A 72089-nucleotide genomic window follows, 5' to 3' on the forward strand; every position below is an offset into this window, starting at 1 on the left:
CCGCTTGCAACGGCGATCATCATTTGCACACCTCTGTCTGTGAACTTGAGAAAGTCCTTAATAGAGCGCAATGACAGGAAGCTCACTTGCGTTTGCTAATCTTTTTGTTTAAACCCTTCCCTCCCCGCCCCAGTAGCCGTTTGGGCCATCTGGTTTTGGCTCCTTTGTTCACTTTCGTTAGCTGTGCGGGGAGTCCGGTTGCTAATTCGCATGTAAGCTGAGGATACCCACAGCTGTTCAAAACTGAAACTTATCCCTCCCTGAGCGGAGACCGAATCGCACCTGCTGCTGCTTTTAAGGGCAGGGCTCCCTTTCTTGAACTTTCCCGCCGCGCCAGTAAGGGGCGCTGTGGCTCCTTCGCTCCGAAAACGACGAACGAGAGACGGAAGTGAAGCCATAGGCTGGAGGCAAACGCTGCCCCTTCCCTCGGCGGCTAGTTCTTGCGTTCCGGCATGCCATCTCCTTACGCCTCCCGGTTGCTAAGCGGCGACTGAATTGAAAACGAGTCGGAGGCGCGAAAGAGCTGCGGGCCGGCGGGAGTGGGAGGAGGAGAACCTGCCTTCTGGCGTGGCTCTTTGGCGTCCGATAAAGGAAGGCGGCTTCGGACGTTACCAGCTGTGCTTGCTTCTTCTGGAGCGGATAAAGCCAGACTTTTTGGGCTCGGTAGCCGCTGCCCCGAATGAAAATGGGCGCTAAGTCTGACCAGCTCCTCATTGTGGTCTCTATCTTGGAAGGTAATGTTTGGAGCAGTTCTGTCGGAATATGATCGGTTCACTGAGGACGAGTATCTGGAGAAGAATTGGTGGGAAAAGCGATCGCACCTCTTCTCCTGCATGCGAATGCCGCCTAAAAATCAACCCTGTCGCTTCCAGATTTTGAGATTTTTAACACATTAACGGAGTTGGAAGGGACCTTGCAGGTCATCTAGTCCAGCCCCTTTCCCAAGCAGGAGACCCTACATCTGTCTCTACCTAGGATCGAACTCACAACCTCCTGATTGTGAGGCAAGAGCTCCTGCGGTTGGAGAAGACTTTTGAAGGCAATGGTGGACCATCTTGGGTTTGGGTAATGTTCAGGCATTAAATCTGTCCTACCCTAAGGGTAGTGGCAGAAACCACAATGGGTGCTGCTGCAGTGTGGCAGTAAATAATTAGGTTTTTCTTTTCTGAAGTGTATATAAGTCTTCCAGTGCCATGAAATACTTTGAGGAAGCATCTGTACCAACTGCAAATATTCCATATTTTTGCACAGATCTTATGGGTACCTCATTTGAATAAGCCAAGCACATTCTAAAGAATTAATTCTTCGGCTTGGAACTGTCCTGAAATATACTTTATTTTGTGGTTGTATACTCACATTTTGTTGGTGGCTTGATCTATAATGCAGTTATTTACAGCAGAGCTGAATCTGACTTTACATTGCAGTGGAATTTAAAATAGTATTTAAAATCTGAAATGTAACTATTGAAAAAAATTAAAACACAACTACAGATTCTTCATACTATATGAAGATTATGAAATATATTTGATGTTAACTATATTTCTCCTTGGCTTTAATTTTCTTTGCTAGCAGGTCAGAATAAACAATCTACCCATGTTTATTCACAAATAATTTTTGAGTCCTAAATATACAAAATATTGCAGCCATAATATGTGTCTATGATCATATCATTTCAGAATTTTATAGATTATGAAATTTGGCTTGACAGAGGTTTGGATTTTTGCTCATGGGAATACTAGAAGAATCTGTCTGATACGTTTTTGTATATGTGCTCTATAGAATGAGGGCTGATGAATAAAATAGCTGCAGCAAAAGAGAATTCCTCTTCCCTCTACTCCATAGATTATCTGCTTGATTTGTGTGCAGCCTGAAGATGTGCTGACTTGTTTCCTAGCTTCACTTGGCAGCTGATAAAATAGAGAAATTTTAACCTTTTTCTTGATTGACCTATTGGAAGCCCCATACAAATAGATAGAATGCCATGTTTACATTGGTTATTCTTATGGTTCTTTGCTGTCCTTATAGTTCTTTGCTGTCTCAGGCAAGACTTATATTCCAGAGGAAGCAAAAATAGGCTGACATTTTTCTCCTGCAGGAACCTTTAAGAGATTATAGGACAGTGATGGTGAATCCTTTTGGCACCGAGTGCCCAAACCGGAACGCATGTGCATGTGTGCGCGCTGGAGTGCCGGAAACCCAAAGACCAGATGGCTTGCGACACATGTCTGTTTTTGGGGCATTTTGGCCAGTTTTTAGGCCATTTTCAGGCCATTTTGGAAGTTGTTTTCCAGCACTCTGGCACCTGTGAAGACCAGCTGGTAATGGTGCATGTGCCCATAGAGAGGGCTCTGGATGCCACAGGTTCACCATCATGGTTATATGACAATGATGGTGAGCTTTTTGGGCTCAGAATATCAAAAATTTGGAAAATGCCTAACTTGAGTCTGCTGACATATCACACCGAATCCCCAAACAAAAGAGAAACCATTCTCTCTTTCCCCCCACCATTTAGGCCACCCTGAACAGGGGGATCTGAGGCTAGGTCTAAAGTAGATGACTTTGATTTCAACCTTAATGCCACTACTGCTCAGGTCACATTGTGCCCTTTCCCATGGCTCGTGAACTATGTACCACTTCCTCTCAGGCAGTATTCTCTTTCTGTTGACATGTCCTCTATGCCATACCTGAGGCTGATGTGGGTTGCATGAGGTCTTCTTTCTTAAAGCAGCTTTGGAAAATGCTGTTTTATGATTTCTGCAGCTTCCTAAAACTGTGAAAGTACACCCTGTTTTCATGCAACATCTCCCATTTCTCTGCGTCCTTTGAAAATTGCATGAGAATGGGTATGTTTTCACAAACAGTTGTGTGTTGATGAAAACTGATACATCACCCTCAAACATTGGGGCATATCACTACTGGCATATGTCATTACTGCTGTAGAATATGAGTATGGGCTAGTCCAGGGGTCAGCAACCTGCAACTCTGGAGCTGCATGTGGCTCTTTCATCCCTCTGCTGCAGCTCCTTGTCGTTGGTCGGCTCTACAATTGATAGGGCTTTTGGATAGGACAGATAGAGGAAAAAGTATGCTGCACTAGGAGGAGGTTCTATGGTGGGGGAACTGACTTCCGGTCAGCAAAGGAAAAAGGACATCACGCTAGGAGGAGACTATGATGGGAGAACTGGACTTCCAGTCTGCTCCAGAATTGAACGGGAGGGCTTCCAGTTAGGACCTTTGTGGCTCTTTGAGTGTTTAAGGTTGCCAACCCCTGGGCTAGTCTATCTGAGGGATTGGGAGTACAGCCACATACATGCATTAGTTTTGATATATTGTGGAGCAGTCCATACTGTAAATTCTATCAATGTTTTCCTTAACAACGTATTTCCCATTTCTCTTTGAAGAAGAGCATTTAAATATGTGACTGCTATAAACCTGGTCCCTAATTGTATTTGTACTTCATTCTTAATTAGAATTCTGGCTTAGTATGAATGAATTTGATCTCTCCCACTTCTGCAAGCATAAGTAAAGAAATGACCCATGGAAGCTTTGTGGTTTGTAGCAATATGCACAAACTGGAAAGATGAAAACCAGGAACTCCTTTTATTTGATAAAACAAATGAAGCAGCATTTCCTGTTAACATTTTATGCTAAACAAAATACATGAGTTTCTCTGTTAGCTCAAGAGTAACAGAGAAATGGATTATTTATGCTGTATACTACAGCATGCTACCTATTCCCTTTAAACTAGAATTTGGCTTGCCAGAATATGTAAACACAAACATTACATTTTTGAACAAGTCATCCATCTAAGTTACTGTCTGTTGCAGACACAATCAAATTTTGCTATAATTGGGATAAGTTGTTTTTAATTTATTTGAAACCAATCCATGGAAGATATAATTATGCAGTGGTTAAAGAATAGTTTTTAAATATTTGAATTAGATTTCACAGTACAGTTTTTTCTATTTAACAGCTTCTCAGATGTATTTTTCTTTTTCTTTTTTTCTAGGGCGTTATTTCCCAAAACGTCCAAAGCGTATGCTGGTGGTAGAAGCAAAGTTTGATGGCGAACATTTAGCTACAGATCCCGTAGAACATACTGATCAACCAGAATTTGCCACAGAATTAGCTTGGGAGCTTGATAGGAAAGCACTTCATCAACACAGGTTATTTCTCAAAAAGTTGTGAATAGGTTAATTACATGGACCTGCTTTAGGTTTTTTAAAATAATTATAGTGTGTTGATCTGTGATAATGCTATAAAATTCAGAGACACAAAAAATAAAGATCAGTTGTTTCCCATGTTTGTTATTTTTTTTCAAATATCTTTTCAATGAAAGAAATAAATGCAGTAATGGAATATGTAATCCTTAACTATTACCATATATATAAAATAAAGATAAATATTTTATGTTTTCAGTTTTATTTTTCTTTTAATGGGAAGGTTATCAGATTTGCTTAAAACAAACCAATAGATCTGTTTTCTTCTATCCATTCATCCATTGGAGAAAGATTATTTTAAGTACTAGATTGTATTTCTTGTGAATAAAAATGGTAGCAAACTCTCTTTGTTCTTGTGAGAGAATACTTTTTATTAATATAGTTGTTTCTGAAATTATATGTAAAATATTAAGATAATTGCATTCAAACACTCAGAAGAAGAAAAATATGATATATAGGCTAACAATTCTTGCATGGGATTCATATTTTGTACAGATTACAGCGTACGCCTGTCAAGTTGCTGTGCTTTGCTTTGGATTCTGTATCTTCAGTTAAAGAGACGATAGGTTATATTGTGCTAGATTTAAGAACTGCTCAAGAGAAAAAGCAGGTATTCGTAATTCTGTATCTGTCTCATGATTTATTTATTTATTTATTTATTTATTAGACTTATATACCGCTTCATAGGGCTTTCAGCCCTCTCTAAGCGGTTTACAAATAAAAGAGGTTCCCTTTCTGGTATTCCAGATTTAAGTTGTTTTGATTTGGATTGAGTAATAATGCAGTACCAGACCTAACTTTGCACAGAGTTGAATGTATATGTTTGGATTAACACCATTTCAGATTACTGGTGAGCTTTCAAATAATTGATAATTTTCCATAAAGGAAAAAAATCACATAGATACAGAAAAGGATGTGATTTGACTTTCTATCATTTAGCTTTTTGAATGGTAGAAACTTTCCCAGTACAGGAGTTTGGGATTCCACCTGCAATAAAGCAGTATAGATATTGCTTTATTCTTCAGTGAACCCAGGCTTCAGAGTCACTAAATTACACAATGTGCATATTCATACAATATGCTATACAGTGATTTAACCAGAGTTTATTGAAGCCCATAGTCAGTTCTGTTTCATAATGCACTTAACTATTAACCATAGAATTCAAACTACACTGGATTTACAGACTGAAATACAAACAAATATGGAAACCATAGTTTAGTGTGGTACATTGTATGATTTCTGAGCCATATTTGTGGCTTAGTTTAGCAGGTAAGCTCAGGTATATGTGGCTTATTTTACAAAGCAAAGCATACAGTTAGTATGCTACATACGTATGGTCATAGACCAACTTTACTAAATCTTTTTCCTAGAACAGAACCTTAAGATCTAATGTTAAAGTATACTCGGTGCTATTTTGGAAGAAACTATCTGTTCTTAGAAAAATTTTCAGTGTTAATGGAAATAAAAGCTGATGAAATATTATTAAGCTTATGCAAAAATGGAGTAAACCATAATAAAACATTTTAGGTTTTTCCTCTCCATTAATAAATTCAATTGATTCGTAGCATCCCTTGATAACCGTACCAATATGGAAAAACATTTCAATTTTCATAGCTCTCTAATTTAAGACCATAATAATATATTCATGTTGCTTAATTGTTTTTGGTTTTTAGAAATTGAACTAAAAACTGATACCCGTAGCACATAGAATAGATTAATAAATGCCTGTACACTGATTTATTTTGTTATGTACCGTATATACTCGAGTATAGGCCGACCCGAATATAAGCCGAGGCACCCAATTTTACCACAAAAAACTGGAAAAGTTATTGACTCGAGTATAAGCCTAGGGTGGGAAATGCAGCAGCTACCGGTAAATTTCAAAAATAAAAATAGATACCAATAATGTTTTTGAATATTTATTTCAAAGAAAAACAGTAAACTAGCGGTGTATTCAATGAAATACTTCACTCACCTCATGATGCTGATGTCCCGCTGTGATGATGATGTCCCGTGCAGCCGCGGGAGCGATGTCCCGCCTCCTATGACACACGGCACAGTGATTCCTATCATTGGATCACTGTACCAGAGGAGGTGGGACATCGCTATGTGGCTGCTTGCCATAACAAGGAGGAGGTGGGACATCGTTGCAGAGCGGCAGGAGGGGGAGGAAGGGGAATCGTAAGACAGCCCTGCATTACATTAGAACGTGAGGAGGGGGGATGGTGCGGTGCGCGCTGCGCGGCAAACTGACACAGAGGGAGGGGAAACTCACAGGGGCACTGGGCCATTCACGAGTGTCACCCAGCGGCATGGCCCCGCCCCTTTTTCTCCTCCATTTCGGGCAAATTTTTCACTGACTCGAGTATAAGCCGAGGCGGCTTTTTTCAGCCCAAAAAGTGGGCTGAAAAACTAGGCTTATACTCGAGTATATACAGTAGTTATTGTAATGAAAAGGGTATGACCACTTATAATTATTTGTTAATTTTATTTTTTGAACTCTTAATATATTCCTGCTTAACTGCTTAATTTATCTTGCTGCCCTGCAAATGTATTATTTTATTGTCTCTTCATTATTGCTTCTTTATTGTAAGCATATTATTTATTTTTTTCAATAAAATTGCTACAGCCATCAAAATGGTATCCTTTACTCAGCAACAGATATACAAAATTTAAGCCTGAATTGCAACTAAATCTGATGTTAGAAACTGACACCAAAGCATCCATTGATGGTTTTAAAGCAAGGGAAGCACCTCCCAGAGAAATGGCGGGTTAGTAGTAAAATAAATGCTTTTTTTCCATAGAAAACAGCAAAAATTCTGTGACTTGTGATAAATCTATGAATACTCTAGGTCCAGAAATGGTTGGAAAATTTGTCATACAAATGTCTTATAAACTTGTTTTTATTTATTATTTCTATTGAATAGGTTATTTTGTGCCTAAAAACAACTTGTCAGCTTCATGTATTTACACTAGTTTATTAATTTTAAATATGTCTGTACAATTTTATTATTTATTTGATTTTACTTAAATTCAGATGGTAGATCTCCAGATTAGGTTAAGTAAAGTAAAACCATTAAGTCAACAGTCTGCTCAGTCCTATTGGAAAAGTTTTAGACCTGATTTCTGATTGTTTATAAGTGTACAGTATTATATATCCAGAAAATGAAGCAATCTTGGTTAATAATTGTTATTTAAAAGTTTATATAGAGTTATATGTCTTTGCGAAATATGTTAAACTGATATATTTATCTTGTGAATTCATTTCATTTTTAATGTTTCTTCAAAGTCAGAAGAGATTCCTTTGCATTTCTCTTAATGGTAGTTCTGATTGTCTCTTCCTATATGTCAATATCATATTCAGATTAATTTACTTTAAAAATTAAGATCTTAGAATTATAAATTGGTCACATATCTACTATTTTTTTCTGTATTGAAATTTTAATTTTTTTGTCTTTATTACATTTTGTAATATTTCTTCTTTTTCTAAATTAATCATTCTTACTGCTATTTTTAAAATCATTTTTCAGCATGTGTAAAGTTACTCTACTTAAACTTGTTTCAACAGTTTTACTCTTCATACTTTTATATTATTCTCTGTCCTAAATATTTTTTATATTCTGTTGTAAATTTTAGCAAAGTATAATCTTAATGCGTACTATATTTCATATGGTGGAATTTCTTTTCATCCATATGCTTCATAACATTTTCTTGCACACTTTGTATTAAGTTTGTTTGATTTATAGTCAGTTTGTGTAACCTAGTAAAACCAGTTTATAAAACCCAGACATTGTGCTCACTGTCTATGAACAGTGCTATAACTTCTATTTGCACTCATGACCTTCAGTTAAACTGGTATGATACTTCATTGCAGTCTTCATTGGTCATTCACGGGAATGAATAAATGGAAATGCTTTACAATATAAAAACTCTGATTTTTAGGAATCACTTTCAACACCAAATTATGCTAAATTATTCCAATTTGGTAAAGCTGATCAATTATAAATACAAATTTATTAAAAGGAAGGGTTTAAAAATGTTATGTGTGTATGTAAGTGTGTGTGTTTATGTACTGTATGTAGACAAAACGTTTAAATCTCTCTCCCCCCCTTTCTCTCCCTCTCTCTTTCCCTCTCTCTTTCCCTCCCTCCCTCTCTCCCTCCCTACCTATACATCTATCTATACATCTATTTGTTTAGCTACCTACCTATAAAACAATAAATAGTATGCATGCACACACATAAACACATACACATGTGTGATAAACTTGTACAGTTTTTTCATATCTACTAGGAAATGTTTTCGTTTCCTTGAGGCACAACTTTTGTAAACTGCAGTGACCAAATTGGTATTGGGTGTGTTCACAGGATAAAAATCTATTAATACTTCTGTTATCTAACTTTCAGATCAATTTTTTTTCAGAAAGTGCAAGTCAAATTTCTTCTTGTTTAAAGTATCTTTTCAGTTTCCTGGATTGGACCCCAAAAATCTTATACCTGTGCTAAATGAAGAGGAAGGATATCATCAAATTGGACCAGCAGAATATTGTCGTGACTATTTTGTTTTGTCAGTTACTATTGCATTTGCTACACAGTTAGAACAGGTAATACTATTGATTTATGTTTTTAAATGGGTTGTTGTAGTGAATGAAGATTCTTATTTGGTTACCATGTAGACGATGTTATAAAGCATGCTCTTCAGAGTGCATAATGACTTTGTAATATTATCAAACTCGGGATTCCATATTTTCTAATATAAAATTATTAGAAAGAAATATTTTGGGCCTTATTACGTAGCACACAGGTGTGCTCATTAAAGCTGCCCATATTTTTTTCAGCTGTCCATGTAACTAAATAAAAGTTGTGACTGCTTTGTGTTTCATCAATGGGTCATATTGCTTGCCCAGAATTAGACAAGCTGCTTTAATGAGCATTAATGAGGGACTGGGTTATGCAAATTGTGAATCACTTCAAATCATAGTGGCAGTATGCATGGTCCTATTATCTGTCTATATCTTTCTCTTTGTTGCTCTAAAATCTAAAAATATAAATTAACTGTACTCTGTCCTGATGGGAGTAGCTAAAAAATTTATGAGCAGGAGCTAATAGTTACTCTTATCTTTGAGCCCTTCAATTTTATATTTCCTAAATGTAAAAATGCCTAAATAAATTTAGTAGAATGTGGAAGAGTCTTTATAGTGGAAGTGAAGATGAATGCTCATAGTTCCAAATCATCAGTCTCAGGATGCATAGTCTATTATGTGTTTCCCTCTACATTCACAATAGTTAATACCTACAACAGTGAAAATTCCAGAACGAAAGCCTGAGTTCTTCTTTTATTATTCACTACTTGGTAATGATGTTACCAATGAACCATTTTCCGACCTGATGAATCCAAACTTTGAACCAGAAAGAGCATCTGTTAGAATACGCAGCAGCATTGAAATTCTAAGAGCATATTTTTTTGCTCACTCAAAGTTGCAGGTAAGCATTTTTACAATGTTTGTGACAATTTAAAACTTAATAGTTGTTCTAGAATTTGAAATAATCCTGTGGACTAATCACAATCCAGTCTGGCATGCATGCAAAAGTTTTGGCCCTACAGAAAAGCAACATTATAATTCAATAGGCTCATGCATCAGCAGAATTGGAGATATTCTTGTTATACTTTAATGTCAGGCAGCATTTCCCTCTGCTTGTGGGGTGTTTAAGTTTAATAAAAAATAAATAAAAATTAAGTTTAAATAGAAATGATCCAGCATCTACATGTCTGCCTGGTTTAGTAGTACCATTAATCTCTGGATCAGTTTTGTTGTTCTTGTATGGGTTGGGAATTGTGACTCGTGTCCTGTAACATGATTATTTGAAGCTATTGCTAAATTGTGACTTGAAACATTCGGGATTTTAGAAAATAAGACACTCTGAGGAACATTAAATTCTAGGGAATTTGCTTCCATAAGAAGTTAATCTAAGATTCATTATGAATGCTTGTGCATTATATTTAAAGAATAGTGTTTGCATTTGGAGGTGATTGTGTAAATTCTTTAAATATAGCTAATTAGTATGATCTATTTGTCTATTTTTTCTCCTCATAATACTTTTTTGACTTCTAGATTCATCTCTGCTGTGGGGACCAATCTCTTGGAAGTACTGAAATTCTTTTAACTAGCTTATTAAAGAAAGGAAGTGCCGAAATTTTCCAGCATCCAGTAGCTATAGAAGGAGCATTTATTCTTGTTCCACCTAATAGAGCTCGGCAAAAACTGCCACCCATGCCTTTGGATATGGCACCTACTGTCGGAGTATCAGTTTCACTTCAAAAGGATGGCAGAATTTGTCAGGTGCCGCTCATTTTTTGTTATTTACTTTGTGTTACTACTAAAAGCGTAGAATACAATAAAAATATACTGATGATCCCTGTTACATGAAAATGAAATTAATGCTAATCATAAATCTTGATTTGGGTTTGTTCAGCCTATAATCCAACCAGCTGCAAAGCCTGAGACTGAAAATGTGAAAAGAGACTTGTCTCCAATACCTGATAAAGGAGGGAGACCTGAAAATGGCTCTCAAGATATCCTACCTCAGACACAGCATTCGCCTCCCATAAAAGAAGATGCTACAGAAAGTGAAGTAGAAAGTATTCAATATGACAAAAATCCAAAATTACAGAAAAAAGGTAAATAACCTTTAACTTAATTATTTTCTCTACCCCAAAGTTATTCTTGTATTGTATCTTGTTTTATAGTAGCCTCATAGAAAAAAAGGTTACTCTGCACAATGATTTAATCTAATTTAAAACGTCGTAAAAGTGCTGAGTAGATGAAACGAGTCAGCAGGTGATTATAATCTATTTATGGAATTACTTTATGTTTAGTTTGAGAGCATCATCTGCTTATGGTTGTAGGTTTCATGTTTCATTTTAAAGTAGTTTGTTGGTATAAAAACACCTGTTTTTTTTCTGTGTAAACAGAATACAGTAACTGTGATTTATATGATTTTTGCCCTTATATGGAAACCTTTTGAAATCTGGAAATATATTTTGTAAATACTAGTCTTCCAAAAATTTCAGCCTTAATCACACAAATTGTCTTCAAGATGCCACATGGAATATTTTGTATGAACCTAAAATAGTGTGTGTGTGTGTATGTGTGTGTGTATATATGTGTGTGTATGTGTATGTATGTGTGTGTGTATATATGTATGTATGTATGTATGTATGTATGTATGTATGTATATGTATATATGTAGATGATAGATAGATAGATAGATAGATAGATAGATAGATAGATAGATAGATAGATAGATAGATAGATATCCCACCGGAGTGGTACCTATTTATCTACTTGCATTTGTATCCTTTCCTATTGTCATGTGGCACTCAGGTGTCAAACCCAACTGTAAGCTTTCCAGCTGACAAGTTCAGGGTCTCTAACTGCTGAGCCATTGCACCTTAGACTAATAGTAACTTACACTTATTTAAAACGGTTGCAACAGTATATCAAAGATTGAAAAGTCTTTATTGAAAGAAAAGCTAAGACTTTTTAAAAAGTTAATCTTGTGTTTATATTTGCAGCTTTGAAAAGTAAAATGCCTGCTTCTCAGACTCAACATCCCAGTACTTCTGAATCCACTACAGGACAAAAAATTGCTGTTCCTGCATCATCCCATCATTTTTGTTTTTCGATAGATTTACGAGCTGTCCATAATCTGGATGCTGGATTTCCTGTTAATTGTATGTTAAGGTATGAAAGCTTTACACTGAATTCATTGGGAATGAATGATTTATGGGCATGATTTATTTTTGTTATATAAAACAATGTAAAATCTTAGGATATAGATATAGATCTTAAGTAAACACTGTATGAAAAAAACTATTTTATGAGAGTTCCTTTGTTTGGAGAATATTTTCTTGTTAATAAATGCTAAAACCTTAAATATGTTCTTCTCTTCTAGAAATGTTGAGATTGTTTGCATTCTGATATATTGTAAGAAACAATTATTTTTCGATAGCAAGTGTGTCTTTGCTGGGATCTCAGACATTTTGAGATTAAAATGCAGTAAATTGGCCAATCAGGATAACTGGAGATGTGGTTTAACAATGGAATGATATATAAGGAAAATACAATAACAATGTTTTAGTCATCGTTAATTGCTTTTTCTTTGACCAAACATTATTTTGGTTTTTCTCATATTGTGCCTGAGTTTAATTAAGCTAAATCATGATATTCTTTGCTAGATTCTGTTGTAGAATATTATATGAGGCATTAGTAGTAGTAAAATATAATTTATAGTTTAGCAACTGACGTCATCATTGCCCAAGGGATGCCCAGTTGGAGGTTCCTTTCCGTTAATGAGCCTCACTGAATTGGTACCTGTTTATCTATTCAGGTTTGCACACTTCCGAACTGCTAGGTGGGCAGAAGTTGGAGATTTTTTGGGAGTGACAGGCATCCTACCCCATTTATAGGGAGATAACATCCCTTCAAAATGGTGCAAAAGATCACTTTTATGTAGACTGATTTTATATGTCTGACCGCACCATGGTTTGTTGAATGAACCACAATTGACTAATTTTATCAATAAGTCTATCTAACCCTAACCCTACCTTGCTATATTTGATTGACAGATCACATTAGGCCAGAATCAAATAAACTGCGTGGCTATATCAAGGAATCCCCATTTCAAAAATAGAATTCTGTTCAATCTTCTCTGAATGTATTGCAATAAAACAAGACTTAACATGTACAGATATCTAGTGAGGTTACTATTACTTCAGTCTCCCTGACAAATTTTGTAATTAATATTGAATATTTCAATTTTCAAGTTCAGAGATTTTATTAAGCTATTAGTACTTTGAATTTATAATATATTTCCTGAAATTTGCTTAAAATTACTGGTCAGGTTGATTTGATAATAATTTTGTCTTCCTCCATAGGTATTCATACCCATTTTTTGGCAGTGCTGCACCCATTATGACAAATCCTCCTGTGGAAGTAAGAAAAAACATGGAAGTATTTCTTCCACAGTCTTACTGTGCATTTGATTTTGCAACTATGCCCTATCAGCTTCAAGATACCTTTTGCAGGTAACTTATGTACTGAGAGATTGTTTTAATAATATACATTAATATATTCTTTTTTATGTAAACTAAGTTTCCCATACTAAAATGTTTACCATTTAAAATTTGTTCTAAATTACTTGTTTGTCAGATAGCATATGTATCTTGTCCCTACGTTTGTGTGATGTGTTTTTAAAAAGAAATTATGGTTCTTTTAAAAGTATGTGATCCTACCTTTTTATGGGGAGCAGAATTTACAACTCTATGCCAATCATAGAATTTACAACAGAATTTATGCCAATACTAAATTAACAAGCAGAAAAAAATAGATCAAATTGTCATCATAGACTCAGCCAGGTGGCAGATAAGAGTCTGGGACCCTAATTGCCTCACAGAAGTTTGTGATGTTACTTTCAGAGATAAGAATATATTGCAGAAACTAATAGAGGTTTTTAGTGTTGTAATGTTACAATGAAAATGCAGAGAAAGTATTGAATTTAATAGTTTTATTTAGTTATTAAATTTATGCACCACCCATCTAATCTAAGTGACTGGACAGTTTACACCATTATAATAAAACCATTTAAAGACATGAATAACAGCATAAATTAAAAACAGTGAAAAACAGGTAAAAACTTCCAAGTACAGATCAAATTAAGGTACAAAATTCAATTGCGCCAGCTGAAGCTACTGAAGGGCAGCCCCCCCATAGAGCATTTCACAATAATCTATTCTTTTTTTTTATTATTCATTTTTTTTTTGCATAATATTTTTATTTCCATTTCATTCTATACAATCACATGTTTACTGTGCATAACCGGGGCATATAACATTGAGTAATAAACACAGCCTTCACTTATATAGAAAATGCCCCCTACAATACAAACCCAATATACCACCTTGACCCACCATACACCCTCTTTCAACCCCCTCCAACTTTCATTCTTCCTTCTCGCATACCCCTCTACCCCTACTTCCCCTCCCCCTCTATCTAACCCTAACCCTATCACTCCCTCTCTTAATTCATTCCCTCCCTTCCTTCTCCTCCTCCTCTCTCTCACCCTCTCCACCCTCCTTCTTCTTTCACTCAGCTCCTCCCTTCGGTATACTTCTATTACCTTCCAATATATTCGGTTTGTTCTGTTTTAACACTAACATTAAAAAGCCACAGTATACAAGTGCAATCATGTACTTTAGAATTTAACACATATTATATTTCCCCCTCCCCCCCTCCCCCTAGATCCCCACCTCCCTTCCCTCCCCCCAACTTCCCAGAGCCCATACATGGTATAACTTTTGGACAATCACGGTCTAAAATATGTCTACATTGAACTCAGCTTCTTACTGTTACCCAAATTTTAAACAGTTTAAGTTGTTACTGATACTAAGCATAAGCTATCTGGAGTTTCTTAATCCCATATTTACTTTGTGTATAATCAATCCATTTTTTCCAGTCTCGTTTATATCTCTCATTTGAATGTTCTTTGAGATATGCTGAAATTTTTGCCATTTTGGCTAAGTTTATAACTTTCAAAGTCCATTCTTGAATTGTAGGCAAGTCTTTCTTCTTCCAATATTGCGCCACCAAGAGTCTTGCTGCCGTTATTAAGTACAGAACCAAATTAGTCTCTGCTGCCGTAAAGTCAATACATATACCTAGTAAAAACAGCTGGGGGGTGAATTTTATCCTTCTTTTGAAGATATTTTGCAGGATCCACCATATTTTTATCCAAAATGCCTTAACATTACGACATGTCCACCATATATGAAAATATGTAGCATCAAGAGAACCACATCTCCAACATTTAGGCTGAACATTCGGATACATAGAAGCAAGCTTTTTGGGATCTAAGTGCCATCTATAAAACATCTTATAAAAATTTTCTCTCAGATTTTGTGCTTGTGTAAATTTCACATTTCTTACCCAAATTCTTTCCCATGTGTCCAGCACACACAATAATCTATTCTGAAGGTGAGTGTATGAGTGACTGTAAGTAAAGCTTCGCATTCCAGGAAGGGGCACAAGTGATACACAACACGAAGCTGTGCAAAGTAGGAGTTGTGAATCTAGAAGAAACCCATATTGCACACTGGGTGTGTCTGGGGCAGTATCACTTCATCGAGTACCAAGGATGGTAAAGTCCCAAAACCAGAAGGCCTCCAAATTCAGAACCAGACAGTCTGTCAGAGTTCAGCTGAAGCTTCCCATACAAACTCCTGCAACTTCCTACACTATGACAAAATGTCAATCACATATCTCTGCCAGGGATAGAGATATACTGTATAACTGAGTATCATCAGCATTTCTCACCCCATGGCAACAGATTATTTCACTTAGCAGCTTCATTTATATATTAAAAAGGATTAGAGAGACTACTACCAAACCTAGCAGAACTCTAATAGATCAAGGGCAGGACCTTCTCACTCCCAATTAACATCAATTGGTACCTTCCCCACAGAAAGCACGTAAGCAGCTCAATACTGTGCTTCCAACTGCCAGCTCCAGAGCCCAGGTAGTATTTAATAGTGTCTTCATTTCTGATTGAAATAGTATGCATATCTTACCATTGCTCTAGTAGGCAAGATCAAATAGTTTCTTTTGTATCACTTAGATAGCAATGTCCCGCCCTGTTTTTACTCTTCACTAAATTTACATTGTCTTATTTTTCTACATCCATATTTTAAAATCTCAATTTCCCTTTTCTGTCTGGACAGGAAATCCCTGACTTTCTGATTATATCAGAAGAATCTTAAATGGCTAGAGTTGCTATTTCAGTTAAGTCCTTCAAGCACACCCTTATTGGGAAACATTATTCAGTCTATTTCTCCTATACTCATACCAAGTATTTTTGTCAGTTGCATAGGAGAAGGCAAGGGCTACCACTTTTGGCTGTAAAGTTGCTTAATCCTTTTTTTGAAACCAGATGAATTGGAGCAGCATAGTGGAGAATATTTCCCTCACCCTGAGATTGGTGGGACCACCCTCCATCTGGATTTCTGTTGCTAGATTGAGTTGCTACACGAGTAATCTTCCTTGAATCTCCCTCTGATCCCTTGGCTTTTTTTTTTTTTTAAATATATTTTATTCATTTTTCACAATCCTTTTGCAATCACTTATATACAGGGTATTTACTATAAGAAAAGAAAAAAAGAAAAAGGGAATAAAACGAACAAATAAAAAGGAAACACAACTCATCATTCACAACCCCACCTAACCCTTCCATCCTCCATACACCCCATCTACCCCCTCCAACTTTCCTTTCTCCCTCTAACACTCCCCTCCTACTTCCCTTTCCCCTCAAACCTTCCTTCTCCCCTTACTCCCCAGACACCCTCCTTACATTCCCCTTACTCCTTCCTTACTCCTCCCTCTTCTTTCCCTCTACCTCCCTCCTTGGTGTATGCCTTTATTCGAGTGTTGTTTGATCTGATAAAAGTAAAATGAACCAAGGAAAAAAAAAAAAGAAAAAAAAAACCACCGTATATAAATACATTCTTGTTCTTATTAAGACTATGTTAACACCCCCCCCCCCACAAATCCCCATCCCCAATCCTCCCGACTTCCCAGGGCCCACACCTGGCACTACCTTCTGTCTAAAATATCTTGTATACATATGGATTAAAAAATAAAAGTAATATGTCAAAAGAAAGAAAAACAGAAAAAAAAAGAAGAGAGAAAAGAAAAGAGAAAAGAAAAAAGAAAAAGAAAAAGAAACCACTCTTTGTGTTGATCTCAGCCCCCCATCTTTATCTATGCTTAAATAGTATAAATCATTCTATCTATATTTTATTCTCGTCTCTTACTTCTTTGCTATTTACCCCAACCTTCTGTAGACTCTCCCGTTCCTCTTCCTAAACCTCATGATCCCTTCCGATAAGATTTAAGCAACGTGGTTCATGCCACATATTCAAATATGACTTTACAGAAGAGTAATCAAACTTTCCCTTCTAGTAAAATTTAAACAGCGTAAATGATCTTTCTTAACCTCCTTTTCAAACAGTAATTCAAAATAATCTAGCCAAGCTTCCCCTTCTTAGTAAAATTAAGCAGCGTAGATCAAATATTACTTTACACAGAAATCAATTTCTATCTTAAGATAATTCCAACCGACTTTCTCTTCTAATAGGATTTAAATAACGTAGTTCATTCCACATGCATTTTACCCTCATCCCTTACTTGTCTGATATTTACCACTATCAAATTTATACTAGCATTTGTTTAAAATCTAACTCAAAGCAATTTCAACCAACTTTCCCTTCTAATAAAAGTTAAATAGCATGGATCATTCCACATATTCAAATAATACTTTCAGCAAGAGTCAGTTAACCTTCTGTTTTAAAATAGTCCCTTCTAACAAAGTTTAAACAACATAAATCATTCCGCATTCTTTTTACACTTATCTTAAGATAATCCCTACCGGCTTTCTGTTCTAATAAGCCTTAAACAACGTAAATCATTCCACATATATTTTACCCTCATCCCTTGCTTGTCTGATGTTTACCACTATCAAATTTATGCTAACGTTAATTTAAAATCTAGCTCAAAGTAGTTTCACCCAGCTTTCCCTTCTAATAAGAATTAGTCCGCTTTTTCTACCGGAGAGAGGTCTCAAACCCCCATTCAGTCCTCAACTTTGGCGAGTATTTTGAAATGTCTAAATTCTCGATCTCCGTTTTTCTGCTTCTCCGAGGGAGGAAGGGCTACCCCCTCCATCTTGCAACCACATGGCCTGCCGTTTGCCTTCTCCTTCCGCTTGTCTCTCCTCTCTTCCAAGCGAGTCAGGAAGTCCCGCCTTCAGAATCCTGCAATAGAAATCTTGAGCCTCCGAAACAGAGTTAAGACGAAACCTTTGATTCTCAAATGTAACCGTGATGCCGGCAGGGGCCTCCCATCTGTATCGAATCTGTTGACTCCTAAGCTCCTTAGTTAAAAAGGTGTAGTCCCTTCTTGCTTTCAGCATTTGGAAAGGAATATCTTTGAAGACAATCAGGTCCTGGTCATCAACTCGGAGACTGTTATTATGAAACTTTTGCACAATCGCATTTCTAGATTCTTTTGTAGAAAAATGTATAATTATGTCCCTCGGGAGCTGTCGCTGTTCCGCTATCAATGAGTTCTGGCGATAGATTTTCCGAATCTGCCAATCAAAGTTAAGTCCCGGGCTTCCCACCGCATAGCTGAAGGCTTCAGCAAAGGTCTGTTTCAAATTCTCTTGCTCCTTTTCACGGAATCCTCTGACTCTTATTGCAAATGCCTTCCTATTAAAATTTATCATCATGAGCTGTTCTTCATTGTCTCTAATTTTTTGTTGTAAAATTTGAATATTGGTAGTCAAATTAAAATTAGCCTTCTCCAAACTTTCCAATTTGTTCTCTATTTCAGCAGAGTAATCTGACAGGGCAGACACGGCTGCAAACGTATTCGCCTTCATTTGATTAACTTTAGACTTTAAATCATCATATAGTTCCAATACAAATTCCTTAATTTCTTGTTTAAAGGCATTAAACATTTTAAAGAAATATTCCTGTGTTAGAAATTCTCCAGTAGAGGGCATAGGAGACAAAGGCTGTGGTTCCAGTAAAAATTCTTTAAATTCTTTAGACACATTTGTAGCAAGACGCTTCTTTGACCTGGGTGCCATAATAAATAAACAAGTAAGCAGCGCTTTGCTCCCCTCTATTTCCAAAGAAGAAGAGTTTATTTTGTTAAGGAGCGGTCTGCAGGAAGGTAAAACCGGCTAAGTACATCCACTATCAATCATCCACGGAGAGAAATCGCCATTTTGAAGTCCATTTAGACAAAGAAGTCTCTAAGACAAATGGTGCTGGTATTTAAGATAGTAATAAAAGCATAAATCTCACAGGGGTGGGACCCGCCCGTATCAATTCTAGCTTGAAAAAACTTTGTTTTGTCCTGGGTGGGGCTAGCCTGTCTGGGGCTGCCAAAAAAAAAGGCAGCTGAGAAGAACTGGCTGGAGATAAAAGCTCTGCTCCGGCTGGATCTAATCTCTGTCCACAGCCAAAAAAAAAGAAAAAAGCTGTGGCTTACGAATAGACCCTAGCCTACAGAGCTACTCCCTGCCCCTTTTTTAGCCAAAAAGGGGTGCTATCTATGATCTTATTTAGATATACAGACCAGATCTCTGAGGAGCTCGGTGGAGCCCTCCTCGGCAACAGGCCACGCCCCCAGGAAGTCGTGATCCCTTGGCTTTTTAAAAGCAAGCCTGATGATTCAAATTACTATTCCTATTTGCATAGAGGTATTTAAGAATAACATTAAGACTAACCTAAACACATTCACTCATCAAGGGATTCTTACACGGAGTTTCATGCTCCATACCAGAAGCTTCCAGGGCATACCATCCAGAGCAGGTAAATAAAAAATCTGTACTGTATATTGGAACACAGCCATTTTAAACAATATTTCTCTGTTAACACAATATGGAGGCCCTTATGGCCATGTCAATTTAACTTTTTTCTCCTGCTTCAACAGTTTAATGGACATTTAGGTTTGTCCTTCTAATCTCGGAAGGAGGAAGTGTTCCTTATTGACATATCAGTACTACTATTCTACTCTTCAGGGCTGATGAATATTATTCATCAGCCCCTTAACTGGTTAAAATGTCATTCTTGTTTGTAGCCACCAACAGGCACATTTAAAAAAGTTATTCTTGGGAGGAGCATGCCAGGTAATGAAATTCATGGTGGAAAAAAAGATTTCACTATATGTCTAGTATTCCAGGCTTTGCCTGCTACTATCATGAAAAGGATTCTGTATTTTATCATGTTGTGACCCAGATTAAACAATTGAAGGCTATAAAACTACTAATGCTTATTTTAAACTGAATATACTTTTAGGAAATAATACTTGTTAATTGAAAAAGTAAATATATCAAGAGTGTGTTTATGAACCCTGACAGCTGTTGTGACAATGCAAATATGTTACAATAAGCTTTCAAATGTCAATAGTTAAACATTTAGGAATGGAAAAATTAAAATAACAACTACATTGAATTTCCAATCTAGAATTGCCTCCTATTTTTAGAATTGTAAAACGTAAAATGGCAGATGAAGTCTAAAAATATATTAATAATACTAGGATTTCTTTTAGAATGAATTGCCATAGCAATTGGCTAAATCACAATATGAGTATCTTTACATTTCAAGTGATTGTACTTTTAAAGCCTTTTTGCATTTATTTGTGCTTATTTGTTTATATATAAACAATTTAATTAAAATGCATTAACTTGTGGAAAAATATAATTGTTTACTGCATTCTTGTGTTCTTTTGTATAACTGGTTTAAACTACTTATACCTTTCACCTTAATTCCATGCAAAGTGCATCGGAAAAATAAAAGATGCATACTTCCACTGAGACAAGTAGGGGAAGACATACAAAAAAGTGATAAATTACCTATTTTCTTCCTGCATTTCAGGTTACCATTGCTAGTGGAACTGTGGCATAAAGATAAAACAACTAAAGACTTGCTTCTAGGAGTTGCAAGACTCCAGCTTTCAAAGGTTTTGTCCATGGAAAAAACACGTTTTCTGGGAGGAAATGGCGAGCAGTGTTGGCGTCAGACTTTCAGTGAAACTATTCCTTTTACAGCAGCACAAGGGTAATATTTTGAAAAATTGGGGTTCCTGCAATAAAGCCAATTCTTTATAATAGCATGGATTAATGTTTCTCATCCTCAACAAATATGATGTATGGACTATTTAATAATAATTTATTTCATTGTTTATTATTCATTTAATAACTTAATACAATGCATTAGTACTTTGTACATTTTTTTTTCATTTTAAAATATGTTTGAATTACGAATTGTAACGTAGTTGATCATTCAGATTTGATATCCTTGTATTGTTAGTAAGATAAATCATGAATCGCAGTGTAGCTGAATATAATAGCCACTAGATGGCACTGCTTCAGATGTAATTAGCTTTATGGACACTGACTCAGAGAAATAATTATTTTCTTCAATTTTCAATTTTCTAATGCAATGAAGTGACTATAGTTCTCTGCTTAGGTTGGACTATTTATATTTATAATTTTTCTTATATTTAGATACTCAATATTTTATTTTACTTGCATTATTAGGTATTAATGAAAATGAGTGGGGAATGTAAACTGCAAATAAAGGTTTTGCTGAGTGAGGATTTCATTGTTTTACTCAACCAAAACAATTAAAAGAGCCTATAATTCATCAAGATACGCCAACCTACATCCATACTTGGCAGATTTTACAATTGGTTTAGATTTTTAAACTGGTTTTCCTAATTGTGCAGAAAAAGAAATAGTATCTTTAAAAGGCTAAAACTTTTGTTCTTAAAACATTAGTATTCTTATATGGACTGATTAAATTAGGATGTGTGGCTATATACAAGTGAAATATATATGTATATATCTAAGATAAAGAAATAGTAGAATTTAGGACATTTGATACATTATTAAAATACTAGCTAATATATAGGATTAATAATCATCATCTCAGTTTCCTAGTGAAGCATGGACAAGCAAATGTGATGCAAAATAATTCACTACTTTTTGTTTAAATGTAACACATCTTGCAAATGCTATTGGTCTTTCAGCATGTACCAAGTTATCTCAATTTTTTAAAAATCAGGTCAAGATGTAAGAACCTGAACTTTTAGAAGACTCTGGGCAATTCTTAAGAACAACAATATAAAAGAATGAAATTAAAAAACAACATATTTCCATGATTAAGAGGGAAATCCTGTGTAATGTCAAAATATGATAGCTATGTAGTTTTATCATTGAAAAATGTTTCTGTTTCTCTTTATTGTGAAAGTTCAAGAACTTTCTTTTATAGCTGAATGAAAAAAGAAATGTGTTATTGCTTTACAGGCCAAGCAACAAGATTGCAGATCTTTCATATATAGTGACTCTAGAAGATTATGGACTGGTGAAAATGCACGAAGTACTGGTGTCTGATTCTTCTCGGGTAAATAAATATGTATCATTTTAAGTTAAGAGAGAAAGCATTTCATTATAAATCATTTGAAAATATTTATTTTATCCCATGTTTAGTGTTTAGGTGCCGATGAGGTACTAGGTGTTCCGAAAGTACAGCCTGAAGTCCATACTGAACCAAGAGAAACTCTGGAATATAAAGCAGCACTTGAACTAGAAATGTGGAAGGAACTACAGGAAGATCTTTTTGAGAATCAGGTTATTTCATAATTTTTACAGCTGTTAACTGTGGATGTACGTAGACGATGGAAAGAAATAGTAGCCTCCTGTCCTTTACATCATACAATGAGTTTGCTATAATGTTGGGCAAGCACAGTGAATGAATACTTCCCAAGGTTTGGAGTTTATCCAGACAGAAACCCAATATTTTTTAATATATGTATTAAAAATATATGGTATGGCTAGCTGATGAGAGCTAAATAGCTTGAAATAGATCTATACTAGTCTCCCTTTATTTATTTATCAGCATAAATACAGCACAAATGTAACAAAAGGCAACATTAAAAAATATTGGGTTTCTGTCTGGATGGTCTCTTGTGACGAGCCGATGGACAGAGAATGGAAACCCATTCTCTGCCCATATTTGGGCATACCAGGGGGTTGTGACACTAATTACATACCTATTCCCCTGGCTCAGCTGATAAAGGAGAAGAGCCTGTGGCCTAGTGGTTAACACATCTGCCTAACATGTAATACAGCCCAGGTTCGAATCCCAGTAAGGGTATGGCTAGCTGATGAGAGCTAAATAGCTTGAAATAGATCTATACTAGTCTCCCTTTATTTATTTATCAGCACAAATACAACACAAATGTAACAAAAGGCAACATTAAAAAATATTGGGTTTCTGTCTGGATGGTCTCTTGTGACGAGCTGATGGACAGAGAATGGAAGCAGTGAGCTTTCTCCCATATTTGGGCATACCAGGGGGTTGTGACACTAATTATATTTAATTAATTTAATTATTTTATATATATATATATATATATATATATATATATATATATATATATATATATATATATTTTTTATATTTATGCTGATAAATAAATAAAGGGAGACTAGTATAGATCTATTTCAAGCTATTTAGCTCTCATCAGCTATCACTAAAAAATATTGGGTTTCTGTCTGGATGGTCTCTTGTGACGAGCCTAATGACAGAGAGTGGAAGTGTGACCTTCCTCCCATACTCGGGCATACCAGGGGTTGTGACTTTAAGTATATATATATATATACACACACACACACACACACACACACACACACACACACATATATATTTAGTGTCACAACCCCTGGTAAGCCTCAATTATGGGAGGAAGCTAACTGCTTCCATCATCTGTCAGTCGACAGATCTGTCAATCTGTCACAAACATCTTGTGACGAGCCGATTATATATATATATATATATATATATATTTAAAGTCACAACCCCTGGTATGCCCAAATATGGGAGGAAGGTCACACTTCCACTCTCTGTCTTCGGCTCGTCACAAGAGACCATCCAGACAGAAACCCAATATTTTTTACTGTTGCCTTTTTGTTACATTTGTTATATTTTATGCTGATAAATAAATAAAGGGAGACTAGTATAGATCTATTTCAAGCTATTTAGCTCTCATCAGCTAGCCACACCCTTGTTGGGAATCGAACCTGTGCTCTATTGCCTCTCAGGCAGATGTGTTCACCATTGAGCTACAGAGCTCGACTCCTTATCAGCCAGCCAGGGTGAGAGGTATATATTTAGTCACAACCCCTGGTATGCCCAAATATGGGAGGAAGGTCACACTTCCACTCTATATAAATAAATAAAATCAGGCTGCTACACAAGCAAAGAGGAAAAAAACATTAGTTGTGATAATACTCAATGCAGAAGGTAAGCCTAGAAGCAGAAGGCTCTTAATGCAATATGCCTATAAAGAAACATCAGAAATATCAATTGTTCACAAAGGCTGTCAATACGTAAATGTAGAGTAATTACAAAGTAGAGATAAAAAGCATAGAGCAGAGCCAGTGTGGTGTTTTGATTAAAGTATTGGATTAGGATCTAGGAGACAGGAAGGTTTAAGGCCATCTTCAGGCATTGTAACTCACCGGGTGATACCACACATACCAAAGCAGCAGATTGTTTTCATACCGGAAAAAGCATGCTGAAAAAAAGCAGTAGGATCCCTCAGATTCTATTACTAGATACTATCCCTTGTCCCCCAGGGTTTATTATGGGAAAAATAGATACCCATGCATGCCATGAATATATCTTTACCTCTTAGAATGTAAAGCAGGATACAAATCTAACAGTTAAATGAACTTAGACATAACCAAGGTGTGCTAAAACAAAGAGATCCATGATTCAACTCTAGAGTACAAAAAAGAGCTTTTGAAGACACTGACCACTTGATTAATGAGGGGTAAAATTACCAAAGCTATTCTTCCAAGAGATAAATAGGCAGAATACTTAAAACAAAATGACCACGATAGATATCCAAGAAACGTTTATTTGCTGTTGCTTCAGGATTTGACCTTCTGATTTAAATGATCTAGTTTAAGATATTATCATGAATTGCTTAACCAGAGTAGGGATTTAGATGGGCAATTTCTCTTACAGATCCTGCATTTTCATTATTATACAATGTACATTAACAGTAATATTCTGGACATTCAATGTACACTTTGAAGGTACAGAATACTACTGTTGATGTTTTGATCTAACTGCTCAAAATCTCCTATTCATGGGTTGCTTATTATGAAACAATATAATCTACATATTAAACAAAGTAGCAGAATGAAATCCAGAAAAATACAAATTATACAGTGTATGTGCACATGTACGTGTCAGTAATGATCTCATTAGTTTTAGGTTTTCACCTAGAGGAACTATCCATTGGTAATGGATTTTCAAATATAACATAAGTATTTTTTGTTATATCAGATAACTTAGATTGTACATGATATCATAAGTGGAAACAATAATCTAGAGATTAATGATAGAACTGTGTGTCTTTCTCCTCCTCCCCCCCCAAAATAAAATAAAAATAAAATAAAAACCACTTCTTGTAGTTGAAGAAGAAGGAGTTGGCTCATATGCAGGCACTGGCAGAAGAGTGGAAAAAAAGGGATAGAGAAAGAGAAGCCTTGGTAAAGAAAAAAGTAAGTGCTTTCACTTTAGAATTCTCATATGTCATTGTCTTCTGAGACCATTTACCATGATAAACTTTGAATAGAAGCAGTGTCAAGAATTTTCTGTAACTGATAAATTGCATAAAAATACTATCTCATTTTGAAACAGTACAGACTTTATTACTATTCACATGTTAAGCTGCATTATTCTTTATTCTTCTTAAGTGTGTAAAAAAGACAGCTGACGCGTATATTTTCTCTAAACCATAACAAAGGTGCAGAGAATCTATTTCTGTTGTCCAGCCATCCATTTCTTTGTAATATATATCAGGTTTAACATTCAAGTAATAAATGTTAAAAATTAAAATATTTTTAATGTTGAATGTTAAAATGTTTTTCAAAGTCTAATATGTGTGAGCTCTTCTTCCCAGAATATAACAAATTCAGGATATGGCAACATAAGCTTCAATGAAGCATTATTCTCATTGTAACAACAGAATGATTTATTCATTCATTTTATACAAATGCAAAACCAAGTCTGAAATAAATAAATCAAACACAGAATTATAGTCTAGGATCCTTTGATATATATTTTTTGATACAGAAATTAAGGTAGTCTGCCATTGTTAGAAAAACAATATTGACACTTCAGAATTCAGTATGTATGGAAGACCCAATTGTGCATCTTTGCACAATTGGCTCTCTGTGATAATATTAGTTTTCCTCAAAAGCATAAATCCTCTTTCTGTACTGCTTCTTCAAACTCCAGCATTAATTAGAGTATCAAAATTATGAGACATATCAACTAAAATAGTCAACTAAAAGGGCAGTATTTAGGTTACATTTTTAGAAATATTTCAGTATTTCCCATTTTGTCCATTTTACTTTCTTCTATATATGCCTTAGGTTGCAGAGTATACAGTTTTGGAAGAAAAACTTCAGAAAACTTTAACTGACTTAGAAAAACGTGAAAAACAGCTGGTCAGTGCTGAAGCTGAGGTAAATGGATGCCAAACTATGCTATCCATTGTACAGTACTTTCTTTTTAAAAAAAAAAACAATATTTTTGTCACAGTGATTGCCAATCATTTTAGGTGTTTTATTACTATAATTTTTGCCAGCAATATGGATTTGGTTTTTTTCTTCGCAGATCCTTTGAAAATTGGCATAAAATACAATATTTTATTTTCTATGTGTAACTTTTGCTGATTGACAAAGGTATAACTTTTTATTAAATGTTCTAAGACCTATTTCAAGCTCTCTAAATGAAGATAACTGAATAAAGTGATATTGTAGTTTATTAAAAAGTTAAAATTAGCTACATGCAGTGATTTTGAGAGTACAAAGAAACAAATGGACACATTAATAAAGTAATGCCAAATGTTAAGTTGTTCAGATGTGAATGCGTGTATTCAAACTGCTTTTATAAAAACTCATGTTAAGCTCCAGCGGTTAAAGAAGGAACTCCAAGCAGAACATGAACGAAATCAGCAAGAAGTTCAGGATACAATACGACGAGTCAGACAAGAATGTGCACACCAGATTGAGCTGGAAAGGGCGAGAATTAGGCAATTTGAAGAGGACAAGATCCGTGCACAAGAACAAGTACGAATTGTTTATATTTTCCGACATAGCTAAATTATTAATACTAGAAGTAGATGTAAATTTTAAAAGTAAATGTATTAGTGCTATCCCTTTGATTAATGCATGCCTAAATCAGCAGTCACCAACCGGTGGTCCCCGGGTAAAAATTTTGGTGGTCCGCAGAAAAATGATTTGCATTTTTTATATTGCTCTAAATACTATTTACCTTTTTAAAAGATATTAGTGATATTAGTGCATTTAAAATTATGAATGTAATGGTCTCTGAGGTCCAAAAGTTGGCGACCCCTAGCCTAAATTGTCTAAGAATTTTATTGCTTACTGAAGCATCTCTTTCTTTAATTCTGAAGATCAACTATATATTTAACACTGGTTTCTCAATTGGCCAGCCTCAAACTTTGAGGGGACTTGACATTAAAAACCTCATGGAGCAGCATTCTTGTATCTATTACATTTTTGTTTCTTTTGGTCATGTGAATTGTATCCACATGCATGTGTATATTGGGGGTAGCCTTGTAGGCATTATTTTTTTCCTAGTCCTATGTTGTTTTAATCTTCATTGCAGCCATTCATAATCAAAGCCATGCATTGTTTTCATATTCAGTAATTAAATTATTAATATAAAATGTAAGGATAAGACATACAATGTCAGCTGATGATAACAAAAAGATAAAGTCAAGTAAAAAGCAGTACATGTTCTCCTCTTCCTCCACTTGAAACAAGAGCAGAAATCCTTCATATTTTCTAAGAAAAAACTTCCACACAAAGACAACATTAAAAATTGTTTTTAGTGGTCAAGCCAAACATCTGGCTATACTATCCATAATACAGACATTAACTCCCACATTCTCACCATAACATTTTTATCTTCAAATATTTGCTTCTTTTTTTACATACTAGGGAAGTTTTGAAATTCTCTGATTTGACTTCAGATATCTCCCCCCCCCCCCGCTCTGTTTTTTTTCTAAGTTGTATCATGAAGCTAGTGTCTTTTTGTGCATTTGGAGACAAAAGATATGTTTCATATGCAAGTAAGAAGCCTTACTACTACTGCAGAAACTAAACTATAATGCTGTAAGTTAATCAGAGCTGAGATTGATTAATTAAAGCCATTTTGTATTTAATTATCAGTGTTGTTTTGGGGCAGAAATTCCAACAGCATGTATACACATCAGCCACAATATATCTAGATTCTGTTGAGTTTAACTTGCAGTTAAGTAACTTTCCTAAACAAGGTATATGTACTGTTCCCAAGAATGGTTTTATTCTACCCAGTGATGAAGAAATAATGGAGCTAAATCCATGTTACCAGAGGACTGTGTTTGATGCACTATAATTTTCACTTTCTGTTTTTCCTCTAAATCTGTATTTCTGGAGGACTTCATAAGCTTTGGAGAATATAAGCACATATTATAAATGTAATATGTGTTGTGTTGGCCCAAAAAAATGTTTCTCTCAGATCTGTGTTATCCAAGTGTTAAATACATTCAGGTTATTTGTTTTTGAAAACAGCTATATGAGACAGAAAACAAGCATAAGGCTCTGGAGAAAGAATTTCAGCAATATAAGGAGCAACAGAGTAACCGACCGGAAATCCGACTGCAATCAGAAATAGGCATTCTAACTTTAGAGAAGGTACAGCTATCAACTTCTAATCCCACCTCCTTTTCAATTGTATTCATTCCTAACGCACATCATGCATTAATTGCATTGTAACTCACTTAAGAAAATCAGGAAATCAATTTTACATTTGACGGCAGCCAAAATGTGGACAAAGCAAAGTAATATTTACTGTACAGAGAAACTGCCAGTGATAGTATCCTTCTGTAAGCTGTGACTTATTTATTAATTTTTTGGTGTATTTTTCAAATTATTTTATTACTGATAACTACAAAATCATGATTCATTCTTTGTCAAAGCTTTGTTTTGATGACTTAGGACATTAGTTTTCTAACCTATTAACCTAATATTAGGGTCTATAAGCTACCAATAGTATAATTCAGTTTTTCATAGCTAAAGCAGAAGTATGTTTAAGAATGAACTATTTTAGAAGTCCAAATGTCAGTATTACTATAAGAAAGAAATCAAAGAGAGTACCACTTTCTGTTAATTTTGAATGCAGGTAGTCATTTATTACAGAAATGTAATCTTTCATACTGAGGATTTAACCTTACAGTCTGAACAAATGGAAAACAAACATTAACTGCAATTCACTGATAATACATACAAAGACATTTCATACTCAATTAAGCTAAAAAATGAATAGCTGGTGTGTATTTTACAAAAATAAATGTTATCTAACTCCTTTGAAATATTTAAAAACTGTTTATATGAACTGTCTTGGAATGCAAATCAATCTAGTTTTGCTTTGTTTGACAATAAAAATAAGGTTCTTGCTTAAACAAGAATATTATTTTATGTCACAATATTTATATCAAGTTGCATAACAGTTTAATGGTGCATATTGTACTAAGCAGCTTTTGGAATCCAAATTCTGCGTAACTGATTGTGTAAAGATTATTTCAGGTTTTTTTACTGTAGTGTATATTAATAAAATTATTTTTTACTAGGGGGATCTTGAAAGAAAGTTGGAATCGGCTACTAAAGCAAAACTACATTACAAGCAACAATGGGCACGAGCTTTGAAGGAACTAGCAAGACTAAAACAGGTGTGTAATAAAAATAAAGTAAATAAATACACAAGGAATTTATCCATAAGGGAGGTAGGGATTGCTGGATAAATCTAATAATTGATCTAGTCAAGCATCCATGATTATTCTTTTTATCAGCTTTTAATTTTCATTCGCTATGGAATGAAAAGTTTTATTAGATTGTACTTCACTCTACTTTTCTGAAATTGCACGTTTGATTATACTCCTTTACGTCAAATGTGCAATGTATCCATTTCCTTCTAATTTCTATTGTAGACAAATTATAAGTGTAAATTATAGGATGTAAAAAGTGGTGCCTAAAGAAACGATGGCTTGCCATCTTTGAATTTGTGTCAAGAAATTTATCCTTTCAGAGGATAAATTTCAGATATGTTTCAGAATCCTGAAGCACTGGGGAACTACCAGAGGACTGAAAAAGAGCTGATGTGGTTCCCATCTTCAAAAAAGGGAAACAAAATAGACCGAGGAAACTACAGACCTATCAGCCTGACCTCAATACTAGGGAAGATTCTGGAAAATATAATCAAGCAACAAATTAGCGAACACCTAGAAGTAAACAAAGTAATAGCCAAAAGTCAACATGGGTTTGTCAAAAACAGATCATGCCAGACTAATCTTATTGCATTCTTTGACAAAGTGACAAAATTAGTGGACCAGAGGAATGCCATCAATATAATTTACTTGGACTTCAGTAAAGCATTTGACAAAGTAGACCATAACCTACTATTAGATAAAGTAGAAAAATGTGGGTTAGACAGCATCACCACTAGATGGATTTGTAACTGCATCTACATGGAGGGAAGTATGCAGTGGAGTACCCCAAGGCTCTGTTTTAGGCCCAGTACTCTTCAAAATCTTCATCAATAATTTGGATTAGGAGATAAATGGGGAACTCATCAAATTTGCAGATGACACCAAGCTGGCAGGAATAGCCAACACTCCAGAAGATAGGCTTAAGATACAAAAGGATCTTGACAAATTTGAACATTGGGCACTGTCTAACAAAATGAAATTCAATTGTGAAAAAAGTAATATTCTACATTTAGGCAAAAAAACCAAAATGCACAGGTACATGTGGTACCTTGCTCAGTAGTAGTAACTGTGAAGAGGATCTTGGAATCCTGGTGGACAACCATTTAAATGTGAGCCAGCAGTGTGCAGCAGCTGCCAAAATGTTAACACAGTTCTAGGCTGCATAAACAGAGGGATAGAATCAAGATTAACGTGAAGTGTTAATACCACTTTATAATGTCTTGGTAAGGCCACACTTGGAATACTGCATTCAGTTTTGGTCTCCACAATGTAAAAAAAAAATGTGGAGACTAGAAAGAGTGCAGAGAAGAGCAACAAGAATGATTAGGTGATTGGAGGCTAAAACATATGAAGAACAGTTGCAGAAAAGAAGGACTAGGGGAGACATGATAGCAGGGTTCTGATATCTCAGGAGCTGTCACAAAGAAGAAGAAGTCAAACTATTATCCAATGCACCTGAGGTTAGAACAAGAAGCAACAGGTGGAAACTAATCAAGGAGAGAAGCAACTTAGAACTGAGGAAAAATTAGAACAATTAGTTGGACAGTTAGAACAATTAATCAGTGAAACAACTTGCCTCCAGAAGTTGTGAATGAAGTGAAGAAGATGTTGGATAACAATTTGTCTGAAGTGGTATAGGGTTTCCTGCTTGGCAGGAGGTTGGGCTAGAAGACCTCCAAGGTCCCTTCCAACTCTGCTATTCTAAATTTTCTAAATTTTTCTAAATTTTCTAAATTCTAAATTTTTCTAAATTTTCTAATTTTTTTCTATCCAAGAATAGATATGGTTGTGCCTTTCAAAACATAAAATTCTAAACTTTAAAGAAAAATTATAGACAGTAGTCTTGATAACATAACAATTGCAAGAACATGCTTTCCTTTATATTGGTGGTACCAAAGCTACAATCCACAAAATTACTTTATTGAACAACCTATTGGAAGCACTAGCAAAATAATGTTTAAAGTGTTGCAATAGATTTCATGGTTGGAGACAAGAGCAGTGCCTACTGATATCCTCTCTGTGCCAAAACTCAATATAGAATGGTGCATTTTTATGATGCAAATTGTAATCTGGAATATTATGTTATTATCCTGACTTAAAATGGTAATTTGATAATGTAATTCTGATGTGCAAGTGGATTTGTTACCTGCAATTTCATTTATTGCATTTATTACAGACTTAAACAAAGCAGACTTTGTTATCTGTGGTAAATGTATTTACCATTTTGGATGTCATTTTATAGCAAAATAGTGAACTGAATTTTGCATATACAGTAGTATTTCAGTATTAATTATTAATTGATTCCGGGAGGCATACTGAGTACCAAAAACAATGAATATCAAACAAATTAGGAACCGGGCCATGGAAGCAGCGAGTGAATGAAGCAAAGCTTCATCTGCCCATGTCCAGAATGCAGGTTGTGTGCAAAATCATGCCCCTTCCCTTCCCCAGCCGTGGAAGACAATTTTTCTTCCATAACTAAACTTTCGTGACAGAAAATCTGGGGGCCACTGCCTAGCACAATTATAGTTAACCTATTTGATGTAATTTTAACATACAAGGGAAAGTACAAATTATATAAATATTTGTACGCTTAACCAATTAAAATAAGATTTTTAAAATTTCTGAGCATACCTTTTTCTTTTCTTTTGAGTTTATGCTAAAGTTAAGCTTAAAGTTTCTTCTATTATTGAAATTCAAATTTTGTGGATCTTAAGGAATATTAAGCCTGCTTAAAGTTTTATTATTTGTGTCTGTGTGTTTGTGTTTAATTTGGGTTAATATCATTAATTTCACATTGATTCCCATGAATAGCCAGCAATGTTTGCCAAAAATGTGTCACTCCAGAACTCTCTGGAGATCTGCACAAAACATTTGTATAGTGAGAATTAGACACAGAAAACAGTATCTTGGATTGTTAATAAATATTAATGATAAAACCTAACTGACAAAATTTTGGAAAGGGGATGAAATGCTTTGTGGCTACTGCCAAAGAACTGTTTAGAAAGATTTCTAATAATAAATGAAAGGCATAATAAAGATATGAGTTACAGGATATCATGTAAAATATGCAAGTATTTTGCATAATACCCTTCTATATAATTACTAGCTTCTACTCCCAATTTTCTATGCTGAGGGCAATAACAATCCTTTCTACTGGAGTTATTAAAATATAAAAATTAAAATTTACATATTTCTACTGCAGAAATATGTAACATAATGCTAGTGTTAATTAAGTATAATTACAGCAATTAGTTTTAAAAGTTGGTGTCAGTTAAATAACTATAGTCATCTGCAATACTGAGACAAGATTTTAAACCTTGATTTACTGAATAAGCCAAAAACAAACAACATTATGTAGGAGTCAGAGGTAACTGATGTACAGGTAAGTCTGCATTTTCTGGCTGGAAAACTCATAGATCGCTGCTATAGGAGGAGAGCCATGTAAATTTATAGCATCTTTTCCAACTAACGAATGTTACTAAAATGCATAAGCTTTTGAGAGTTACAGCTTATTGAAATGGATCTGATGAAATTACCAGAAACTCATGAAAGTTTGTGTCTTTTAATTTTAAAAAAGTTGAAAATGGAGCCACTAGGCTCCTGATAGATTGCTACAGAATTGCAGCTATTGTATCCTTAGGAATGAGAATGACATCACAGAATGCATATAGAATACTTCCAATATTTGTTTTCTCAAATTGAAGCCTTCTAGATGCATTGTGGTGGCAACTCTTAGAATTCTCAACCAACATTAGGCAACAGAAGTTGGAAAAGCCTAGATGTTTCATAAAATTGCTCTCACAAATTGGCATGGCTTACATGATTTGAGAATGGGGATTGGAATTTGTATAGGCTCGTGCAGAGTTTTCAAGGATATGGAATATGGTGGGTCTTGGGGTTCTGATCTAGGGCTTGCCATTTCCTGGTGTATCCTGGCTTGATTCTTGCAATTGTAACAGCGTATTAATAAAATACAGTGGATAACTGACATGGTTCTTATTTAACAACTACAATCTGCCCTGGACCAACTTTGGGGGGAATTATAAGATAATAAATCAACAGTAGTTGGCCATCAGAGTAAGGCTGGAGAATACAAAAAGATATTGCAGAAAAGTTGGTATTTAAGACAAATGTGCCAGATACATTCCGGAGAAAATGGCAAACCTTCCCTTTCAAAATTTATATGTTCACACCGCTTAACATTGAGGCAAGGTGATTAGATTTGCATTTTGAATCTGTACTCTTTACAGCAGTTGCAGAAATTACTATTTTTCATGATGTTCCTGTTTATATAATGCAAGTGAACTCCTGACTAAAAAGGGGGACTTCCACTTGGAACATAAAAAGAAATCCTCAGATAATCAAAGCGTGTATGTCAATATGTAAAATTAAATTTATTGCAGAATTTACATAATCAAAATATAATGGATTCTTATATGCATATTAATATTCCAGTTTGAGTTGTTGTCAAGAACGTTACTTTTGTTAATATAAGAAACCTTAAAATTAGAAAACTTACAGCATATGGCTTTTGAAGTTATAGCTAGAAAGAATGTTGCAATCCAACTTGGTGATTACAGAAGGATCTGTCTGGATTTTGAATGTTTCTGTAAAAACTCCAAAGTATGTACATTTGAGATAAGTGGTTATTAAAGAGTTTAAGTCTTACCATTTTTGTACTATATGGGGGATTTGTCTGCAGCACAAGCAGCACATTTGTTTTAAACAAACACAGACTTTATTGGCTGACACTGTCTCTATCTTGTCCAGCCTCCTGCTTATCCTCTCAAAGTAATTAATGTGATTAATTTACAAGTAATTTAGCCAAGAAGAGGATGTAAATCTTTCCTTAAAAAAACAGTTAGAAGTCCAACTCTTAGTTAAAAACTGTGTCTTGAAACCATCCAGACCCTCCTACTAACTTGTCAGCTTTAGGTTATTTTCAGAAAACTTGAGTTGAGTTGCTGCGACTTATTTGTACAGGTTTTTTTCCCACAGATTTTTTTGGGGGTATGTGCAAAAGGGAGACAGAATAGTCACTGCTATTTAGCCATTGTTTAGTCTAGTGTATGTATGTTTACATCTTCCCTCTGGATTTATAAGCTGCTATGAAAAAATAAAGATCCTTCTCAATTTGTAGAATTTCTTAACTATGGCACCTGGTAGCATGCAAGGATGTTTCTAGAACTGTTTTTTAACATTAGTAATTTTATTATATGTTTAATTTGTTGTTGTTGACATAGAGTCTAGAAGTCCAAATGAGACAGTTCAGACAATATCTTACTTTGTAATTTTGTAAATTTACTGCTAGTTAAATAGAGAAAACATTAGAAATATAACAGAAGTATAACTAAAAATATTATTCTGCTTCTTTCTACAGAAATAAAGAACCAGTGTCTAGTTAGTGTACTGCATACTTGCCTTCAGATTTTATTTCATTCTAATACAGTAGGCTAGAATATATAGGAATAATGGAGAGAGAGAGAGAGGGAGAGAGAGGGAGAGAGAGAGACTGTGTTGTTTAGATTTTCAAATGAAAACTCATCTGATTACAAAGCTTCCTTTTTCTGTTCAATCCTTTTGCAACTGACATGTGCCATTATTGAGAGTTTCTTCTGTAATATTTTCTATCAGGTGATACAAGTTGCTGGAATGAGAAGTGTTTAAATATGTGTAACAATGTGCTTCTGCAACCAAAGAATTTATCTGGTGTTTCTGGTGTTACTACATGTTGATAATGACACTCAACAGTCTTGAATCAACAATTATTTCCATTCTTCAAGTTCCATTCTTCTTCATGTAATGAAAATGGAAATAATTTCTTAGTCTTTTAAGAATTGCAGAAGAATCATGGATTACAGCTCTGCAGGGCAATAAAGATACCTCCGGAAAGCTGCTAGATCAGATTTGATAGCTTTTAATATTTGCAGACAGCTCTAAAACATTGAAACAGCAAGTTTTAGGAAATTAGCATAGTCAGTAACTATTTTCTATCAATATGTGATAAATAAATACATTTTAAAAAATATACATATTCATTAATTTTTATCCTGCCTTTATTATTTTTATAATAATTCAAGGCAATAAGTACGCAATACTTCTTCCTGTTATTTTCTTCACAACAATTATGTGAGATGGGTTGTCTGAGAGAGACAGATTAACTCAAAGTCACTCAGCTGGTTTTCCTGCCTAAGGTGAGACTAGAACTCAGTCTCCTGATTTTGAGCTTGCTGCCTTAACCACTAAAGCAAACTGGCTCTCCTGAGATCACTGAAATGGCTTTCCAGAAGTCATTAGTTTGAACACTAATGTATGTATAATAAATACACTGCACATATAAGAGTGTACTCAAAATTTACAATATTCCAATTGGCCCCATCCTAGCATAGGGACAGTGGCAACTTGACACAAGAGTCTTCTTTTTTTCCGTAAGTTCTCAAAAATAGATGAGGTGGTAATCCATATCTGACATTCCCTCTACATAAAATTGGCCCAAAGAACAACTTTAAAAAAAAATCAAATATGAAATACTTTAATATTTATACTTTCATTTGCAAACAATGGGAAGAGATAAAAAAAAAATCATCCAGTTGCCTGGACCAAGAAACTGAACCCAGCAAAGAAACAGGCATGACTTCACTTCAAGAAAACCTTTTGAACAACTTAGCAGAAAAATACACTTAATTGGCTGTTAGTTTGAGGTTTATTCCTAATGCACAGTGGACATTCTTTATATTTGGAAGCCTCTTTGCCAGATTAACAGCCAAAGCAACATTACTTTCTACTGTGCAGTTTGAAAGTTGAATATCATAAGGGCACATGTTTGTATTTGACAATATAAACAAAATCTTAGCATACATAACATGACAACAATATTATGTAATAACCTATGAAGGCTTAATTTCCCCATACAAGAACTTTAAAAGCAGCAATAAAATATATACACCCAGAAATGCTATAGTAACTGCTCAATGTTTCCTAATGAACTTTTGCTTAACTCACATTCCCTTGAGCAGTCTGCCTCAACTAATATTGGATGGTGTACATTCTAAATCTATATGATTTAATTTTTTAAACAGCTAGTTGCAAGATATCAAAACAATTGAAATGGCGATAAGCTAGCCTGCTTTTGTCTCAAGAGAGAAGACAGGGACATGATGTTTTGTCCAAGTTTGAAATAAAATAGGCTTTCTATACTTTGTACATATGCTTTGCACATCCTTGCCATAAATATGTGGAACAAATAAACCATATGTGCTTTTGCAGTTAGATTGTTAAGACCTTCATTATTGTATAACCTTATTGTGAAAATGTATACGTTACTGTTTACAGCAAATTTGAAGTGCAGTTCAAGTGACTTTGAATTGTTGTCCATATAATTATGACACATGGCTAGCGTGGCTGCAAGCCTCTAAGAATACCTGGAAGGGAAACAAAAGTTGTACGGTATGCAAAGGCAGCCTGGAATCAGAAAGTTTGGTTAGTGCAGTTTTCAGTGATTTAAATAGTCATTAAAACAAACTTCGGGTGTTTGTTTTCTGTAGTACATTGTGTGAAACAAAGGTATCCGGAAAAAATTCTCTGCTGTAATGGCTCTCATTTCAGTACCAAACATGGATAAAAAATCTTTTCAACCAAAAATCTTTCTTACAGACAGTTCATTCTTTTTATAAACCTCTACGCTAATCATCATAAATCATCTACTTCAGACACAGTCTGGGAAGTTTAGAATGATTTGGATCCTACAGTCCTATCAGACATGTAGAATTCTAAAGTTGAAAGCTGGCTAATTACTTTTGCTGTTTTAACAAGAATATAGCATGTGCCTAATATCATGTATCACATGCTTACTAAGAAAATTATTTTAGTCCTTATAAGGGCTTACAGGGCAGACAATTTGTATTTGGCTTATTCAAGCTTTGAGCAGACATAATATCTCAGATTCAAAAAAACAAAATTTTTGTTTGGATTATTGAAAGAAAGAAGACCAGCAACACATGTTTTTAATCCAAAACCAGATACTTTTGCAGTGGCTTCAGCAATGCAAAACTATTCAGCACTAAATCCTATTGAGTTCAATGGAATTTGTTCCTATTAATGTATCCATAAATTTGCAGCCAAAGTGTGTGTGTTGTGTACCAGGCAACACATGACCTGTTGTATCATTTCAGAGACATTTCCTTACCAGATTCCCCAGTGCCTTCAACAGTGAGAGGCTTTCTAATGTACTTGAAAAGTTCTTACATATTCAGAGAGATATCTACCTTGAAAGTTGAACACTTACACCTTCAAACATCAGAATTGGCCATTGAAATGTTTTATGACACTTTACCTTATGTCATAAAATGCTTTATAATAATTTTATATCATGATTTTTTAAAAATAAAAAATGCCATATGTGAGTTCCACAGGAGTCATGGGATTTTGGACACACTGTGTAAGATAGCTCATTTCAAGGTATCTTGGTAGAATATTTTGCCGTATGATGCATGAGTTAAAAGTTTGCAGACATGAGAATTTTAATAGAGTATCAACAATTTAATCAAACTTTTATTCCAATACAATTAGTCCTCATGTTGTGACTGCAATTGGAAACAGTATTTTGGTCATTGAATAATACTTGTCATTAAGTGAAACTACAACTACTAGTGGGTAGCCCTAGAAATTAATTAAATTGTCAGTTCTCTACCTTTTAATAAATAATTAAAAGGAAGAAATGTACAATTACATGGATTTTAAGTCTCTTTCTATGGTATCCCTATTTCTGTATGTAACTCATGTAAATGGTTTCAACTCTTTAAATACAAATGTAGATCGTAGCTTTTATTATGCTTGCAAAGAATTTCCTATCTCATTTGCAAGCACAAGTTCCTGATTAAATAATATAAGCTGTCAAATACGGTAGAAGTATTTCTGTAAAATTAAATGTAGTTGGCTTTTCCTTAGCGTGAGCAAGAGAATGCTATGGCCCGTCTTAAAAAGCAGCAGCAAGAACTTGAACACATGAGACTTCGGTACCTTGCAGCAGAAGAGAAAGAATTAGGGAAGACACAACGGCAAGAGCTAGAGGATATCAGAAATGAACTGAACAGGTATTGTACCATTTGCTGGATTTTTACTTCTGCTGCTGAATAGGTGAAGGTTCAGCTAAGTCAAATTTAATTGGCTGTCAGTCCTGTAAAAGAACACAGCTTTTTGTCCCTTAGGTAATATTTGCCCATTTATAAAATGTAGCAACCTTGTTTTATAGGAAATCTATGCCAAAGGCCACCAGACCTAGTTTTTTATCTTGACTGTAGCAAATAATACAGCAAGATTTTTTTTTTACCTCTGTTCTAAGCAAACCTTTTTGCTAGATAAAAAGACATATTAATAGTTCTCACATGTCTCGTGAGCTATTTTAAATGGCTAAGTACTTCCAGTACTTTTAAACTATATATTTTTGAATGTTTTCAAACTCTTTAATTCTTAATCAAGATCACTCAAATTTGTACACTTGAGAAAAGCACTTGTGTCTTCCAGCAGAGGAATTATGCAATAAAATTTGCATTGAGACTCTTCTAATTAGATAATAGTGTCTGTTTCTTTTCACTTCAACTAATTTCAATAGAAAGCTGGCTTTGAAAAGCAAAAGAGCAGGATGTAGCGTATAACTCAGTGTAATTTTTCCTGTTAGATTGAAACAAGAAGAAGACAAGAAAAAATCACAAGATGGCCAAGAGTTGTTGGGAGTCCAATTGCAAAATGCTCACTCTGGGAAAGGAGACGAAGCTTTGGATGACTACCTTGCACGTCTAATAGAGGAGAGGGATACCTTGTTGAGAACAGGTGTTTATAATCATGAAGATCACATCGTAAGTGAGCTTGATCGTCAAATCAGTGAAGTGCTTATAAAAAGAAATAGAAGCAAGTAGCAGGACTCAGAGAATTGGTCATATATATATATATATATGTGTGTGTGTGTGCATTTTTTACTTCCAAAATTCAAGTTTCAGCAAATGGTAGATTGAATCAGATTTTGAAGGATTTGTGTATATACTCTTCTGTCTTCCAAGACTTACTGCTGTATTAAAACATCACTACACTACTTTTGAGAAATGAGAAGAAGCATTGACTACTTCAATTATTTTATTATTTTTAACCTATTTATTTATGTCAATTGGTCAGTATTGCAAAAGCTTTTATTTACACAGTGGAAGTATTTCTTGTCAGAATTTTTTGCTTGCTTATTTTATTACATGTCTGATTTTTTAATACATTTATACTTAATATTTATAATAAAATGACATTTTAATAAAACTGCATTTAGGAAAATTTCCTACAGTAATTTGTAGTAACTTTTAAGCAAAATTGAGATTACATCGTACCTTACTTTTAATACTTTTCTTCATACCACAGATTTTGCTTTAAACAAACTACTATACTTATTCAGATGATTGGTTGTTTAACAATAGGTTGTATGAATAAGCCCTTATTTAGGTTGAAAAGCACAATTCTTACTGACAAGTAGCTGGATCCTAACCAAGTTATGTTGATCTCAGTTTTCTGTATTAATCACAATTCAGTTAAGATCCATCAAGCAATGGCACCTGATTTATCTGGTCCATATTTGTACTGAAGTAAATGGTGGAAGAGTATTTGGAAAATTTGGTAGCGGATGGCCAAGTTTGTAAGTGCATTTCTCTGATCTGTAAAAGGAGATGGATTACTTAATATCACATCATTTATAAACACTGCATATCAAATAGTTGTCAGAATAGATTAATGTTTTCCTTACACCAATATTATTTTCATCCATATATTAAAATTTATATATGGAATTGTGGGGTTATCTGTATATCTGGAAGCTACTGCCCATATCAGTTGTCCAATCCAACACTAAACAAGGACGCATTTGTTTGGATATTACTATGCATGCATCTCATTACACAGTGATTTTACATGTGTAAGATTTTGTGATATAAATAATCCAACATAGCAAGCTATGGTTCTATGCTTAAAATTGGAGATGAACCGGAGATGAACGAGAACGACCCTTCCTCTTCCCTCCTCAAAATTTAAAAGAAAAAACAAAAAACAAATGGAAAATAAAATGGTTAATTCAACAGTATAATTATCCATATGTTGGATTTAATTTACACATAGATACTCTAATCCTAAATTTTACATTATCGTGTCATTGCCATGTTTTATTTATATTTTATTGATATTCCTGCTTGATTGTTGTGCGATGCCCAGAGTCATTGAAAGTTGGGCAACATACAAAATTAATAATAATATATTTACCACCAGGTAAAAAGGTAAAAAGTAACAATGGAGAAAAGTTTCAACACAGAATTGATTTTGGACTTAAAATCATATCATGCCGTTTGTTTCTGCCTGAGTTAGCCATATAAACTTTGGTGATGCATAATTCTCAGCAATATGCTCAGTGCTTGTTATGGATGGAGTGTCAAATGTGCATGTGAAGTATGGGATTGCTTTATTCTGTGGTTTGGATGGGAATCTACATCTTAATTCTTTCATAGATACTAGTCTGAATGTTGCCTGCCCTCACCATTTCTTTGTGCATACAAGTGAAAACATTCACAAGGCATTTTTCCTCTCACTAATTAATAAGGAACTTAGTTTATCTTTTATTTTACATCCATAGTTTAAAATAACTGAGACTGCAGTATAGCCTTAGTCAGGATGATGCCAGAAGTGATGGAATTCTGAATGTGATATGGGTAGAAAGAAAATGGGAAAATATCACTTTAACACTGGGCAGTGTGTCTTCAATAATAACCCCTTTTTCTTTTCCAGTTTCTTATCTAATGAGGAATTCAAAATAATTTAAAGATTTGTGACTTTAAATGTTGTAATATGAACAATGGGTTTTTTTCTGATGACAAATTATTATTTTTGTAAACTTAAAATATTTTATATTCAATATTGAATGTATGAAAGTAATGTGAAAGTTTACTTCAAAAATTGGTCATAATTTTAGTAAAAAAAATCATCTACATACTGGTGGTGAAAGGAACTCAATTTTTCCGCATTTTGAGACAAAATACATTTGTATTTGCCACACATATTCTGTTAGAATATTTTCATTACACTTCAAATCTCACTTCTACACTGAAAACCATATATCTTACCATATTTGTGGCTTTGTTTATATTAAGGATTTTAAAAGGTATTTAAAAATATATTTACATTGTAAATCTAGTCACGCTGTAATTCATTTTAAGTAACCACATTTTTGCTGATTATTCTTTTAAAGGACTGAAAGGGGGGGAAAATCTTCAGTTAATTTTCTTTAACTGTGCCATTTGCATTTAAAGATTTTGTAATGTTGAACAGTTTACTGCTATATGTGATATATTTGCAATAAATCACTTCCATAATTATTATCCTAGAATTTAAATAATGCAACAGTGAGCAATTATAATTTGTAAATAATTTAATTTATTGCATTGCTAACATGTCATAAAAGAAAATGCCAATAAACCTGAAATATTCTTTTATGTTTTGTGCAGTTATATTGTATAGGTCTAAAATGTAAATCAAATATTGAGTTTGCAACTAACTCTCTAACACTAGAGGGGGCCTTAACATTAAATAAAGGCCATTTTTTCAATCTAAAATGTATTTTAAGGTTTGGTGAGCATGAATTCAACATAAACCTTGAAATACGTGTTATCTAACTCCTTTTAAAATAGCATTAAATATTATTTCACATACATTCCTTTAAAGATAAAAATACCCAAGTAGAGTCCATTATACTTTCTAAGTATCTTCTTAAGTATATCTGTGAAGCTTATGCAGCACTTGATGCTTTGCAGCTCCAAAGATGCCTTTTCACAAGGAATTGGATAGCAAATCAAATTTAACCAAGTCAGTTATCACAAGAGAAAGTGGGCTAGTGTCTATTGGTTTCCAATTTTTCTCCACAAACCAGGTGATGAATATGGATATATTTGGTTCCATTGTAAATTTTTCTTTGGTGTGGAAGAGATCCCTATATGTGCAGGATGGAACATTATTTAACACTTGCAACATTCAACTTCGACACTTCCTAATAATCTGTAGGAGAGCCAGTTTGGTGTAGTGGTTAAGGCATCATGATGGAAACCAGGAGACCATGAGTTCTAGTCCACCTTAAGTACAAAGCCAGCTGTTTGACCTTGGCCTAGTCACTTTCTTTCAGTCCTAGTAAGGAGGCAAGGGCAAACCACCTCTGAAAAACCTTGTCAAAACTGAAGGGACTTGTTTAGGTAGTCGTCTTAAAAATGGGACACAATTAAACAGAAGCAAGCAAAAAGTCTGTAATGAAACAATAAGTATTTATGAATATGTTCTTATTATTTATAAAATTGCTTTGTGTCCTTTATTGACTTGATTTTCATTCCAAACAGCAAAACAGCACTTAATTTATTAGCATTATCTGATTCACTTTTTCCACCTTCATTGTTAACAGCTACACACATAGATAAATACTAAGAAAAATTAAGTAGTGTAAATAGAGGCAATAGAATTTATTTTTAGAAAAGAAATGTATTCTGGGATAGTCAATAAGAAACTCCTGCTTAAAGTATAATTATTTGATTATGCATTTTGTATCAAATAATGCCTATTCCCTAGCAGAAGACACCACAGGCAAAATAATTTATACTTCATTTTATTTTGCTACTGCTATTTCAAAATAATCATGAACTATCTTTAGAATGGGAAGTGCCAAACATGCTATTGTTCAAGGAAAACCTAGAAAATGATGGCTCCATATGCTTAGATCTTATTTCATTTACTTCTCTGGAGGGTTGCATTTCTGTTTTCATTAGAAATGTTTTTACAGATGTTGGCTCTCCAGATATGAACTCTCTGGTGGAGAGGTGGTCGGATATTTGGCATCTAGAACAAAAAAGAAAAGAAAAGAAATACGCTCTGAAAGCTTAATATAGAGAGAAATAATTTACTGTCTTTATGATGTATAAATGTATAACAGCTCTACAGAGGCTTTAAGACTGAGTAATTGAATTTGCGCTAATACAGAAATATTTGCAATTAGTCTTTTAGAACGAAATATATCATTCATCATGATAAAGGACTAAAAAAGCAGCCATAAATAACATTTCTGGAAAAGTTGTGCCCACTAATTTATATTATTTTCTTTTTCATTTGAAATAATTATATTAATTTGAATATATACAGTGTATGTATGTATGTGTGTGTGTATATATATAATTATATATATATATATATAATTATGTATATATATATGTGTGTATAATTTATATGCATACGTACATACATAAAAATTAGTGCTTTGACCTATGTCACCAGTATGGCAATGTTGATATATGTCAAATATTTGAATCCAGCATACGCATCCTGAGAATACCTTTTTTTGGTGGCAATGTTTAATTTTACTAAATAATCATATTGGAACAAACATCTCAAACAGTGAAGGCATTCAAACTAATTTGACTCCATAAAAAAAAGGCATGTTTTGAAAGGCTGAGCAGGAGGATTTTGACTTCTTTTGTGTATTCTGTGAAGTGATGACATCTATTATTCAAATTTCACTTGTCTTATTTCTAACTGAAGCAGAAAACTTACATTTCCTTTGGATAGAATAGTGTTTACCATTTCAGATTCCAAAACTATTAGGGATACCCAATATTGTGTGAACATACTAACTCACCATCAGCTTTCCAACTCTCTGGAGCCAATTTGTAATTAAGGGAAGTTTCAGAGATGAGAAGATGGAATATATATACCAACAGGGTCTCTTCCGCTGGCCAAAAGAAACTAAATTTATTGCTTAAAATAATAGAAATGAGTTAAATATAACTCTTAAAAACATATCCAGGATAATTGTCATTGTACTTTTATGGAAGAGACTTGCTATTGACTTCTGCTAAGACAATTCTCAACATTTTAGTCTACTAGCAACTATGGAATTCTCATGTCTTAACTATATACCATTAAACAGAAATTGATTAAAGTTTTATTCCCTATTTATGCTTATTTTGGATTTGGGTTGTACAAGGATTGCTTAATATGTTTGTGGCCAGATCTTCAGCTAGGAACATAGTTGTATCTCAATTTGTTTCTGTTTCTAGTGTTCACTGTTTTTCCAGAATCTAATGTGCAAAATATAAATGTTTAATAGCTTCTATAAGTTTATTTTAAAAGGCTTATATTTTTAGGAAAGTTAATGATAGGCTGATTATCTGATCAACAATTCTATGCAATAAAATTTAAAGCACAATCATTTGACCATAGCATGTACTTATTTCTGTAAGACTCCCATTCCAACATGAGGATACATGTAAGGACTTGGACAATCTCTCAAGGGTAATTCCCTAATATCCTGTTAATATAATCAGACCTATAAGGGGGATAATCTTTCAAAGAATAAACTATAGGTATGGTTGTTATATTAATTACATTATTATTTACAATTAAAAATAAAAGTTAATAAATAATGATTAGCAGAAAAGATGGATTATGAGAACTAGGTAAAAGAAACTACTACAATTTAAGGGTTTATATATGTAAATCAAATGCATAAGTCATCTAACTCAATGGTTATATAAAAACATATCCAGTACAATGAAAACAAAGAAGATGATTATATCTGCCTTTAAATAAAACTAAGCTATGTAAGGAAAGGAAAGGGATGAGAAAAGAGAAAGGAAAAGCTACATCAACTTAACTAAAAAAGGATTAGATGAGAGTGGAAATGAGGATAAAAATATGGATATGATTTGCAAGTAATATTGCTGGGAATACAACCATATGAACGAAAAAATTGAGCCACACTGAAGTGTGAAGGCAAGCATGAATATGCAACTTCTGTCTTTTAGCTGTGCTCCTCTCCACAAAGCAGTGTCACACTGACATCAGATCTATCTGAATTCAGTACTCCTTACTTCCACTTAGAAAATATGTGATTGGGCTTCTGGAGGAAGAAATGGTGGACTGAAGACAGCTCCATAAAAAGTGGAGCTGACAACTGCAGCAGAGAATGAAGAACCAATGGTAGACTGGCTTTTCAAACTTCTCCAGACAAAGAAAGGATGGGAGATAGCCCACACGTGTTCCGGACAGTTGCTTCTCATGAAATAACTACAAACAGCAACAGTTTGCATGGATTTTAAATATGGGGGACAAGGGAATAGTCATCAGTCAGAAAGCACTAGGCGAGTCTGCCTTGAAACCTTATGAAATAAAATTTTAATTACAAGCTTAACAACTAAAATAAAAAGAATAAACAGGAAAAAGCTAATTAAGACTTTAGTTCTAAAAGTTATAAATGGATTAAGGGTCCAGTTAAATTTGAAAAAAGGTTTTGAAATTATTTTTATATACTGTATATCACATTTTCATGCCACATAAATTTGGAACAAGCACATGCTTTTCTCTCCTCTTCATCCACATGAAAAAAATCATAATTTTGACTCTGAGGCCACAAATTATCTCACTGAACTTACACGTTAGTACTTTTCCACTTTCTTCACATTCACTGACTCTTGACATTCCTTTGTGGGAAAAACAAAGCTTTTACCTTCTGAACAGAACCAAATAAATACTTTTATTTGGAAAAATGGTCAAAAATGTGTGGGGTAGCTTTATTTATTTTTAAAGCTTCAGCAACTTTTTCTTACTGAAGTAATATGGTCATTTTAGCAGGAATTTATTGTGATAAACTTATATAAAAATGATTCCTAATGTTCTTTCATCTTTCAGTTTTTCATTATATAACTCTCTAATTCTAAATAGAGAAAAGGTTATATAGGTTTTCCATTCCAATCAAGCTTATTGTTTTATGGATCTAGTTACAATTTCTAAATGAATTTAGTATCCACAGATGTTGCGGACCTTTGTTTTGTACTGAAATATAGACTTATTTTTTTCTAAATATTCTGAGAAGGGATTATTCCAAAATACTGAGGACATTGGATGTTTGAATGGACCAATATTGTTCTTCTTATTGGTAGGAGAAACCTATTGGCTATATATAATCCGTTTACATCCCAAAATTGTATGGCTGAAATTCAGTGATAAAACTACTGATTTGGGGCTATGCAACTTTGGTTTGACTTTTGTTGTTGTGACAGGAGGACAGAGAAGCTGGAGGCTTCTGGAACAAATATCCAACTTTAATTCACTCTCATACAGCCCATGATCTGAATGTTGGTGAACAGTTCCAGAGACTTTTCCAAGGTGGGAATAGAAACAAGTTGACCTCTGACCTATCCCAGGCTCATCTGCACCCAGTGATGTCAAGTGTGGTCAGAAAAGTGAGTTCCTGCCCCCAATCCTGGGAAAGTTGCCTTTCCCTGGCCTAGATATTTAACAAATGGCACAATGGCTGGTATTTAGTTTTTCTATGAAAGATGTTTCTGACCTGATAAAGCAAACAAATATATACAAATCTGCAATTGCTAGGGAAGGATAGGCAGTTATTGTGGGTGGAGTGAAGGGAGCTCTGTTAAGTAGTAATGCCTGAGACAACTTAATATTAAAAACCCAAAATAATAACCACTACTATATTAAACAGTATACATATAACTACATATTTACTACATATTTTACATAGGCAGAAAGAATAAATATTGAAGTTATTTATCTTACCTGTTTCTCATTTTGTTATTAGCAGATAATAGAAGCCACATTTTACAAAGTTTACAAATCCACAGTTTACAAAGTCAGGTTGGTAAAATAGTCGTAACATTGTGAATGGCATGTCCATTTTAATTTCTGACATTCTATAACATGCCCCTAAACCCACACAAATAACTTTCAGTTAGTAGTAGTTGACCATCAGGAGATCAGCTATATGGCCAGTTTTGCCCTATTTTGGACTTTATCAGGCATAGGTAGCCAGATACTATTCTTGGCTTCAAATCTTCTATCAGGAACTGAATTTATTAACATTTGCACTTTAGATGACTTTATACAGTGTATTAGCTTTAGGATCTATCAAGGTTCTGGTGCTTAGTGGTTGCAGGAACTGATATAGAATCTATCAAAATCGTGGATGCAGCATGCTTTCCATTAAGCACTTGGGGCAAAGAAATACAGATGTTATTTTACGTTATATAGTATTTATAAGAGTTATACCATCCTACTGGAATGTGGTCCGTTCTAATAGATATTATTACTAATGAAGACTGAAAAGGTTTTCAAACAAGACACCAGGGATGTCAAACTCTATTTCATTGAGGGCCATATCAGGGTTGTGTTTGACCTCGGGGGAGGGTGGGGGCGTAGCTGGGGTAGGTGTGGTCGGGAGATGTGAGAAACTCGATATGACTCGTGTCAGGGGCACCTGTGGTGGCCAAGGCGGGACTGGGGGAATCCATTGTCTCCAGCAGAGAAAAGCGAGACCAGGTAGAGTGCCAAACTCTTGTCCTCCAGAGGAGCCTTGCCATCCCTCTCAGGCCACATGGACCCCTGGATGGTGGCACAGGCTGTCCAGAGCCCTAAGCAGCGGAGGGCAAATGTCCAGCCTGGCCCCTGAGCTCCCAGGACACTGGGACCCCACAGCTCAACCCAGCCCTCCTTCCCCAAGGGGGCACGCATCCCCCAAGGTCCATTTTCACTGGCAGAGGCACCGCAGGCCAGTCCTTTGCTGTTTCTAAGGTGGCCATATCTAAGCACCCTTGAGTTGGACACCCCTGCTACCCACAATATAATAACACATTACCATATGAAAAAGAGCAAAGCTTTCAACCAGCAACAGTATCACACAGATATGTCAATAAAAGATATATACTTACTTTTTTAAGATGAGAAACATGAGAGAAAATTCAAGTTATTGTCCCTTACCAAGATGTCCCTGTCTATAATCCGTGTCAATGTCACAAATCCTAATGATAAACCACGAAGTAAACTTTGAACTGATCATGTAACAATTTATTAAACTGTTTCATTACAGAACAGATTTCATAGATTTGGAATCAAGGAGCTACTACCCATCACTGTTTTATGTAGTCTCAAAAAGTGTTGTGACCTTTTCTCCCCTTTACAGCTTCTTAGAGTATTTGATACGGTGAGATTAAAAAGGATTCTGTATTCCATATTCATTCATTCTCATCAATAAATTTTAAGGAAACAATTTGAACTAATTTTCTTACATTCCATTTTTGCTATTATAATAACTATTGTAATGGCTATTAGGCTACAACATTCATGCCTTATCATGTCAGTTAATGTATTTAATTCCACCATTCCTGGAGGGAATAAACCCTGAAACTAAAGCCTGCAATATATTACAGAATCAAAAACCGCTTAGGCAGAACAAACAGGGGATTTGGCTTGGATAAACAGCAGAAGGCCCTGGTCTTTTATGTCCAGAGCTCAGAACACAAAGTAGAAAATGACTATAAATCATTCTGGTCAAGCAACATAACATGAATGTATGTTTATTTAAATCTCCATACTATCATTTATCTAGCTATTGTTGAGTTTCAAAAAATACTCTACTACGGTGAAGCAAGCAGTGCATAATGCAAACCATTTTACTGTAATAAAATTAGCTTATAAGAAATGAAATCATTTAAATGGATTCAACATAGCTTGAATCAAAGCATCAAGCAGTGCAATAATTCAGTAATAACAAACTTAAAAGATTAAACAAACTTTAAAAGTTCCTTTTAAATATCACAATTACATTGGTCTGGAATCTAAAGAAGCAGCACTATAAGCTCAAAACGTACATGGAGTATAATGCTGTTTTCTAAAACTGAAATGTCAACTTTAAAAGACTTCTTTAGTTTATTATTTTAATTAGCAACTCTAAAATAATTTAAACTGGATAATAAATCTAATGTTATTTATATTTTCTTAGCATGAGGCATGAGCTTAGATGGACTCCAGAGGGTGGAAGAGGACAAAAAGGCCTGGAGGAACGTTGTCCATGGGGTTGTGATTGGTCAGGCACGACTTCGCAACTAACAACAATATTTTCTTGTTTACACTATATGTGTTTCCTTCTAGAAGCTAAAGGTGTAGCTTCTTCCAATGAGATGAAATAGGCAAAAATGATGATAATTAAGTTTACTACGTAACAGCAATAACTTTACTGCCCAAATAATAAATCATTATATAATAGTCATAACAGATTAGCAAACTTATCAGAGAGACAAAATACATTCTACCATTTCTCCAACTTTCAGCAACATAGCTAATATGTTTATCTGCATAACTTTTTAAACAATAAATGTCATAATATAATGGAGCTAAGCACATGTATACTCATTCTATTTGAGCACATTAACCACTGCCCTGCAGTGGTTCCCATTTCAACAGCAGAGTTCATTTGAAATCAGACTTACAAGTTTGCCTTGTCAAAAGTGAGTAGTATTTCTACTACTTATGAATTGCTGTGGCAGGAAGGTAATATTACACAGCATCAAATCTGGATACCTCTCAATTGTACTGATGAAAATGCAACCCCCGGATTGGTCCCTGGGACACAGTTTTCAGCAGGATTAGCTCAAGGCACTTTCCGGCCTGAAAGGAAGAAAAAGACAGAGAAGTCTCCTATTTTGATACGCAGACTTTGGTTTGGCTAGCAACTGAAATTCATTTCAGCATTGGCTTGCACTGCTTTTCACCATTACATTAAAGAAAGACTTCTTTTTCAAGCCTCTTTATATATTAGGTATGTCAATTGCACTGGTTTGCAAACCAAATTTAGGTAACAATAATCTTCCATAATGCCATAAATAGATGAGCATCTAAAATCCATTTGTCCCTTATGTAGTTGCTTCTGGATTAAAATCTCTTTAACTATCTTCTTCTATTTTCTTACCAAAAATGTTGCTGTTAGGAAAATGACTTAAAGACTTCTGAAAGGCAGCGTACCACTTCTGGAAATTTCCATGTAAAGCAATGAAAATATTTCTGTTTCACCTATATTTTAATAGTTGAAATGAAAATTAATATGAAATTTTTAAAAAGTATTCCATTGGCGGTTTAATTGGATAAATCATGGAGGTGGGCTTTTTTTGGAGTAACATGCAGGAACTAAATTGTAAGGTAAAGGTAAAGGTTCTCTTCGCACATATATGCTAGGGGGCGGTGCTCAACTCCATTTCAAAGCCGAAGAGCCACCGCTGTCCGAAGACATCTCCATGCTCATGTGGCTGGCATGACTAAATGCTGAAGGTGCACGGAACGCTGTTACCTTCCCACAAAAGGTGGTTTCTATTTTTCTACTTGCATTTTTACATGCTTTCAAACTGCTAGGTTAGCAGAAGCTGGGACAAGTAATGGGAGCGCACTCCATTACACAGCACTAGGGATTCAAACTGCCAAACTGTCAACCTTTCTCATCAACAAGCTCGGCATCTTAGCCACTGAGCCACTGCATTCCTCTACTAAATTGTAGTCAACGTTTATTGATAAAAGTTATGCTGTCCTTAAATTCTATGCTGAAAGGCTCTGTCCATTTGCTCAGTGCTTGATTTGCACAGACCGTGTAGATAACATTTGTCTCTGTACTAATGCTTTTAAGTTACAGTTGGAACGCAGATAAGGTCACACACCAAGCCTGAACCTGAAATTCAGTTTCCCTTCCAATCCTTTTTTGACCCAGAAATCTCTCCTCACACAAATGCTTGCTGCCCTTTATTAAATCTTAGCCTGGTTCACTCCTACCAAGTATGGTAAATTCTGGACATTTTTTTTCTCTTTTACCAAGTGCAGCTTGATTGTAAATACTACCTAGTTGAGAAACCACATTTTCAAAGAGGAAGCAAAAAATAACTGAGCAATGTGTGTGCTGGAGAAGGCAGGAATAGCACACATGTAGCTATCAGTAGACTTAAGAATGGTGTCTGGAAAGCTTCAGAGGATGCTAATCTCAATTCAGGTTTTACTTTTAAGGAATGGCAATAAAAGAGGCTGGTGAGATAGGAGAACTGTTTACATCTATTTTGTGCAAATCACTAACGGACGTTCCTTTAAAACGTCCAACTATGTAATCTCATTGAAACTCGTGCAGGAAAGAAAAACCTGACATTCTGAGCAAGGTGTCTTACTTTGTTGTTGTGAAGAAATAATTCTGTTACACCTCAACAGTCTCCATGTCTCGCTAGATGTTTAGAAGAGGATGTATTAGTAGTTCTGATGCTATTGAGGGTGGTCTGTTTCTTGCTGGATGGTTTTCTGTTTTCTTCTCAAGGGAAAATGGACTTCCCAAGTATAGCACTTGGTAAAATACTTTCAGCCAAACTGGAGTGTAAAATCTGCAACTGATAGCATTGTGGGCTACCGCTAGCTCTACCAAATATATTTCTTCAATATATTTATTTAGCTGGTCTAACAAAACAATTGCAGATGAAGCCTCCATTAAGCTTAACAACAATTAACTATGCACTCAAAAAAAACAACAACACCCAACCCTTGTGTTGTTAATGCTGTAACTAACTCTTAGATAAAAATGAGCCAAAAGAAAAGCGTCAATCCTGAAGATTAGGAAGGTTGAAATGGGTTAAAGCAGTCCTTAAATTAACCCAGGCTGTTTCTACAGTGACCTTAATTTATATCATATTTTAGATAATGCCAGCACTTAAGAAGGAAAAGTTTTGTTTCCTCCAAAGCACTATTTGCATAGGAAGATTTCGGCTTTCTTGCCTTCCTTCTTCCATTCTTATTTTCATTCCCTCCCTCCATCAGATATCTTTCTATGACCAAATATCTGAGTTTGCTAAATTGCATTAGGTAAAGAGCCAAGATAAAGCACCCAATTCAAAAAAATCTCCCTAAGTCCTAATATTGCAATACATTAGGGTGTTTAAAAATATCATGATAAATGCAATCCTGAATGTACAAAACACTGTAATAAACTGTGGGAGCTTTGCTATGATCTCAAAGAACAAGAACAAGGAACTTTAAGTGAAGATCCAAGAAATCTAAAGAAGGAAGAGGTATGGATAATTATCCCAATAGAGCAGGATAATGCCAGCAGGAAATTGAAAATGGTGCCTGGTGACTCAAGTTTTTCTTCCATCCTTGCATTTACAATGTTTTCTGGTACGTGACCAAGATCAGCAATTATATACTGGTGAAATTTTACACAGTGCATCCAGTACAATTCAAATGACAAACAACATACACTCCCTCAAGTTAATCGCTTAAGAAGTATTTGTGATAGGCACTGAAATGTTTGGCTAGAAAGAGGACAGCTCATCACAGGCAGCTTTGTTTCTAATGTATACAAATGCTGGAATGCCTTTGGTTTCATCATGAAAGCGGGCGAACATGCATTGGTTGCAACCTAAATAAATGTACTATTTTGTTCCAGAGCTTGGATAAATTCATCAGGCTTTGGATATCTCAGAAAAACACTCCAGGAAAAAAAAAAGATTTTTACGATCTGAAAAGTATGTGCGTGAGAGAAAGAACTTCATATTCTGAAGATTCCCAGGAAGAGAGTTATTATGGATTAGGTCAGAAGAGTGAATCAGGAATTAGATGGCTTTTTTCCCTTCTGAAGATAGAATTTCATAAGATTTACATTGGATCCTTTATTTCAATTTCTCACTTCTGCCATTAACAATAATGAGAGGTATAGATTTTATAATATGTATTACGGCAAGTTCAGATAGTCTATGTCTAAAGTTCACTGTCTTAGATTAATGGAGTGGCCCACAAATCGTGGCCAACATGACCAATCATTTTTTGACAACTGCCATGTGTACTGGTAACGTACAAATGGTTTTCCCATGGTGTGTAAGTACTGGTATTTCACTTCTGTCAAAATATATGGGAAAAATGTTCAATGTTCTTATATGTCACCGGAAGCCATTTTACAGAATCCCACATCTGTACTGCTGTATCATCTCCTGTGGATTGCTTTGTGAATCATTAGCATCTACAACAGGCCAAGGAAAAATGTTTTTACTGTATGGACAACAGCATACAGCATACTTACACTCAGTGGTGGGATTCAATTTTTTTTACTACCGGTTTTGTGGGCATGGCTTGGTGGGCATGGTGTGGCTTGATGGGCATGGCTTGGTGGGCGGGGCAGGGGAAGGATACTGCAAAATCTCCATTTCCTCCCCACTCCAGGGGAAGGATCCTGCAAAATCCCCACTCCCTCCCGATCAGCTGGGACTCGGGAGACAGAGAATAGATAGGGTGGGGCCAGTCAAAGATGATATTTACCGGTTGTCCGAACTATGCAAAACCACTACCGGTTCTCCAGAACTGGTCAGAACCCGTTGAATTACCACCTCTGCTTTCACTGAATACCAATGTTGTAAGCAACTAGATTCAGAATGAAGGATATGATTTATTCCACTTTTCCCATTGAATATCCACTACTCAATGCCACTTACATGGACACTTGAATTTTTTAAAAAAGACTGTTGGGCTACAATTACCACTGTTACTACTATCGATCTCCCAGATTATAGGTAACGGGCGGGTGCCTCTACTATAATAGCCCATTCCTATATGTACACATACACCCCATCCAAGTAGCCCTGTAACACAATTGCTATATATTCCATCAAGAAACAAGTAATGTTTCTCTAAAATAAACCATCCTCCTAAGTTAGTAGAAAGTGGCAATTGAAGAGTTTGCTATTACTCCCATTTCTTTTCACTTGTCACAGGGGCCGTAATTATCTACACTAAACAAAATCCATCAAGGTCTTCTAAGGATGTCCTGTTAGATGTTCATAGCCTTTTGACTGACATGAGTACAACCTTTGCATATTGCCTCAGACTCTTTGTTCAGATGAACAATATACAAGGAAGAAAAATAACCTTATAACTAAGTGCAAGAACTGTATTAAGTTTCTGTTTAGTTTCCAATTAGATGTTCCAGAACCTGCATAGCAACTTTTTTTTTAGTAGAAAGGGTGTGTATGTGCAGGGGAACCCAAATGCTATAATGAAGACTCAGCTGTGCAGCAAAAAAAATTCTACCTTTTTCTAAGCCCTTCCTCCTTTACAAAAACTTTTAGCTCCCTTTAAATGCATTAATGCAAGCACTCATGTTTGGCTGCGAGTTCAGTAATGCCAGAGTTACTAGAAGGGCATTTACTGTATATTATACTCTGTCTTCTGTATCTTTCATAAGGGAGTTATTATGTGTCACTTGGAAATAGTGGATAACACTCTTTATTAGCCTCATGATACTGAAGCCCATCAATACCTGTCTAAACCTGATGAGATCATGCTATGATTGTTAATCAGACTGAAAGAAAAAAAAAGTGAGAGGATAAAAAATACCTTTAAGGGAAAAAATCAATTAAAAATGGTAGAATACAGGTAAATATACTGAATTTCCTGCATTATGTAAAAGACAACTGATTGGCTTTATGGTTAAAATGAAGCAGAGTTTTAGCACTGGAGCTACTGCATTAATTCAGTGCTGGTGGCAGAACATGTGATTTTGCAAGAGTGTTTTATTTCCATTAAAAAAAAATACTGTTGAGTCAGGGAAATATTTCTATATGAGCAGTGGCATTAAAATATAGTTGTGCTCTGGTTATTACTGTCTTTAATTTACTGGATATTTGTAAAACTTTGTGATATAAACATTCCTATGTAAATGTCCCCCACTTTTCATCTCTGAGCAACTCCTTTCTGTTCTCTGGATCTGCTGCACCAGTTTTCATCTCCATACAAATTCAAAAGAAGGTAAGTTCCCCTCACACATGCGTGCTAGTCATTCTAGATTCTAGGGGGTGGTGCTCATCTCCGTTTCAAAGCCAAAGAGCCAGCATTGTCCAAAGATGTCTCTGTGGTCATGTGGCCAGCATGACTAAACAGTGAAGGAGCACGAGAAGGTATATAGTTTTAAACTTTATTATTCTGGAAGAGACCAAAGCTCAGTTCACACAGCATGTACTGGGCATATCAAAGGTGACCTGAGTTCTATATTCAAGTAGCTGATAACCCAGCGTTGCCCATGTGTTTATTTATAGGGGGAAAATATCTGGACCAAACATAATTTCTAATGTTGGATTTTCCCCCTTACCAGAAGGATCCCCTTGTGGAGTACTGTAAAGCCATTACCATGGCAACTCCACTGTGCTGCACAGTAGAAGCCATTTTACAGCAGAACAGTAGAAGTCATTTTAAGGAACAACAGGTTGTATCTTAACAGAACATACACCCCAAGATATTTTAGGGATGTCTTACCCCCACAATATTTTTTTCCAGAGGGTAAATCATCTGTGTACCAAGTTTGATTGAAATTGTTTGAGGCGTTCCAGAGTTATGCTGGAACACACACACACACACACACACACACACACACACACACACACACACTAAAAGGCTCAAATGCAGGAAGAAACACTTTGGCAGGAGGATCTGTGATATCTAGAGATGCGTATAGGTTGCAGTGTGTGCCTTTCCTTACCATATTCAAACTTCTGCTAATACCTGAACTTCTACATCCATTCCCACCATAGCAGCCATTATGTGAACAAGCACGTTTTATTGGTCTCAAATTAATCTACTGGCAATCCTTGTTATCAGAACCCTCTAGGCAGGTTAAATCAACCAATAAATCAGAATTCAACTTTAAGTTGATAAACATATAAATATAGTACTAAAAATGAATGGCAGGAGAGTTAATGTAAATAAAATCAATACAATTCGATTTCACAGCAGAATCAGATCTTGGTGTCTTCTAAATATCAGAATCTTCTGATTTTTATACATTTGCAGAAATATAACCCCCCCCCCTCAATATCATTTTAAGGCACAACAGTTCCTGAGTGCTTAGACTGTAAGCTTTCAGGAACCTCTCCAAAGCAGACCTTCCATCACTGAACAACTTTTCCACCTTTTAGCAATTCAGTTAATAGCAGTAGAAAATGAGCAAATTCAAATGGAATGAAGCCACACTGATTCCTCTTGATCATTCACACTTATCCAGCCATCCAAGTTAAAAATCACGACAACTCCTACAGCAAGAAAAAAGTTTCAACAACAAAAAAGCATAGAAGTCAAAGCCTACTGCAGGGGAATAATTAATAATATAAAATAATTTCCCAGATAAATGTATTCAACTGTCTATGAGATTGTCCAACTATATTCCAAATTAATGAATATGTTTTCTCAACAGTCATAATGGTGCAGTGGTTAGAGTGCAGTATTGCAGATTAACTCACTGCTCACTGTCAGGAGTTCGATCCTGACCATCTCAAGATTGACTCAGCCTTACATCCTCTTGAGTTCAATGTCAGGGATCCAAGTAACACCCTCAATGAAAGAAGACTCTGAGGCTTGAAGTTCCTCAAAGTTCCATTTTATTAGAGATGTCATATTGGCACATCTGGAAAAACCTGAATCTAAAAGCTTCCAGATTGTCCCCACCCAAATGAAAGTTCAAATCCCTGCCCAGCACCCACATGTTCATCATATGGCCCAATCAAGCATTGTCTCAACTGGAGATGCCTCCCAGCCATACCCTTCCAGGTTCAGGGCAAGATGTCCTTGACTCTCTGAGAAAGGAATATTATTTTGACTATATAATGTATCTCCCATACTCCATATAACCCCCCTCCCATTTTCAACAGCATTAAAAGTGGCAGGCCAGAAGGCCCAAATGCAAAATATGGCTTCCTGGCATGACAGTCTATAAAATTATTACCCACTTTGCTAGAGAAAATATGCTTTGTCTATAAACCGCTTAGAGAGGACTGTAAAGTACTATGAAGCAGTATTTAAGTACTAGTGCTCTTGTTGATGATATTATTAGCACTGTAGGGAGGAGGAACCGACCAAGTGGTTCCGCCCCAGGTGACTTATGGACCCCCTGAGGTTCCAGACGGAGCTTGGGGTTATTCCTGATACTCTCGCCCACAGTCCGGTGGAGACTCTGGTTGCTGCCTGGCACTCGGCAGCATCGGAGACCCTTGACCGGATTGCGCCACTACGGCGCCTCTGAGGCGGCGGATCCTGGAGGCCTCCTTGGTTTACCGAGGAGCTCCAGGAGAGGAAGCGCCGGAGGAGATGCCTAGAGCACCTATGGAGGTCCGATAAATCCGAATCGAACCGAGCACTCTTAACAACCTGCACCAAGGAGTACATCAGGGCACTTAGGGCAGCAAAGAGATCTTATATTGCCACCTTGGTTGCGTCTGCTGAGTCCCGCCCAGCTGCCCTGTTTAGGATAACCCGCTCCCTCCTAAATAGGAGGGATACGGGGGAACCCTTGCAGGGTAGGGCTGAGGATTATGCCCAATTCTTAGCGGACAAAGTTACTCGGTTTCGGTCGGATTTGGACTCCACCTCTGCAGATCCAGCCGAGGCACAAGAGGATGAATTGGTAGACCACCCCTGGGTTGAGTTTCAGGATGTTGCCCCTGGGGATGTGGACAAGGCCATGAGAGCTGTGAGTGCCTCCACCTGTGTACTGGACCCGTGTCCCTCCTGGCTGGTTGCCAACAGCAGTGAGGTGACATGAGGCTGGATCCAGGCGGTTGCTACCGCCTCCCTTCGGGAGGGGCACTTCCCCACCGCACTTAAAGCGGCGGTGGTGAGACCCCTCCTGAAGAAACCATCTTTGGATCCAGCTGTCCTCAACAACTACCGTCCAGTCTCCAACCTTCCCTTTGTTGGGAAGGTTGTTGAGAAGGTGGTGGCCTTTCAGCTTCAACGGTCCTTGGAGGAAGCTAGTTACCTTAACCCTTTCCAGTCCGGCTTCAGACCTGGTTACAGCACAGAAACCGCTTTGGTCGCATTGACCGATGATCTCTGGAGAGCCAGGGATGGAGGCCATGCCTCCATCTTGGTTCTCCTTGACCTCTCGGCGGCTTTCGATACCATCGACCATGGTATCCTTCTGCGACGACTGCGGGAGGTGGGGGTGGGAGGCACTGTCTTGCAGTGGTTCTCCTCCTACCTCTCGGACAGGTCGCAGTCGGTGTTGGTTGGGGGACAGAGATCGACTCCTAGGCCCCTAACATATGGGGTGCCTCAGGGGTCGGTCTTGTCCCCCTTACTATTTAACATCTACATGAAACCGCTGGGCGAGATCATTCGGAGGCATGGGATAAGATACCATCAATACGTGGACGATACGCAGCTGTATCTGTCCGCCCCATGCCAACTCAATGAAGCGGTGGACGTGATGAACCAGGGTCTTGAGGCCGTCAGGGACTGGATGAGGGCAAACAAGCTTGTATTCAACCCCGAAAAGACCGAGTGGCTGTTGTGTTTCCCTCCCAATAATTTGGCTTGTGTTCCATCGCTCAGGCTGGGGGGCCAAACATTACACCCCTCAGAGAGGGTTCGCAACTTGGGAGTCCTCCTGGACCCACAGCTGACCTTTGATTACCATCTGTCGGCTGTGACCAGGGGGGCATTTGCCCAGGTTCGCCTGGTGCGCCAGTTGCGACCCTACCTGAACCGGGAGGCTCTCACAACAGTCACTCGTGCCCTTGTGACCTCTAGGCTGGAATACTGCAACGTGCTCTACATGGGGCTGCCCTTGAAGAGCATCCGGCGACTTCAGCTAGTTCAGAATGCGGCCGTGCGAGTGATCGTGGGTGCACCTCGGTTTGCCCACATAACACCTATCCTCCGCGAGCTGCACTGGCTACCTGTTGATCTCCGGGTGCGCTTCAAGGTGCTTCTTACTACCTATAAAGCCCTTCATGGTAGTGGATCTGCGTACTTGAGAGACCTCCTCCTGCCAATTACCTCCTCTCGACCCATCAGATCTCACAGATTAGGCCTCCTCCGAGTGCCATCTGCCAGCCAGTGCCGGCTGGCAACTATGCGGAGGAGAGCCTTTTCAGTAGCAGCTCCGACCCTCTGGAACGATCTCCCCGTGGTGATTCATACCCTCACCACCCTTCAGACCTTCTGCACAGCCCTCAAGATCTGGCTATCCCGTCAGGCCTGGGGGTAAAGAGTATAATCCGCCCCCACCCGAATGTTGAATGAATGTTGCTCGATTTTAATTATACATTGTGTTATATGTCATTGTATGTTTCCCCCTCCCATATAAGTTGTTAGCCGCCCTGAGTCCCCTCAGGGAAAAGGGCGGCCTATAAATAAACTTAACTACAACTACAACTACTACTACTACTTTGGAATATAAATGTATTGTGAATTCTATTTCATGAGTATTGTTCACTTAGGTGGTTTAATTTAAACCAATATGATAAAACATAATGTAACATTATGGATTTTAAGGACACATTGTCATTGTACAACATGTATACAACAAAATTGGTTTAGCCTCTACTGGTGCAATACATAACAGAAAATACAAGACAAGATGAATAGTATATAGTAGAAAATAATTCTTATACAAGTAATTTTGCGGGGGGGGGGGCTGGTCATACCTTTCCATATGTATGTGGAGTGATTATAATTGTGTTTAGGAGTCTGACAGCCCATGGGTAGAAGCTATTTTTAAACCTGTTTGTCCAGCTGGGTATACTTCAATGTCTTCTGCCCAATGGTAAAAGTGAAAAGAGACACTGGCTAGGGTGTGAATCATCCCTAAGTATCTGCTGAAACAGCTGGACCTGCTGATGTCATCCAGTGGTGTTAAAGGGCAACCAATGGTTTCTTATGTCAATTCATCACTCTCTGTAGTGCCTTTCTGTCCACAGCTGTTAAACCAGCATACCAGTAGTGGGTTGCTCCCGGTTCAGCCTGGATTGGGTGAACTGGTAGTAGCAGCGGCAACAGGAGGCTCCACCAATCTACCTAGATGCTTCTGCACATGCTCCTGTGAAGAAGTGTTGTGCGACAGAGCGTGTGCACACACCCGAGCGAACTGGTAGTAAAAAAATGGAAACCCACCACTTCAGCATACCATACTATTATACAGTATTTGAGGACACTTTCTATTGTGGACTGTTTCAAGAGTGCAAGGGAGGGCTCTGGGCCTTATTTCCACAGGTCCCACAATGTAGAAGAACTTTAAGCATGTTAATGTGGTACAGATTCAAACATCCCATCTCCTTATAACCCTGTCCCCCGCCCAAAAAAAGGCCATTAGATGTATTATACAATATTATGAATTAAAGTGGCATATTTATATGGGGCCAGTAATCACTGATACATCTATCTTCTTCTTTTCAAAATAGGTACATCCAATTTCTGCTTAGTTTTTATTCATCAATAAGTCTTAGAGGAACCTTTGCTGTGGGCAACGTAGAGCTGCTAACATAAGTACTGTGTTACCACAAAAATAATTTGTTCTGCAAATCATTAGTCTTTCTTTGAATGGATTGTATTATCAGACTGACTTAACTGTGAAAAGATCTATTTCACTATTTCTATTTTCTTAAATAGTTTAATCACAAAGTTTTAGAAGTAGACCCTTAATGTGACTGGCTATATAATTTTATGTGGGACTTGTCAAGAGTGCATTTTTTCGATGTCCAACTATATGAGATGCTTTATCACAACTAGAGGGTTCTTTTGGTTTCTGCTGTGTTAAAAGATACATTTGGTGAGTCAGCGTCTTCTGGGATGCTCACATTTTCCAAAGCATTCCTCAAGCCTTGAACAACTCAAGCAAACTAAAATGGAACAAATGAAAGCTGAAGCTTTGACTTTAAAGAAAAATAACCAAGATTTATAGTTTAAGCACAGTTTTGTTGAAAACTATGTGCTAAGTTAAATGTATTAATTATAGAACACTGAAATAATCTATGTATATATTCTGTCAAATTCTGTAGTCTTTAATTATGTTGGCTATCTACCTGGGAAGACTATTTTTCATGGCCTTCATCCTTCAACCCCAAATATCCAAATCACACTTTCTCAAAGAAAAGCATTTCAGAATCTCAGATTAGGATAAATCTACATTCCTTTGGCCATCCATGATTCTATGTTTTGGAAATATTAATGGATAATCTGGAAAATATAAGTATTTTTTGCCAGTTTGTTCCTTCCATTTGCTCACCTCACAATGTGAAGTTCACACTGCAGAAAATCTAAGGGGACAGCTAGCAATTCATGCATGTTAAGTCAAGATGACATCAGACTAATATATTCATAATATGCAACACCAGGCAGGAAAGCAGCATCTAAAATAAATTAGATTGATAGGCTGCTTTGGGACTCTTTTAGAGAGCAAGTGTGCATGGCTCCTTTAACCTTTAAAGCAATTTAACCCCTAAATGAACAACAGGTAGAAATATGAGACATATTTCTGCTTACTAATTGCCTTTATAGTTTCCATTCTTGCTGTTTATTAGGTCAGTGTTCAGAGGGGGTGGGCAAAGTCACTAGATTTTGAAAGCTGTCTGTAAGAATTCTGCTTAGAACTAATGGAGCAATTGATTTCACCCTTGATTTTATTTTCTCAGTGTGTCTTCTACACAAGTTCCTTTCTCAGTCAATGTTTTCTTTGTTTTATATCTCCTTTCCTTTGGCAGCTTAAGGCAGCTTCGTTTTATCTTTCAACACAGCCCTATGCTTTTGACTGAACTGAGATAGACAGTTCAGGGTTTCAACATATCACTAAGCTAAAAGAAATTGCTTTGTTTATGTGGATCTAGTCATTCTGGTTTGTCAACCATAGTTTATAGCATCATGTGATATGTGACAAACCTTGATGAACCGAGCAGACACAATATCACCCAATGAACTGAATAGTCAAATTGGGACTTGAAACTCAGTGTGTCCACGCTCTGTACAATACTTCAACTACTGCACTACACTAGATATAGTTGCAATAGTTGCATCAGTTATTGGAAATTTGTTCCATAACAAATGTAAAAATTTAAATGACCGGATTTAGCAAAGTGCAAAGCTCCTCAAACCAAGGATCCATCCTCACTATCTAAAAAGAGTCCTGAAGGATCAGATCTAAAGGCCAGTTTTATTGAGAATTTTCTGTCAGAGTTGCCTTCTACCTACAAGCCTGCAGTGTATGCTAAAGGACAATGGGTCTTATTAGATTCATTATTCACCATAGTCTTCCCCATCTCTGCTGCCCTATAACCAAAAGAGTTTCTTGTATTATTCTTGGAGATGTACACAATTAATGGATTGATTAAGTCATTCCTATTTATACTGTACAATGCTGTATAAGTATGTTTTAATTGTGAAAAGTAGCACTTGGATTCTCCTTAAATGGCTGCTGATGGGTGTACTTCAAGTAAAGCTGCACAGCACTTCCGATTCAGAGCTAAAATGTTGTTTAGAACATGTGAGGATGTTCAAATAGCATTGATCTGCAGCTTTTTAAAGCAGCTGCATTATTGATGACTCTATGCTGCATAAAAAGTTAATTGTAAAGCAGGTTATTGTGTTACAGACAGCCAATTTGATACAATGGTTAAGGCACCAGGCTACAAACTGAAAAAGTGGGAGTTCTAGTCCCATCTTAGGCACAAAGTCAGCTGGGTGACCTTGGGCCAGTCCCTTTCTTTCAGTCCTTGGAAAGAGGTAATGACAAACCACTTCTGAAAACTTGCCAGGAAAAAAAAACCCTGCAGGGACCTATTTAGGCAGTAAATTGGAGTCACCGCTGACTTGAAGACACCTTTTTGCAAAGTACTATAAGCAACTAAGGCACTGGTTTAATTTGTTTATCTCCATGTCCTTTCCTGCCTGTCTTTTGTGACTTCTGTAGTGATGCGAAAAGATCTCTGCCTACACATGAACTTCCTGGGAAGGAAATTCTAATCTTTGTCCTATAAAAATCACCAAGCTATTTTATGCAACAGAGAAAGAAGATCATGCAGACCCTGCAAAAATAAACATACCAGCAACAATAATTTATTTATTACTTTACTATTTCTCACACTTGTATGCAGCCTGACTCTCAATGACTCTGGGTGCTCATAATAAACAAAAAAATTACAATAAAATTAATAAAAGATTTAAAAAACCACAACATGGTAAGCACAACAGACGAGAGGGAATGAAGCAAGAGGTGTCACTGCTGTATCAGCACAGAAATAGAGGCAAGATGAACAATATTTTCTCATCATTTTTCATCTGTAAATTACATACAGAGTTTTATAATTTGAATTGAATTCAGAGTTTGAATTCTAGGTCTCAGTGGGAGAAAGTTGCCCCACATATGACTCTATTAGCTGAGCTTCTTTCTTATTGATATGTAGCTCAGGACCCAGAGGCAACCAAAAAGGGTATCAAAAAAGTCAAGATTGCGGCTACAATCATACAACTATGGTTGCCACCTGGAATTTCTTTAAACCCTCCTTCCCCATGCATACCCATCAGACAGGGTGCCTTATCAGAACTATCTGCACTTTTTGAGGTGTGTCTGTTTTGCTGCTGAGAGACTTGCTCAGACTGATAACTGTCTCTGCTGAATATTCACTAACAGGGTAAATCCATTATAACTTTCCATTATTCTGTAGAAAACTATCACTTAAGAATCATCCAACTGCTCCTGCGTCTGTGTGTGTGTGTGTGTGTGTGTGTGTGTGTGAGAGAGAGAGAGATCCACAAGACAGATATATAGAATTGTTGATCCTTCAGTCATTACTGAATTATAATTCCTAAAACTCCTACCTAACATGATCAATGAGAAGAGATGATGAGGATCATAATTCAGCAGCCTCTGGGAGACCATTGGCCTTCTGGACAGCAATAGAAACTAACAGAGGATCCTAGGCAGTAGGAAACCAGCGAAATGGCTTAAAAATTAGGTAGAGTCTCCAAATAGCTGAGATCACCCAGAAACAAAATCACTTCATATGGTGATGGAAAACACCCAGAAACAAAATCACTTCATATGATGATGGAAAACAAACAAACAAATTATTTTCCATTGTATTTATATAGCATACAGATGCTCAGTATGGTTGTGTTCCATATTAAAATAAGTAAAAGAGAAAGTTGCTTTCAGTTAACACTTGCAACATTCCCAGATTCTATTTCTTCTTCCTTCCCTACTTTGTTTGCAATTATTATGTTACCTAGAAGCACACAATCAAGCTTCAGAGAGCTCCAAGAACTCCACAGTTCAACCCTGAGGTGTAGATGTACTCTTGTATTGTTCATCTTTTTTGTACTGTACAGCCTAGGTTGCCTAGGTTACAAATTGGTGTTACTTTGCAATAAAGAAAACACATTTAGAATCCCCATATTTGCTATCTTCCTTCATATTAATTTGTTCTAAGCCCTTTGGTTTGGTTCTGAATTGATACAAAATTTGAGCTACACTATTGAGGCTGCTAACCACCACTTTCTCCCACGTTAAATTTTTACTTCCTGAACGTAAAGTTGCACTTAAATATCCAGTATTTCCATATGGAGTGTAGAAAATGAATGGGTAACACATTTCTCCCCACTCTGATTAGTTTTCCTGTGTAAAAGCTCTTCTTACCATTTAACAACTACACTGCCTTGCAAGAAAGTTAATAAAAGGACGATAAACAAGAAGAGTTAAGTAAATTGTGGCATCAGGGCTCCCTATTGTTCCCAAAGCCATTTTTGTGGGCCCTGGTAGATCTTCTAATCACTGTCGTTAATTTAGATGCCCTGCAATTTTTATGTAACAATTCCCTGAAAATAGAGTGGCCATTACAATAAACTTAAAAGGAAAAAGTAAAGAAAGAACTGTCGGGAGGAATACCGTTTCTAACAACCAATGCTTCTCCAATTAAAAATAAACCTGCAACAATAAAGAATCATGTTAAATGTGTGCCCACAAGCCTATTCATCCTACTGATAGAAGAGAAAATTTGCAGCTCAAGGTTGAACAATGGAGTCCTTGATGCTCTCTGAACCTGGTTTTCTTGCAAACATTTCATTGCCAAACTAGATAACATCATCAGTACTAGAAGGGAGTTCAACCTTTTCAACCTTTACACTGCAGTCCACGTTTTTATATTCCCCTCCCCCTATGTTAATGGCGATGATCCACAGTAATACAGACATTACAAAGTACAGCTTCATCTAGCAGTAGTGGGGGCAGGGTGTGTGTGTTTCCAACCCAGATGTGGTAGCTGTGACAAAATAATCCCATAAATCATGTTTCAATTTGTCTCCAAGTTATTTCAATATACATCTTTGGTGTTAAGTATGTAGCAGTATATTATTTCAGTGTTTTGTTCTTATAATTCATTCTCAAGTAAATATTTAAAGTGTAACTTTATTATACTTTATGGGTGAACGATCAAACCTTAGCACATAAAAATTAAAAGGTCTGTAACACAGCCCAGGCCAAGAATGTAATAATAAAGGATTGTTCCATTTATTTATGTTTTTCAAGAGAAGGGGGAAAAACTGGTAACAAACTCTGTTTATATTCTCTGTCACATCCTGTTTTACCTTTCTCCTGACCCATGCAATACCAATTAATGTCAGTTTAAGGACACACAGTTTCTCTGGGGAAAAATTCCACACCTTAAAAACATGGGAGACTGGGAAGAAGAAAAGATAACTGACATTTCAGTCACTGTTATCACCACTAGTGCCCAGGGAGTTTAATGTGTGGTCACTGTCAGTCGATCATCCTCACACACCAACAAGCAACCATTACTTTGTTGCTCAGCAATTTTACACCCAGGGCATGTTTGTGTTTCTCATTAATTTGTCAGCTTCCATTTTAGAGACATTCTTGTTTAATCAGTAAAAGTCAGAAGGTAAACCAAAATATTTTTGCAGACTCTATCTAATGAGACTATTTAGTTAGCTGTTGACAGCAAATGTCATGAACGACAAGAATAGAAGTAGATGCTAGAGAAGATTTATACCAATTTATACAACCACATGCTGTGTAGCCCATTCTAGCTGCATCCTCGATGAAACTCCAGGCAGAAAATGCCACCACTTCTACAATTCAGTAACTATAGGACTATACCTACTTTGTTCTCAGAAGGTCCCAAGCTATGTAAGTGGAGCTGGAAGAATTATTTCCTGGTCTTCTGTTGTTGACTTCTATTATCATACTGCCAGTCAGCATGAGTAACATTATGTCAGATGTACCAATGGTCTAACTCAGTATTAAGGTGGCTTCTTTATGTTCCTGTATCCTTTTTTGAGCTTGTGATTAAATAATGCATTGATGCTTCCAATACACAGCAGCACCTGTTATTTACTTTTGAAATGATTATTAGGTGTTCAAGATTTCCATACTCCCATGGCACAATTACAATAAAGATAATGTCACAAGACATGGATACATGGCAGGGAAATTGTGACAAGCTACCTCATGTATATCTAAAATTGTACGTACATCATCACCTCAATGGGATAGAAAGACTGTGGACTAAACAGGATTGAATTCTCTTGCCCATTGCAGAAGATGATTTCTGAAATATATAACCAGATTATAACCCATAAACTGGATTAAAACAGTATTTGGACTTTAATAGTATCTTGAATATGTAGCGAGGAGAAGAAAAAAGGATTCCAGGGGTCTTGCCTAAAGAAAGTAACAGTAGGCAGGCCCATCCAAACTGTATCAGGAAAATAAAAATTGGGGAAAGTTTGAGCATAGCCAAACATTTCAATCTGCAATCAGAAATCTGGAGGCATTGGATTTTCTTTCTAAATCCTGAAATATTTAATAGATGGTTGTGGGCTCAAAAATATTTCCTTTCTCTCAGCTAGACTGCTCTTTCTCGGTGAAGATATAAGGAACAAAAGTATTGAATCAACTCTTCCCTGGCTATTTAACCTTGCAGTGGAATTGTATTTGCTCAGAGATGTAGTGTTTTCTTTTTTTAAAAAAAAGTTTTTATTTTTAAACAACCATAGACAAACAAGATATATAACATAAAAACATCTTCCATTACGTACAGTGGGTTGATTGGTTGCAAACTTTTTGTGCATCCTTTCCATAACCATCACTTAAACTTTATATAAAGTCACATGTTATCAATCAGATATATTTATATACATTATTATTATAGTGCTTCATTTATTTGACTTTCACTATTATTTCTTCATTTTAAATGAGGTATTCTAAATATGAAATGTAGTGTTTTCTTAAGCGTTGGTAGTAGATGTGATAAATGCAGAAGGTATAATAGATGTAAAAGGGATTAGGTTACATGTCAGTTATGTATACATTCTCTAATAGGGAACTAACTCTGGAAACTTGCCGTAAGAGCCTGTTATGTAAGTTAACTGAAATCCGTATATTTTCAGACACATTATTTATCATATGGTGATTGAGAACAAAATCTTACATGTAGGCAATGAGAATCAAAATAAACACTTTGCATTTTCCTGAGTATAAATAAATGTGTGCAGCATGCACGCACTAATCTCTCTCAAGGATTACAAATGCAATGTCAGGAAGCGATTATTCCTTTAAGCAATTTAATCCAGGCTTAAAGACGTCACTTTGGTACAACTTCATATTCGTTTGTTTTAATTGCCATCCTTGGGACTCCAATCATCCTGTAACAGATAACTAAATAGAGTGGTATTTTGAATATAAAAGAAAGCTCTAGATCTTCCCAATTAGGTATTCTGTAGCTGTGTTGAGACTGCAATTCCCATCATGATAGGAAGTGGTAGTCTAAGACATCAGTGATAGCTTAACATATCAGGGAATGATAGCTTAACATATCAGGCTTGGAGAAATCCCATCTATTCTAAAATCCTTGGAATTTGGATCTCCAGCTCAGGTCATGATCTAAATTCAGGAACATCGGTTCTGATGCAAGATTACACATATAGCTTGCTGCTGAAGTTTTTCCAATATTACAGCTCTGTTTTAGAAGGCCATGAAAAGCAATGTTTTTAAAAGCTTAATGCTGTACTAACTGTCTAATGTAAAACCTTGTTCTGAAAAAAAATTGATATGTCATTTTGTGAGCCTTGGGGTAAAATTTCATTTCAGGGCTCTCTTTTTCCCAGACCACGTACCAAAGAGATTAATGTCTGAAATTTCAACTGTATTTGTTTTACAAATTTGTCCAACTCCCTTGAGAAGAATTGTCTTGTGTAATTTGAAGGCTAGTAATTCCTTTGCAATGACCTCTAGTGTTATAATTATAGAAAGCAAACTTGCACAAAGTCAGGCAAAGTGAAAATTAATAGTTTCCCTCCTCTTTCTCCCCACCCTCTGTGTGTGTGTGTGTGTGTGTGTGTGTGTGTGTGTGTGAGAGAGAGAGAGAGAGAGAGAGAGAGACCCTGTGCTGCTATTGCTATGTTGAAATGTTTGCCAAAAATGCAATGTATTGTGCAGTTATAAGCATTAGAGATATTCTTGAAAGTCACTTCTTTCCTGGAGCTTAAAAACTACAGTTTTATCATACCATTCTTTTTTATGACCATACAGTAGTATAATAGTCAGTCCTTGTGATCTGGCCTATACCAGCTTCATGAATAGTTTATTAATCATGTTTGTATAATATAAGCAAATGAAATAGTACTGCCATTGGATACTAGAAAAGATGAACAAGAGCAAGTCTGCACCATAAATTGCTATTTCCCCTTTTCCTCTTTGCAGATTATAATTTCATCACACACCAGAAACAAACCTGTTTCCAAAACATTATTCAACACGTTAACATGTTGCTTTAGATAGGCACTCAAAATTGACCGGATGGAAATATCTGCTGTAGTCTTGCAGAAGGTTAGTAAATGGTTAGGCCTTCCCCCAACCCCCTTACTTCAACAAGTGTATTCTTTCCCAAAGCTCCCTTAGAATAAAGACTTCCTGAACTAGGAAATTCTTGATTTTAGGTACCAATATTTCTAAAAGTGTGATAAACAGAGGAAGTCATATATTAACATCATGGGGCATACAGTTTTTCTGCTATCATACTACTTAAATGTTATATTTAAAGAACAATATTAGTATTCTGGCCTAAATGGTACAGAATAAAGTATGAATGCAATGGATATAAAATTGAACATAGAACATCATGGTCTAAAAGTGTTATCAATTTATTTTGAATAAATCCCAGATAGGTGGAGACAAAATCTTTAATGGATCCCTTATTCTAGGTTTTGATGAAACAAAAACAGAAGGCTCTCAAAAGACTTCTAGGGCAAGTAGGGCACCCTCTGATTGCCCCCATATCCCCAACTTTTCCCTCCCCTATTCCTCAAGTGATGTCGGTGGTGTCTTGCCCAATATTCAACGGTGACATATCTGCCCCCAATTCCTCTCTTCTCTTCCCTTTCTCACTTCAGCCACCATGGCTGCACCCCCCAACTATCAATAGAGCGATATATCACAGCCCCACTTTTGAAGTTTGAGATGTCACAGTAGCATTCTGGTTACTTGCTCTTTCTTAATAATTAGCTATGTGATGTCATGCTTATTCATATTGCATTGCAGATTATAGAGTTTAGATACTTGCCTTCTTTTCTCATCCATGCTTTATCAATCACAGCATTAGATATGTTTTTCAATATCATGTTTTCTGTCCTCTTTAAGGGCCCAGATCTGGGCCCTCAACAAGTACCCCAAAATACCAAACCATAAAGCCCTGAATATAGGGGAGAAAAGATTTATCCAGGCATTGATCTATATTAATGCATAAGAGCTGTGTCTTAGTGGTTAACTATTGAGATAAATTCATGGTGTCAGTAAGCACACCCATTCAAGGTCATTGCTTTCCCTATCACTGATCCAAAAGAAGCAAAGGCATTAGTCAACTAGAACACATATCATGCACTTCTCCAGATAACCTCTTGTTGATAGTAGCTCTCCTGTCAGCTTTCCTGCAGGCATTTACATATTTAACATTAATGTTTGTAGGACAGAAGCTACACTGATTTCCACATGAGCCAGGACTAAGTTCTGCTGACAAGAAAGTCAATGTATTGTCTCACTGTGATTATTCTGGATTATTAAAATCTGAATTGGGCTTCTATAATCCAATACAATCTATTTTTCCTTTGGCAATTTAGATGAACAATACCCCTTCAAGTACTGTTGAATTTCAAGTGGCACAGTCAAATGTGGACATTTGGAGGACCATATATTTTCCAGTAAAGAAGTTTTAGGTTTTTTTCTTTTATGGAAATGTTTTTTTTCTTTTATGGAAATCCTCACATGGATCCACATAGCGCTACATTAAATGAAAGCACTTTGCATACACTTTATGATATTTTGTGAAAAATTAAAAAGGAGTCCAGTGAGCAGAGAAAAAGAAGACCATCTCCATGGGGTTTGTATTGAGTACAATACGCTCATAGGAAGAGCCCTGCTGAATTAGACCAAAGATTAATATACTCCAATAACCTGTTCTTTACAGTGGTTAACTGGTTAATTAGATACCTATGGAAAGTTCACAATAATTTGATAAATGGGGTTCCTGGTTGAATGTACTAATAAAATTAAGAAAGCTTTAGCATCACAGGAGTTTTATTAATACCAATTAAATTGATATATTCTGTTCTAGTTTTTAAATAGCATTTATTTTAGATGCTGTTCTAAATTTGTGTGACTGCTGCTGCTATGGGTATTTTGATTTCTGCAAATGCCAACCATTCAGAGCTTGGTGGTTTTGAGAATTGTATGCCATGACCCCACACAGACATTCTTAATACTAGAACTTGGAAAATCAAAAATTCTACAGGAGATCATGAAGAAAGAATGTTTTTACTTGATGTATATGTTGGAAAAAGTATGTAAAGTCTTGGCTGTGTTAACATATTTGACCTAACAATTGTTCCCATGGCTTGATACTCCTGAATTCTCACACAAAGCAGTAGGAGGTTTGAGCAAGGCCAAAGAATTGAAGGTTTGGCAGGAAAGAAAAGAAATATAAAAAATAATACTTTTGTATTTGGTCAAATTCTTTGTTGTTTCAAAAAACCGAAAATTGAGATGTTAAGAAGAAGACATCATATTAACAGAAGCCAAGCAGGAAGAGAAATCTTAAAAACTATAATAAATGCAAACCCCTGAAGAATCTTTGCTTAATAGCCCCACTGTTGCTGGAGAATTCTGTATCTCTTCATATTACTGTTGATGCTATACAATCTAGGACACAAAACCTAAATATTATATTGTACAAGTTAGAAGCTGAACAATGTTTTTGAAGTTATGCCCAAAGGGGAAAATGTTAAAGGAATTTTCTCAGCCCTATCACTACAGAGGAAGCAAACATTCCATTAAGAATAGCAGGTGAATAGCTATTGCAATGGAACTGGTACAAAGGTTGCAGCAGAGGTGGGTTTCTACCAGTTTGCATCATTTTGGGAAAACTGGTAGTGGTAATTTGGCCTTGGTCGCAAAACTGGCAGCGATCCAGTAGCAAAGTGTGCATGAAGCAGCCCGGTACCAACAGCAGTAGTAACCCACCCCTGAGTTGCAGCTAGTGTGTTCACCTATAGATTAAGCAGAGGTGGGTTCCGGCAAGCACTACTGCCAGTTTGCTCATGGGTGTGCTGCATGCAATAAAAATTGTTCTGCGCATGCACAGAAGCAAAAACAAGTGAACCAGTTTGGGGGCATGGTAGGCCTGGGTTGCTGCTGGTTCTAGCGACCCAGG

The 72089-nt window shown here is 36.0% G+C and overlaps 1 protein-coding gene across 1 annotated transcript; it reads left to right on the forward strand.

The window, feature by feature from the left end:
* Positions 1-373: 373 nt before the first annotated feature.
* On the forward strand, positions 374-39694 carry CEP120 (centrosomal protein 120). The gene is made up of 20 exons (XM_032214108.1): positions 374-734; positions 4010-4166; positions 4716-4830; positions 6850-6991; positions 8675-8823; positions 9506-9703; positions 10333-10560; positions 10694-10898; positions 11796-11964; positions 13158-13307; positions 20718-20900; positions 22151-22247; positions 22334-22474; positions 25331-25420; positions 26297-26389; positions 26834-26995; positions 28505-28627; positions 29563-29661; positions 38647-38792; positions 39377-39694. Exons 1-20 carry the CDS (start codon positions 680-682, stop codon positions 39612-39614), a joined length of 2940 nt encoding a protein of 979 aa, XP_032069999.1. The 5' UTR covers positions 374-679; the 3' UTR covers positions 39615-39694.
* Positions 39695-72089: the final 32395 nt, after the last annotated feature.

This window comes from Thamnophis elegans, chromosome 3 (assembly GCF_009769535.1).
Source record: "Thamnophis elegans isolate rThaEle1 chromosome 3, rThaEle1.pri, whole genome shotgun sequence".
Classification (NCBI taxonomy): domain Eukaryota; kingdom Metazoa; phylum Chordata; class Lepidosauria; order Squamata; family Colubridae; genus Thamnophis; species Thamnophis elegans.

Bases quoted from the DNA above. Each gene is read 5' to 3' on its own strand.
- CEP120 (XM_032214108.1), top strand. From the start codon at position 680: ATGAAAATGGGCGCTAAGTCTGACCAGCTCCTCATTGTGGTCTCTATC. The intron at 735-4,009 runs GTAATGTTTGGA...CTTTTTTTCTAG, and splicing joins TGTGGTCTCTATCTTGGAAG to GGCGTTATTTCCCAAAACGT. The intron at 29,662-38,646 runs GTGTGTAATAAA...GCTTTTCCTTAG, and splicing joins AACTAGCAAGACTAAAACAG to CGTGAGCAAGAGAATGCTAT.